The sequence below is a fragment of the Dromiciops gliroides genome, chromosome 4, assembly GCF_019393635.1.
Source record: "Dromiciops gliroides isolate mDroGli1 chromosome 4, mDroGli1.pri, whole genome shotgun sequence".
In the NCBI taxonomy this organism is placed as follows: domain Eukaryota; kingdom Metazoa; phylum Chordata; class Mammalia; order Microbiotheria; family Microbiotheriidae; genus Dromiciops; species Dromiciops gliroides.
The window spans coordinates 181,921,796-181,992,955 of NC_057864.1; the positions used below are offsets into that span (position 1 = coordinate 181,921,796).

The 71,160-nt window shown below is 40.4% G+C and overlaps 4 protein-coding genes and 2 pseudogenes across 6 annotated transcripts; 3 read left to right on the plus strand and 3 right to left on the minus strand.

The window, feature by feature from the left end:
• Positions 1-638: 638 nt before the first annotated feature.
• LOC122754801 (keratin-associated protein 9-1-like) lies at positions 639-10,223 on the minus strand. Its single transcript, XM_044003257.1, has 2 exons — positions 9,569-10,223; positions 639-1,312 (listed from the first exon to the last, which is right to left on the minus strand). Exons 1-2 carry the CDS (start codon positions 10,221-10,223, stop codon positions 639-641), a joined length of 1,329 nt encoding a protein of 442 aa, XP_043859192.1.
• A 10,945-nt stretch (positions 10,224-21,168) lies between these two features.
• Positions 21,169-22,069, minus strand: LOC122754803 (annotated as a pseudogene).
• A 1,092-nt stretch (positions 22,070-23,161) lies between these two features.
• On the plus strand, positions 23,162-24,144 carry LOC122756040 (keratin-associated protein 4-6-like). Of its 2 annotated transcripts, XM_044005095.1 has the most exons (2): positions 23,165-23,565; positions 23,650-24,144. In XM_044005095.1, exons 1-2 carry the CDS (start codon positions 23,165-23,167, stop codon positions 23,693-23,695), a joined length of 447 nt encoding a protein of 148 aa, XP_043861030.1. In that variant the 3' UTR covers positions 23,696-24,144. The 2 variants fall into 2 exon arrangements, with proteins under 2 accessions (XP_043861032.1, XP_043861030.1); XM_044005097.1 differs by having other exon boundaries at positions 23,162-24,144.
• Positions 24,145-34,044: 9,900 nt separating this feature from the next.
• Positions 34,045-35,027, minus strand: LOC122756104 (keratin-associated protein 4-6-like). Of its 2 annotated transcripts, XM_044005218.1 has the most exons (2): positions 34,624-35,024; positions 34,045-34,539 (listed from the first exon to the last, which is right to left on the minus strand). In XM_044005218.1, the coding sequence occupies exons 1-2, from the start codon at positions 35,022-35,024 to the stop codon at positions 34,494-34,496; spliced, it is 447 nt and encodes a 148-aa protein (XP_043861153.1). In that variant the 3' UTR covers positions 34,045-34,493. The 2 variants fall into 2 exon arrangements, with proteins under 2 accessions (XP_043861153.1, XP_043861154.1); XM_044005219.1 differs by having other exon boundaries at positions 34,045-35,027.
• Positions 35,028-36,119: 1,092 nt separating this feature from the next.
• LOC122754804 lies at positions 36,120-37,020 on the plus strand (annotated as a pseudogene).
• A 10,946-nt stretch (positions 37,021-47,966) lies between these two features.
• Positions 47,967-57,988, plus strand: LOC122754805 (keratin-associated protein 9-1-like). The gene is made up of 2 exons (XM_044003258.1): positions 47,967-48,621; positions 56,883-57,988. Exons 1-2 carry the CDS (start codon positions 47,967-47,969, stop codon positions 57,554-57,556), a joined length of 1,329 nt encoding a protein of 442 aa, XP_043859193.1. The 3' UTR covers positions 57,557-57,988.
• Positions 57,989-71,160: the final 13,172 nt, after the last annotated feature.

Below are 71,160 nucleotides of genomic sequence, written 5' to 3' on the forward strand. Positions count from 1 at the left end.
ACATTAAAACATGCGGAGGCTAGAAGATCACTTTGGAAGTATATGATTGTCAGTATTCCTTTAGAACATGGGTTAAACTAAATTGCTGCTGAAAACCCTTTGAAATGTGCAATTCTGTGATTTTTAGAATTACTCAAGCAATGATAATGAAGAAATAAAGAGAATGCATTACCCAAGCCGGTGGATTCATGAAATTTCCAGGAAGTTTTATTTGAAAATCGAGAAACACCAAGACAAAGGCAAATCACTAGGACAGAGAATTTGAGGAGGAAAGAGCTTTGGAATCTCAGTATTCAAATCTTGGTGTGAGCTAAAAACATGGCCCATGATGTTCTTCTTCTCAAAGAGCAGAACTTGGGGCATAAAGGTCAGGAAGGAAGATTCTGGGGGTTTTGGAGAACAGGTTTTAGTTGATGGACTTAAGTATAAATTTCTTGTGCACATAAGAGGATGAAGGCAATAGAGAGAAGAACATTGGATGAGTTGCTGATTGTCAATTTCCAATGGGACTCACATGGATTAGTTTTTGTTTGCCATGAGTGAGACCTTTTTGTACTGAATGACAGGAAGAAAAGCTCTGGTACCAGGTTGAGATGGGGTGGGGATGTTGGGCCTTTGCAGAGGCGTGTGAGAGCTGATCAGCAGGAGGAGCCACAGCAGGTTGGGCGGCAACAGGTGGTTCTGCAGCAGGTGGTCTGGCAGCAGGTGGGGCGGCAGCAAGGCTGGGAACAGCTGGACCCACAGCAGCTGGGGCGACAGCATGGCTGGCAGCAACTAGAAATACAGCAGCTGGGGCGGCAGCAAGGCTGGCAGCAGGTGGGGCGGCAGCAAGGCTGGCAACAGCTGGACCCACAGCAGCTGGGGCGACAGCATGGCTGGCAGCAACTAGAAATACAGCAGCTGGGGCGACAGCATGGCTGGCAGCAACTAGAAATACAGCAGCTGGGGCGACAGCATGGCTGGCAGCAACTAGAAATACAGCAGCTGGGGCGGCAGCAAGGCTGGCAACAGCTGGACCCACAGCAGCTGGGACGACAGCAGGGCTGGCAGCAGCTAGAAATGCAGCAGCTGGGGCGACAGCATGGCTGGCAGCAGCTAGAAATGCAGCAGCTGGGGCGGCAGCAGGGCTGGCAGCAGCTGGACACACAACAGCTTGGGCGGCAGCAGGTGGTTCTGCAGCAGGTAGTCTGGCAGCAGGTGGGGCGGCAGCAGGGTTGGCAGCAGCTGGGGGCACAACAACCAGAGCCACAACTTAGGCCACCACAGGTGGAGCCACAACAGGAGCTGACCATGGTGTTGGTGGGTTCAGAGTCTGGGTTGGTTTCCAGGTGAGAAAGTTTCTTGAGTATGGATGTCTCTTGGCCTCACAGACCTCTTTTATACCCCAACTCCAAGTGGTTTCTATTGCTATGTCCTGTTTATTTCCTTATTTTTTTCATGATAAAAAGTGATAATCAAATTAGTCCTTGTCATTTTTATGTTGGCTGTTGTCACTTGGCCAAAAACAATTACCTTTCCAGCTAAGGCTTTATTTCTGGATCATTCCATATCATTTCCCCCCCTTGTTTATGTCCACCTTAAAGCATTTCATCATTATTTGGACAGCTATAATTATGGAAATTTTCTTTCTTTCAGGCTTAAATATGCCTCTCTTCAACAACTCATTGCTCCCACTTCTGGCCCTTGGATCCTAGTAGAACAATCCTAATTCCTGACTTCAACAGTTCTTCCAGATTGGAAGTCAGTATTCATGGATTCCCAATGCCTCCTCTAAGTTAAATAAAATAATGAAAACGTTTCTCACGGGATTTCATTTTAGGTTCTATGCAAGAAAGAGGCAGACCAGTTGAGGAAGATTTCTGTCATTCAGTAGAAAATAGGCAGACTTCCTACTAAGGGGACAAGTGGTTGTTGCCTAAGTGGGTTTGGCCTACAGCCAAGGAAATGGGCATTAGACTCAGAAAAATTAATAGCGTTTCCTTGTTTACAAATAGAGTTGAACATAATCGTTCTGGCATTTGTTTTGGAGACAAAATAAGGGGAAGTGATAGAGCTAATTGCCAAGAGTCTGATTATTATGTTAAGCTATGCCAAATTAAAGAGAGCAATAGGCCTGTATCCATAACTACCTTCCTCTACATTGTTTTTACCTAGTGATCACAGATACCACAGTAGTTTCTGCTCAAAATGACAGACTGTGCTCTACTGGGTGGAGACCTTAGTTGCATGGTTATTGCTGAATTAGTGAAGGAGAAAGATGATAAGTTTTTGGAGGAGATTGTTTTCAATTCCATTTGACGGTGGCAGAAGAAATTTGCCTAAGAAATCGATACATTCTGCTTGGGGCTACATGGGCTTATTTAGACATGGATGTGAATAAGAGCGATGAACATTTCTATGTATAATCGAATGAATTTCACTTGGTCTCTAATGATATGGATGTCCATTGGATTTTAGAGATGGAAGAGAGCTCATAGGTCATATAGCCCCTCCCATGCATTTTAAAACTAATTGAAGTGGGCTCCTGAACTCATGACACGATCACTCCAAAAAACATCCAAATAATGCCATAGGAAAATGCCCAGAGCAGCAAAACTCATAGAAGAATGTGCTGAAATCATCTTCTAACCAAGAACGGCTTGGAAGGTCAGAAGGAGGGAGCTGCTGTGTTGATACAGGAGTCAAGCCTAACCCCCAGAGTCACCCTGACAGACATCCAGTCCCAGGAAGGCCTCACCAGAGAAGCAGACCCCCAGAGCCTCTGAATCAGCTGAAGCACCAGTGTTGTCTGGAACTAAGCTCACAGTCTGGTGAGTGGGCTGAGCCCTGGGCAGGGGGGAGACTACAGGGGTCTATGCTGGTGCTAAGGCAGAACTTGGATGTGACACTCCTGCTAAGAACCAGGAGGTAGGCTCAAGTAGCAGGGGCCCAAGTCGGGGAGGGGCAAAGGCTCATCGGAGCTAACAACCACAACACACAAAGCTGGTCGATTAGCAAATTGGTCTGGGGTCATGTAAGGACCAGGGAACAGGCCAGGCAAGTGAGGAACCTGATTCTCCTTAAATCATACCACCTGGGACTTCTTAAGCTTGGGATACTGCAGCCTGGAAACAGTGCCCCACTTTAAGGAGCTAAAAGTCAAGTAAAAGAAAGGCAAGATGAGCAGGCAGAGAAAGGTGAGGACCATAGAAAGTTTCTTCAGTAACCCGGAAGACCAAGGGGCACCCACAGAGGAAGATGTCAACATCAAGGCCCCAATATCTAAAGCTTCCAAGAAAAATATGAATTGGTCTCAGTCCATAGAGGTACTCAAAAAGGACTTTGAAGATAAAGTTACAGAGGTAGAGGAAAAAATGGAAAGAGAAAACTAGTTGAACTGAGCCTTAGACAAAGGAACTATTTTCTCCTAGGGTCCACCTATGAAAAAGGCATAATTGTGTCAGCTAACCTTTCATAGTTATAATAACTAAGTTTGTTACTGGAAGAGAGAAGACAAGAGAGAATGAGAAGCAAAAGGAAGAAAAGTGCGGCAGTATAATTGTGGGAAGAGCAAGGAAGAGATTTGAAAGGGAAAAAGAGCAGAACGGAAGATGAGGGAAGGGAAGGAGAAGAGAGGGAATTGAAGGGGAAGGGAGGGGAGGAAATGGGAAGGAGTGTGAGGGAAGAAATATGGAGGAAGGGGAGGGGAAGAAAGAAGTGGCAAAGGAAAGAAAGGTAAGAAAAAGAGAGGGAATGGAAAACAAAATTCATCTCCCTCAAATTTTTGTAGATGTGGAAGAATTTGAAGTTCAGGGTGCCTCCCCCCCCCCCCGCCCTTGACCTAATCAGCGTGTCTGTTAATTCTAATGTTCTGTCTGTTTTTTCTCTTAATTTTTATACTTTGTTTATGAGAGATGGCCGATAGAGTAGGGAAAGAGGGAAGGATGCATTCATAAATGATTTTCACAACAATATTAATGCAAATTTATTAAAGGTGAAGTTCTGGCAAGATGGTAGAGAAAAAAAGCAGGGTCTCTCCTGAGCTTTTTGCAAAACCCCTCCAAACAACGTTAGATAATGGCCAAAGACACATTCTGATATGGCAGGACCCACAAAAGGATGGAGACAAACAATTTTCCCACCGAAGACAATTTAGAAGGTTGACAGGAAAGTTGTGCTGCACCAGGATGAGAGAAGAGCACAGCCCAAAGCAGGCTGCAGGCCAACAAACCAGCACTAGACCTTGGGGGCAACTGAATCAGTGGCAGCAGTGGCAATTTTTAGATTTCTCAGGCACAGGAGGTAAGAGGGGTCAGATTACTGGTCAGAAAGTGATTACAAGGGTCCATCTGCTGGCACTGGGGCTAGAGCTCTATTGGGTCACCCCATACTTGGATCTGCATCACTGTATTGGCCCTCATTCTCAGGGTGAAGAGGAGTGCTAGCATACCATAACTTCTGGCTGAAAGGGAGCTTGAATGAAGATTGGAATGATATCAGGTCACCCCCCCAGTAGTCCAGGACGCCCCAGCTTTTGTCAAAAAATATTTTGCCAGCAACATACTAACCTCATCTCTGTACCTGGATTGAGGACTTGCAAATAGTGTTGAGAGTGACAGCTGTAGTAACATACACTTGAGAAAGAGAATTGCTCTTGTTAATGGCCTTTTGAAGTTCAGGACGCCCCCCTTCCCCCCCTTTTTTTTGGAGCTCCAGTATGAACTTAAATCCTACTAGGAAACTCTGGGTTTCCCTGATCAACGAGTGTAGAGTGACACAGAACTGCTCTACAAGGACTCCAGAGATCTTAGGATCTGATTTAAAAATAATTCTGCATGTGGCAATCCTCCAGATAGCCACAATGCAGATTGAAACATACTTTTTCTTTACTTTATTTTGCATTTTTGTCAGTGTTTTCTTTCACAACATGACTTAGAGGAAAATATGCTTCATATGACTGAATATATATGTATGTATATATATATATATGTATATATATGTGTATATATATGTGTGTGTATATATATGTGTGTGTATATATATGTGTATATATATGTGTGTGTGTATATATATATATATATATATAAAACAATATCAAGTTGCTTTAAATTTCAATGAAGGGGGTAGTCATAGAGAGGGAGCAAGGAAATCTGGAGATCAAAATTTGAAAAAAAAAGGAATGATAAAATCATTTTACATGAAATTGGGCAAAATAAAATATTGAATCAAAAATGTTAAGTACGAAAGAGGGTTCTGTTCTGGTAGAGATAACTTTGTGACTAAAATCATTCAGAAGTTTCAAATAACAAAAGTCTGGGGAAAATTACTTGGGTGATGTATTTAATTACAAATCATGAACATCCCATTGAAGATATAGTCATTATGAGAAAGAGTTTCCTATAAAATATATAAAAACTTGTGAAGATTTCTTTTAATTGGGGAAAAAAGAAAAGGTCTCATTGCAAAGTAACTTTATGGTACTGTGATGGAGCATTTTGATTTGCAGAAAACAATGGATAGAAAAGCAGCTTCTTCTCCATCCTAGGAATTGGGGAGAGACTAAGGAAGTAAAGTGTTTAACACTGGTACCTCAGGAAGAAACAACATATCAATGAGAACACTTCATTGGCACAACTTTACCACTTTGATACATAGATTTCTTTTTCACTGATGATATCGTATATTGACAAAGAGGGAAAAAAATAATCTAACTTGCACATTCCTGCCTTTCCAATAAATGGAACAAATTTAGCTTGTTGTGGCTTCTTGGATATTCTTTTCCATAAGCTGCACTTGCCCAGTTCCTCCAACTGATCCTACTATTTCAGAGACTAAAGACTCTTCACTAAGCTTGTTCCCCTCCTTCTTGCTCTGTGGCACTCACAGTTCACAGACCTGCTCTATAAGAGGTCTATTTAGGGTAGGTTTTCTTGCCTCCTTAGTCTGGAAACCTATGCCACTCGATACAGACACAGATCTTAGTAGTTTTGATTAGTTTCTTTCACTAATCGGTCACACTGGGGACTCATATTGAACGAAAATGCTCAGATCTCTTTCAGACAACCTTCTGTCTAATCCTCTTAATAGACAGGTGCTTCTCTCATTTTGTGCTAGAAAAGTGATATTTATGCCACATAAAAGTTTCCATTTTCTCTGTCGCATTTCATTTTAATGGCTTCAGTAGAGGCTCCCAACTCTCAAGATGCATTTGGATCCAAAATCTGTCACCAAGTGCCTTCATTCACTTTCCCAATTGTGCTCCATGTGTCTTTTCAACCAGCACATCTTCTGTGCCTAAGTTAGGGTAGGGTGGAGCCATCCTATGAAGGAAGTTCTGTAAATGCTGAACAGAGAACTTTGTATTTCATGCTAAGGAAAACTGGGAGCCAGTCAGTCAGTCCATAAACTCTGAAGAAGCGTCTACTCTATTCCAGGCAAATACAAAAAGAGGCAAAAGACAGTCTGCCCTAAAGGAGCTCACAATTTATTGGAAAAACAACAAGCAAACAAATATATACAAACAAGCTATATACAGGATAGCTTCATTTTCATCCAAATTCACCACTAGATGGTTATTCTGAAGTCATTGCAAACCCAGGACACATTCGTTATGAAAGTTATAAAAAACAAGGGTGTGGGGTTGGGGAGAAATGGGGCAGGAGCATACTGCTTCTCTTATTTTTTCTTCCTTTCCTAATAAGAACAGTGCCATATTCTTGTGAATTTGATCATTTGCAAATGAGTACCTACATCTCTTGGCTCCTAAAGAATTTTTGGACAGTAACGTTATCCGTCTTTTGGCAGTAGAAAGACGTATGCTAATTCCTTGCCACTTTTGTTTTTCTGCTGTCAAGTGTGGTGAATAACTAGGGGTGTTATCAATGGTAGATAGCTTATTTAAACAGTGCTTATCCTTCTGATTTTGTGATATCCAGTCTAGATCAGGATGTAAATATGCAAGGGCAGAGACTTTTTTTTTTTCAGTTCTGAATTGCCAGGGTCACATACAGTATGGCATTTAATACAGAGGTCTTAAAGTGCGACACAGAAGATATGTTATAGCTGCATATTGAATTAGTTTGATCTGCAAGGTTATACTGCTTGTGCAGAAGAACAATATGAAAACTTGTTTCTTTAATGAAGGCAATGTGCCATATTCACTGATGTACTACCTACTTTGTGATCTGTACTTACTATCTTACACCAGATGTTGCATCTTTACCCTTCTCCCCTCCATCACTCATACATTAACAAAATACATTGTAAACAAAGAAATATGTTGATTTTCTTATATCAGTCCACCTAGGGAAAGAATACAAAATAGGCCATTAACTTCCTTTGCACTAGAAAACTCATAAAGGAACAAAACCCCATGAGTGCTGTGGATATGGGAAAGCCTTTCTCAGAAGTCTGATCTTACCCATCACATTAGGACACACACTGGAGAGAAACCCTATGAATGCAATGAAGGTGGAAAATCCTTCACCTGGGGTTCTGGTCTTTCAGCACTTAAGAGAATACTTTCCAGACAGAAATCTTATGAATGTATTGACTACGGAAAGGCACCTACCTCTCTGGATCACAGCACTTAACTCAACATTATAGAACTCATGATGGAGAAAAACATTCTCATTAATATAGTCTTTGTAGCAATCCACCCCCCCCCAAAGTGCCATTAAGACATGAGGTCAAGAAGATGTGAAGATTGTTGTATTAATGTAGTAACCTTTAGACTCCATGGGGGTAGAGACCCCAAGACACCATAAGGCTATTTTAAGTAGATTAAGGCGTAGTGATAGAGAGAATAAAAGGTAGGTACAGTTATGGATGGGAGGAACTCATCTGGGATGCAGCCAGTAGGAGTGGGTGGATTGAATCCACCTTCTCTTGGATTCCCATGTTATTTATATCTTCATTGAAGGGTGATGATAGGGCAGCATTTTCATTACAACCACCGGCAATGCAAGACTACCTGAAGATTCAGAAAATGCATAGACCAATAGAGAAACTTAAGGCTCTCAAGTTGCTCATCAGGTTTCTTCAGACTACAACTGAATGTGGGTTTACAGTCATGGCAACCTTGAATGAATCACTCTGTGTAAGTGAAATTATTTCTACTGCTGGCAATGCCATTATTCTGTCAGAGTCCTGGGGTGAAGCTGTACTTAGCCATCTCTAATTATGTGTCTGACTGCAAGAAACAATGAGGCACAGAAACATTCCCATCTGTTCAGTTTTTGGTCAGGATTCTATAGATGCAGGATTTCTGATAAACCATCTTTACTTTCACTTCTGAGTTCATGCAAAGGGTACTAGATGTCTATCTAGTACCTTTAAATTCAATGGTAGCCTAAGAAATTTGACTCATTACCAAACAAATACCTAAATGGCATGAAAGGTGACCTTTACTACTATTAAAATAATGTGCATCGATCCTCTCACTCCCTACCTCTTTGTTGTTCCTTGGGCATCACGTGTCTTCTCTACCCTAGGTCTAAGCTCTGCTCTGAAGAAATATTGATCCTTTGCCGACATTTTTAGAGCACCAATTGGATGGAATAAGAAATGGTGACCAGATTGGAATATCCTAAGAATTCCCTTTCCCTATTCCCCATGCAATGATGATCACATATGGAGCTAGAGTCTTTCCCAATATTCATATGTGAACCATTCCAACATATCTTTTACTCTTCTTCCCACATTAGAATTCTTTCTGAAATGATCCTTTTTCCTCACTGAACATAGCAAAGATCTTTATGCCATGATGACCATTCACCAACTCTATCCATGATATGACAAAATGATCCAAGGAAGACTGCAAGTCACACAACCATGTGTCTAGCTCACTGCATAAGAGGAATCAAAATGGCTGCATCGATACATTACATTTCTGTATGAATGGCTCCAGGGGAAAAGAAAAATGATGAACTTGATTGCCTTTCTATAAATGACCACATGCAAAGTATACGAAAGTCAATATTCCTTTGGAGTATGATTGAAACAAAATTGCTGCTGAAGAACCTTTGAAATGTGCAATTCTGTGGTTGTTAGAATTGCTCAGGCTTTTTTGATGAGCACAGGAAGAGAAAAGAATTAGCCAAGACACTGGATTCATGGAATTGCCAGAAGATTTATTTGGAATTGGACAGACACTAAGACAGAGGCAAATTAGTAGGACAGGGAATCTGAGAAAGATCTTTGGAATCTTGGTATTCAATGGAGAAACAGCAAGCAAACAATTACGAGGTAAGAACAATTCCCAAAGAGCAGAACTTGGTGCCTGAAGGTCAGAAAGGAAATTCTGGGGGGTTGGGAGAACAGGCAAGACTTTGAGTTGATGGACTTAAATAAAACCTTGTTGTCCACATAAGAGGCATAATAAGGCAACCGAGAGCTGAACGTTGGATGTTGAGTTTCTGGTTGTCACTTCTGAAGGGGTCTCATGTGGATTAGTTAGCTATTACTTGCCATGAATGAGCCCTTTTTGTACTGAATGACAGGAAGAAAAGATCTGGTGCCTGGTTGATATGGGGTGGGGATGTTGGGCATTTGCAGAGGCGTGTGAGAGCTGATCAGCAGGAGGAGCCACAGCAGGTTGGGCGGCAACAGGTGGTTCTGCAGCAGGTGGTCTGGCAGCAGGTGGGGCGGCAGCAAGGCTGGCAGCAGCTGGGGCGGCAGCAGGGCTGGCAGCAGCTGGACACACAGCAGCTGGGGCGGCAGCAGGGCTGGCAGCAACTAGAAATACAGCAGCTGGGGCGGCAGCAAGTGGTTCTGCAGCAGGTGGTCTGACAGCAGGTGGGGCGGCAGCAGGGCTGGCAGCAGCTGGACACACAGCAGCTGGGGCGGCAGCAGGGCTGGCAGCAGCTGGACCCACAGCAGCTGGGGCGGCAGCAGGGCTGGCAGCAGCTGGACACACAGCAGCTTGGGCGGCAGCAGGGCTGGCAGCAACTAGAAATACAGCAGCTGGGGCGGCAGCAAGTGGTTCTGCAGCAGGTGGTCTGACAGCAGGTGGGGCGGCAGCAGGGCTGGCAGCAGCTGGACACACAGCAGCTGGGGCGGCAGCAGGGCTGGCAGCAGCTGGACACACAGCAGCTGGGGCGGCAGCAGGGCTGGCAGCAGCTGGAAATGCAGCAGCTGGGGCGGCAGCAGGGCTGACAACAGCTGGACACACAGCAGCTGGGTCGGCAGCAGCCAGAGCCACAGCTTAGGCCACCACAGGTGGAGCCACAACAGGAGCTGACCATGGTGTTCGTGGGTTCAGAGTCTAGGTTGGTTTCCAGGTAAGAGAGTTTCTTGAGTATGGATGTCTCTTGATCTCAGAGACCTCTTTTATACCCCAACTCTAAATGGTTGCTATTGCTAGGTCCTGTTTATTTCCTTATTTTTTTTTTAATGGCAAAGAAGTGATAATCAAACCAGTCAGTGGCATTTTTAGGTTAAATGTTTTCACTCGGACAGAAAAAAAAATAATTACCTTTCCAGGTAACACTTTTCCAATACATTCTTTATTTCTGAATCACACCTTGCCTTTTCTCCCTTGTTCATGACCACCTTAACGTACTTAATCATTATTTGAATAGCTGTAATTAGGAAGTTTTTTCCTTCTCTCTAGCCTAAATATGCCTCTCCTCAACATCTTCACGTTGCTCCTAATTCAGCCCTTTTAGCCAAGTAGAACAAACCTAATTCCTGGCTTCAACATGACAGTCCTTCCAGACTGGAAAACAGTTTTCATGAATCCCCAATGCCTTCCCTGGGTGAAGTCAAATAAGGACTACATTTCTCATGGACGTTTGCCTCAAATCGTATTCCAGAGAAGGGGCAGACCAGTTGAGGAAGATTTCTGTCATTGAATAGGACATAGGAAAGCTTCCTACAAAGGAGGACAAGTGGGTTGTTGCCTAACTGGTTTTGTGCTACAGACAAGGAAATGAACTTGAGGCTCAGAAGGAATAAACAGTCTTTCCTTGTTCACAAATAGAGTTGAACTTAATTGTTCTGGCATTTGTTTTGGAGTCAAAATAAGGGAAGTGATAGAGATAATTGCCCAAAGTCTGATTATTGTGTTAAGATATGCCAAAGTAAACTGAACAATAGGACTGTAGCCATGCCCATCTTCCTCTATGGTGTTTGTTCCTAGCGATCTCCACAGATGCACAGTATTTTCTGCTCAAAATGTGAGGGTACATTCATAACAACTTTTAATGAATCACTCTGAGTGAGATTATTTCTAGTACTGCAATTCCATTACCATTTCAGAATTTGGGGGTGAAGCTGCACTTGGTCCTCCCTATTTATGTGTCTGATTGCAAGAAAGCACAAGCACAGAAACCTTTGAATCCGTTCAGTTTGGGGTCAAGATTCGAACGATGTAGGTTTTCTGATAAACCACCTTTTCCTTTGCTTCTCATTTTGTGCAAAGGCATTGCTGTTCATTTAAGAGCTTTAACCTCAATGACAGGTATACAGAAACACGCAAAATACTGAAGAAAATAGCACCTTAAAAATGGAATAGGCCAAATAGTAGAAGAGGCACCAAAAGACAATGCAAAGAAGAATGTCCTGAGAAGCAGAGTTGTTCAAATGAAAAGGGTATAAAAAATTCGCTGATGAAAATAAGTCCTTTAGAAAAAGAATTGGCCAAATGGGAAACGAAACTGAAACATTTACTGAAGGGATCTCTGTAAGAAGGAGAGTTGGCCAAATGGCAAAAGTGGTACAAAAGCTCACTGAAATAATTCATTCCTTAAAATTGAGAATTGGGCAAGTGGAAGCTAATGACTTTATGAGACATCAGGAAAGAATAAAATCAAATCAAAAGAATTTTTTAAATGAGAAATATTCCATTGGAAAGATAACAGTGCCATTGGAAAAGAGATATAGGAGAGATCACTGAAAATTAATTGGATTACCTGTAAGCAAGTATAGGAAAAAAAAAGAGCCTTGACATCACCTTTCAAGAACTTACCAAAGAAAAGGGCTCTGATATTCTAGAACAGGAAGCTTAACTAGAAAGGGGAAGTGTCCACCACTGACTTCCTGAAAGAGATCACAAAGTAAAAACGCCCAATAATATGAGAGTCAAATTCCAAAGCTCCAGGGTCAAGGAGAAATTATTTAAAATATCCAAAAAGAAAAAGAAAACAAATATTGTGGAGTCACAATCAGCATAACAGAAGCTTTAGAAGATTCTCTATTAAAGGATCAGTGCCTTGAATGTGATATTCTGGAAGGCAAAGGAGCTATGATTGTAACCAAGAATCACCTATCCATCAAAACTGATTTTAACCTTTCCGGGGAAAAAGTGAGTATTTAATGAAATAGAGGACTTTCTAGCATTCCTTATGAAAAGAGTAGAGCTGAATAGAAAATTTGACTTTGGAGTATAAAACTCAGGAGAAGCATAAAACATAAACAGGAAAGAGAAATCAGAAGATATTCCTTAATTTTAAACTATTTACATTCGTATAAGAGAAAGTGATACTTGTACCTCCTAAAAACTTTCTTATTATCATAACAGTTAAAAAGAAGTATACATAGACAGAGGAAGCAGGCATGAGTTGAATATGCTGGGATTGTTGTCCAAATAAACATAATTAAGGGGTGAGAGAAAAAGAATGCACTGGGAGAAGAGGAAAATGAGAGATGGAATGGGGTAAGTTCCCTGGCATAAAAGAGTTCACAAAAGAGCTTTTACAATAGAGGGGAAGATAGAGGAAATGGGCCAGGGGAGAGAGTGAACCTTACTCTCGTCAGAATTGGCTCAAAAATCTAATGCCATATACACTTGTTTGGTTTTAGAAATCTATCTTTCAATACAGGCATGGAGGAGGGAAAGGGAACAAGAAAAGGGAGAGAGCTGATAGAAGGGAAGGTTGATTAAGGGAAGGTAAAAGTCAGAAGCAAAACACTTTTGAGAATGGTGAAAGGAGACAGAGTAGGAAAAACAAGGGGAAATACGATGGAGTGAAATACCTACTAATCATAATCATAATTGTGAAAAAAATTTAAAGCATTTTTCTCTGATAAAGACCTCATTTTTCAAATATATGGGGTCCTTAGTAAAATTTATTGAAATAATAGCCATTTCTCAATTGATAAATGGTCAAAGGATATGAATAGACAGATTTTAGAGGAAGTAATCAAAACTATTGTCATAAGTTTTTTTTTTTTTTGGCGGGGCAATGGGGGTTAAGTGACTTGCCCAGGGTCACACAGCTAGCAAGTGTCAAGTGTCTGAGGCCGGATTTGAACTCAGGTACTTCTGAATCCAGGGCCAGTGCTCTGTCCACTGCGCCACCTAGCTGCCCCAATTGTCATAATTTTTAAAAAGCTCTATATCACTACTGATTAGAGGAATGCCAATGAAAATATCAGGTTGGCTAGCCTAATATGACAAGAAGGGAAAATGACAAATGTTGGAGGAGACATGGGAGAATTAAGACACTAAAGCACTCGTGGTGAAGATGTATAGGGATTCAACCATTCTGTAGAAAAAATGTGGAAGTACACCCAACAGGACATAAAACCTGGCATACCTTTTTTTTTTTTTAAAGTATTTTTTATTATTTTCTAGTTACATGTAGAGTTTTCAACATTTTTTTTTTTAGTGAGGCAATTGGGGTTAAGTGACTTGCCCAGGGTCACACAGCTAGTAAGTGTTAAGTGTCTGAGGCCGGATTTGAACTCAGGTACTCCTGACTCCAGGGCCGGTGCTTTATCCACTGTGTCTGGCATACCTTTTGACCAAGCAACACCACTACTAGGTCTGTGTCAAAAAAGATTTTAAAAAACAAGGAAAAGGAGCTATTTACACAACGATTTTTACATCATCTGTTTTACTGGTGGTAAAAGACAAGGAATCAGGGGACTTCCATCAATTGGGGAATGGCTGAACAAGTTGTTGTATATGATTATGATGGAATACTGTTGTGCTGTAAGAAATGATAATCAGGATGCTCTCAGAAAAACCTGGAAAGACTTACAGGAACTAATGGAAAATGAAATAAGCTAAACCAGGAGAATATTGTATACAATAACAGCAATATTGTATGATGATCACCTGTGAATAACTTAGCTACTCTGAGCAAAACATTGACCCAAGACACTTCTGAGGGACTTTTTAGAAAAGTAAGATCCAACTCCAGAGAGAGAACTGATGGATACTGAATGCAGATTAAAGCTTACTTTTTCTTTACTTTCTTTATTTTTCTTTATTTTTTGTCAGTGTTTTCTTTCACAACATGACTTAGAGGGAAATAGATCTTGAATGATTGCACATAGATATAGCCTATATCAAATTGCTTTCCTTATAAATGGGGGAGAAGAGAGGCACATAGAGAGGGAGAAAGAAAATTGGGAACTCAAAATTTGAAAAGGAAAGAATGTTAAGATCATGTTTACATGAAATTGGGGGAAATAAAATATTCAATTAAAACATTAATTATGAAAGAAGGTTATGTTCTTGTATAGATAACTTTTTGTAATGAAATTCTTTCAGAAGTAACAAATGACAAGAGGCTGGGAAACAAAATTGCTTGAGTGATGTAGTTCTGCAACAAAGAAGCATTTGATTACTAATCATGGACTTCCTGGGCCAAAATGGCAGAGTGAGGAAGAAACCCTCTGAAGCTTTCCCAAATTTCCCCTCCAAACCAAAAGAAAACCCACTTTAGAACTGTTCCAGGAGCAGGGAAGCAATTTACTAACCTGGCAGGAAATGCAGCAGCAGCAGCAGCGCCAGCCAGCCAGCATCATCTCAGAGGGCCAGCAGCAAGCAGAGACCCTCACCCAACCCCTAGCACAAACCACCATGGAGGCCTTGACCCCACTGCAAGACTGGACAACAGCAAGTTCCTACCCCTGGGGACTACTGGCAGAGAGACATTTTTTCCATAGCAAACCAGCAGCAGGGGGCACAGCCCTAGGGCAGATGTTAAAATGATTTTTACATGTACTTGGAGGTAAAGAAAATATTAATTGAAAATGTTAATTATGAACAAAGGTTATGTTCTGGTATAGATAACTTTTTGTACTTAGACTCTTTCAGAAGTAACAAGTAACAGAAGTGAAGCAAACAGAATTGCTTGGGTGATGCAGTTCTGCAACAAAGAGGCATTTAATCGCTAATCATGAGCATCCCATTAAAGATATATTCATTATGAGGAAGGGTCTCCTATTTAAAAAAATATGAAGAGTTGTGAAGACTTCTTTTGATTGGGGAAAAATTACAAAGTCTCATTTCAAAGCAACTTGATTGTAATGGGATGCTGCATTTTGATTTGCAGCAAGTACAGGCATAGAAAAGCAGCTTCTTCTCCATCCTAGGGGTCCTCATCAGTAAGTACTTATCATTAGCCTAACTTTGCCTCTTTGCTGCTTAGATTTCTTCTTTTTTCTGTTGATACTGTGTGGGGCTAAACAGTAAAAATAAAATTAATCTAGCTTCCACGTGCCGGCCCTTCAAATAATGAAACACATTTATCTTATGCTTCTTGAATATTCTGTTTCTTAGACTGAATTTGCCCAGTTCTTCCAACCGATCCTAATATTCCAGAGACTAAAGGCTCTTCACTCTCCTTCTTCCCCTCCTTCTTGCTCTGTGGCACTCACAGTTGATAATCCTCCTCTATATGAGGGCTATCTAGGGTAGGGTAGATAGGCACTCTTGCCTCCTTAGCCCTGAAACCTATGCCACCCAATGCAGACACGGATCTTATTAGTTTTGATTTGTTTCTTTGGCTAACAGGTCAAACTGGTGATTCATGTTGATCTTCTGGCCCACTAAAACACTCAGGTCTTTTTCAGACAAACTGCTATTTAATCCTCTTGGTAGGCAGAGTGCTTCCCCCATTTTGTACTTAAAAAGTTATGATTTTTCACCCACATAAAAGTTTCTATTTTCTCCGTTGTATTTCATTTTATTGGATTCAGAAAATGCTCCCAACCCTCAAGATCCATTTGAATTCAAACACTGTCACCTAGTGCCTTAGTTCCCTTTCCCAATTGTGCTGCATCTGCCAATCTAACCAACATGTCTTCTGTGCCCAGTTGGGTTAGGTTAGGTTGGAGTCATTATGTTGTGAAGCCTCCTCTGGAAATGCCAAATAGAAGAGTTTGTGTTTTATGCTAAGGAAAACTGGGAGCCAGACAGTGAATCTATAAACTTTGAAGAAGTGCCTACTCTGTTCTAGGTACCATGTTAAGTACTGGGAATACAGAAAGAAGCAAAAGACAGTCTTCCCCAAAGGAGCTCACAGTTTAATGGAGAAACCGGGAACAAACAAATGTGTACAAACAAGCAATATGTAAGATAAGTCAGAAATAATTGAGAGAGGGAAGGCCCTAGAATTAAGACAGCTTGGGAAATTTGCTAGAGCTCCTTGAGCAGAAGAGTGATGTGGTTAGACTTAGAATATGAAAATATCCCTTTGGCAGCTATGTGGAGGAAGAATTGGAGAACAGAGAGAACTGAGGCAGTGAGACCAATATAAAAGGAAAAGGTAGAAACCAAGATGATTACTCAAAAACAAAAAAAGAGGTCATACCTATAGCTTATACAGGAAAAACATTTGTATAAATTTTTTTTAGAAAACATGTTTTTCTGTGTTTTTTTTTAATATTTGCTACTACTATATTTTATAAATCAATTGCTTTTATATCTCAATCGCTATTGTTCCCATTTTGGCAGTAAGTATTTATTATTAATGAATATTAACTATCAGTAAAGAATTAGCCACATATCTTCATACCTACATAGCCCTAAGAAGCAACGTGTGTTCCAAGAGATTGAGGCCAGAGAGAAGGGCAAGAGGGCAAAGAGAGACTGCCCCTGGCATGGCCAAGGGTTTTATCCTCTTTATTGAGAGGAAAGTCATCATACGTTGATCTAAGCTAATTGGTTATAGCATTATTCAGTTCCATTGATTGACGTTACTTGAGAGTGGTCTAAATTAAAAATGAACTCAAAGAGTATGCAAAAGAAGGGTAAATTCCAGTGTGGTTCTTCACTTAACTAAACAAAAAAATCAATCTCTGTTTCCCTTGGGCTTGTCCCAGACAAGATTTGCTGAAGTTCCTTAAGAACTGGACTTTGTGAGTAAATAATAATTAATAATGCTTTTTTTGGAGAGACCCAGTGACCCCACCCCTATTCAGGATCTCTGGCTGGTATATCAGAGCCAGCCCAAAGATACATTAGAGAACAGACTAACTCAGTGGGGATTAAAACCACACCTTTTCCAGAAAGCTTTTCCCTTTAGAGGGTTGGTCTTTGACCAGACCCTAAGCTCAACATGGTACAGCTCATGTTGGTATGGACCACCCTCAGGTCTTGTCAACAAATAGAATTGAATGATGCTAGTAAGAGCCACATCAATAAGAAGAGGAAAAGAGACAGAGGGAATGAGGGGAAATCCATTCTGGATAGACTGCAAGAGGCTTAAGGGGGAGGGGGGGTTCTCTCTCTCTCTGTCTCTTTCTCTCTCTCTCTCTCTCTCTTTCTGTCTCTGTCTCTGTCTCTGTCTCTGTCTCTGTCTCTGTCTCTGTCTCTGTCTCTGTCTCTGTCTCTGTCTCTCTGTCTCTGTCTCTGTCTCTGTCTCTGTCTCTGTCTCTCCCTCTCTCTCTCTCTCTCTCTCTCTCTCTCTCTCTCTCTCTCTCTCTCTCTTTCTGTCTCTGTTTCTCTCTGGCACCAAGGATGATTGGAACTCACCACATGCCCTCTCTTTCTGACCCCCTTCCTGGGACGCTCTCTCTCTCTAGGTAATGTAGGATTTCCGAACTGCGCTCACCCCTGATACTCGCTTACTGCTTCTCTTAGCCAACCCCTCCCTTTCTTGGGACTCCACGTTGGTTGTATATGCTGTCAAACTAATAATAAATGGTTGCTGCCCAAACTGGTATAATAGCCTGTAATTTATAAGTAGCATTATATTAGAAACCTCAGCTACGTTCCCCAATAACTTACAACAGAGACAGGTTCTCCCCTCCCCCCAATATTTCAAATGACATGATTTTCTGGAGTGGGGGAGTGGAGAAAAGATTGAAACTGATCTCTGGATCCCCCCAAGAAATTCTTTATTAATAATTATTTTCTCACAGTGGTATCCCAGATATAAACACACCAAAGAAATATATATGAGATTAAGAACCATTCCTCAGTAGATAAGTGGTCAATGCATGAAGGGATAAATTGAAATACTTTGCTTGAGTTTACCACACAAGTTTGTTATGCAACAGTTTAAAACTATGTGATAGAGGAAGCAAATGATCTTAGTCATATGACTGAGCACAGAATAAAAAAATAAAGCTAGTGGAGACAATACAGTCACCTGGTGCTGGATCTTTTTTAAAGAACTATTATATAAGAGGGCAGCTAGGTGTTGCAGTACATAGAGCACTGGTTCTGGATCCAGAAGGACCTAAGTTCAAATCTGGACTCAGACACTTTACACTTACTAGCTGTGTGACCTTGGGCAAGTCACTTAACCCTCATTGCCTTTAAAAAAAATAACTATCATATAAGGGTGTACAAGAGTATGTGGGCACTACACATTAATCCACATGAAGTACACCATGTGCCTTAAAAGCATGTATTAAATACCCCACCTAAGGAGCATATGAAAGGTCTGTTTGAATTTTATGTCCATTTATTTAGTTAAAAAGTAATGTAGAAGGGGCAGCTAGGTGGCGCAGTGGATAGAGCACGGGCCCTGGAGTCAGGAGTACCTGAGTTCAAATCCGGCCTCAGACACTTAACACTCACTAGCTGTGTGACCTTGGGCAAGTCGCTTAACCCCAATTGCCTCAATTTAAAAAGCGGGATGTAGATACTCAAATTATACACTGTTGACCTGTAACTTTTCATTTGGATGACATAATAATACATCTGAATGGAAAATAAATGGTTAGCTAGTTACTTTGCATACACATTGAAATCAGAGGTCAGTATCTTTTTCAAGGATTCCCAATTGATTTTCAGATAAAAACAATAGTTATTCCTGCAAACTAAGAAGCAAGTGACTGAATTCAATGATTTGTGGACTAGATGGTTTAGAAATGAAAGACTTATGAAGATTGCAGTCCATCTGCATCTGTGTCTTGGTTAGTAGTATCTGATAGTAGTTGATAGTATCTGAAAACCCCCGGCAACTCTTGGATCAGAGTGAGATTCGTTTCCAGCCAAAGATGGCTTAAGTAGGTGACTGGGATCACCTGCTGTTTGGGCTGAGAGAGGAGCCCAGTGCCAGGACCAGCCTTGAGAAGGCAGCACCTCCAGAGCCTCAGAATCTTCAGCTGCTTTTTCTGAAGCTCGGCTTGTAGACTGGTGAGGGGGTCCAGTGGTTGGGGGAAACAGCTGCAGTCTCTACTGGAACTGGGCAGGACACCCACATTCTGAACCAGGAGACAAACTCTAGGGACAGCCACCCAGTGGGGGAGGGGCACAGGTACACCAAGCTTCTGACCATAGAGAATCAGATTTTAATCAGACTTCTGTTTCCAAGTCAGAGAGAAAGCAGCCATGGTTACTCACAGGCCAGGCAGGCTGAGAACAAGCCCAATCAGCCCCTGAGTCATGCTGTAGCTCGAGCCAGTGTGTCCTGGAAGCAATGCTACACCTTAAGAAGGAGTTAAAAGCCAAGAGATAGGGGATCAAGATGAGGAGGCAAAGAAGAGAATGTAGAAGAGTTGGAAGGAAGATTTAGAGAGGCAGAGGAAAGAATGGAAAGGGAAATGAGAGCAATGCAGGAGAGTCATAAGAAAAAAGTGAACACCTTGAAAAGCCAAATGGAAAAGGAGATACAAAAGCTCTCTGAAGAACACAATTGCCTAAAAATTAGGATTGAACAAATGGAAGCTAGTGACTTTATGAGAAACCAAAACACAGTAAAGCAAATCCAAATGAATAAAAAAAAAATTAGAGTGCAATATGAAATATCTCCTTGGAAAAACAGCTGACCTGGAAAATAGATCCAGGAGAGATAATGTGAAAATCATTGGACTACCTGAAAACCATGACCAAAATAAGAGCCTAGACATCATCTTCCAAGAAATTATCAGGGAAAATTGCCCTGATATTCTAGAAGCAGAACGTAAAATAGAAATAGAAAGAATCCACCGATCACCTCCTGAAAGAGATCCCAAAAGGAAAACTTCCAGGGATATTATAGCCAAATCCCAGAGATCCCAGGTCAAGAAGAAAATATTGCAAGCAGCTAGAAAAAAAGGAATCCAAATCCTGTGGAACTACAATAAGGATAAAACAAGATCTAGCAGCATCTACATTAAAGGACCAGAGGGCATAGAATGTGATATTCCAGAGGGCAAAGGAACTGGAACTACAACCTAAAATCACCTACCCAGCAAAACTAAAAAGAAAAGAAATGTACCCCCAAAAGTGATTTTAGCCATATCGACTTAACTATAACTGAACATTGTCACAAAATCAAAATTATTTAGACACCATCTAGGTTGCTCTTACTTGCCCCCTCTAGAATCACTGCTCTCTGATGAAGAGCATGAATAAGAAACAAGGGAACCTGGATGACTAGTCCCTCAAATATGTAAAAAAGATCCTGATTCTTCGAATAAATTTTATCTGAAGTCATTTGGTGAATTAGTTGCTGAAATCTGGGGAAAAAAAAAAACCCATGTGATTCAACCATGACTATGGGAATATCATTAATTCTACTGCAGTCCACCAATAGCAAATCCTCTCGTTAAGGGTGAATGGTGAGCCACCTCTGATAAACATTGTACAAGTTTGCCAATCCTATTAGACATGATATACCTGGAAATGAGCATATATATCCAAAGGAATGCACTGAATCATAAGTGTATTAGGGAAGTAGATCTTAGCATGAATTCTTATTCCTGTTTCAAGTTGAGAAATGAGCATTTCCTATCCACTCCAGTGTGATTCACAATGATAAGTAAATTTCAAACTTCAGCTTTACCATGGACACAATTCATCCACAAGTCAAAGACTTCAAAACTCTGTACAACAACCTGTGTTCAAAAGGAGTGCTGTAGGAATGAATCTTGGTCTTCAGTGATGGGTTGGACCTTGAACATCTCTGTGGTATAACCACTTTTCACTTATTGGCATGAGTAGGCCCATTTTTCTGCATACTTCAGGATGAATGTGCTACACAGAGCTACCACAACTTGAATAGTAGTAAGTGGTTCAGTTCACAGAAGTTCTAGGATATTCATGCTATAGGCATTCCTTGTGCAAAGTGGGAAGAGGCAATAAAGTGGCTTCTTGGTCAACAACTTCAGCTTCTTTCTTTCAGAGTCAGTGGGTTTCTAGTACAGCTCAAATGTAACTGGCACAGGTCTGTTTTATCCCTTTCTATGAAAGCAAAACACTTGGCTGGTGTTAGAACTTTTGAAATTAAAAAAAAAATTGCTACACCCTTGGTTAATTTTTCAATGTGTTTCTTCTCAAGTTCAATGTCCATGTTAAGCTGAATCTTTAGATAGATAGATAGATAGATAGATAGATAGATAGATAGATAGATAGATAGATGGATGGATGGATGATAGGTAGGCAGGTAGCTAGCTAGCTAGCTAGCTAGATATAGACCTTCCTTTGTTAAAGCCACAGGAGTATCTTGCAAATGTGGTTAAATCTATCCCCTTCATATCTGGTAGTCTAGCAGAGGAGTCTGGAGACTGTTCTAACACCCTGCTACTCTTCCTCCTCCTTCTCCAATTTCTAATCCTCTTCTTCACCAGGCATTAAAATGACTCTTAATGGGACATGCTGACCATCAAGGGAGAATGTTTTTATCAAAAGCAAGAACAATCTTTAGGATTGGTTCTAGCTTTTTCAGGCCCTCTAGTTTAACTTCATCTTGAGACAGACTGGACTGCAAAACTGCACTTCACAATTCCTAGCATCTTGCATTTGCTCTTCTGTGAATTCATATTCATTGTGTTGATCCTGAGATTTTTTTTTCTGAAGATGTCTTGCTGATGTTTGATCCCAGTCTATCCCCTCCACCTGCAGCTTCCATGAATCAAAGTTGGCAGCCCTTCTGGAGCTGATGTTCCTGTGCTGAAAAAGGTTCCAGATCACTTCTGACATGGCTGGTTCAGTCCTTTTCCAGTGCTGCTTTGCTCATACCTGAAGACTCTAGGAAGCCAGCATCCCTGGCTTACTCTGTGGCTTGCAAGGGGCTTGGAGGAAACTGATTCATTCGCTATTGACACCACCACCATCTCCACCCTCTCAAGAGTCACCCTAAAATTTATTTTTAACATGAAAAGAAGAAAGGAGGTCACATATTCCGTTGTTTCTATGACCAATAGAAATCTCAATCAAGCTGAACCCTATTGTCCATCAATGCTCATCAATGATTCAGAAAGTACTATTAGGAACACCCTCCCCACCCCATGGCCAATCATTGCTTCAACTATACACACAATATGTATTTATTAAGTGACTACTATATTCCAGACACAGTTCTATGCCCTAGGGATACAGATAATGGGGAGACAACGTAAAAGCAATTATGCAAAAAGAAGCTATATATAGAATAAATTGTAATTAATGGACAGAGGTCAGGCACTAGAATCTAGGGGGATCCAGACTTTTCTCAAGTCTATTTAGCCGTAGAAACAAGGGGCAACTTACCGGGAACATGTTCATGTTTTTCGTAAACACCTCCTAAAGTGTCTTTACCACATATGAACTACATCTCTCTGTGAGTCACAAGATGATACATAGACAGGAGAGAGTGACATCAAAGGCTGGCCCCTGGCTGTCTGTCACATGAAGATGAGAAGTTGGAGGCAGAAAAAAATAAACAGAGGGGACTGATTCAAAAGAAGAGGTCACATTATATTCATCTTGTACAAACATAGATGGGGAGAATGCCCTTTGAGGTTGCTTCCAATACTGATATTCTCTGTGAGCCAGTGGTATGGATTTAACCAGATAGTTAGAAAAGTAAATGAATCCTAACAGGTTGGAGGAAATAAATTTTTCCCATCATTACAGAAATTATCTAATTTGAGGGTCATTTTCCCCTCTTGGTAAACAACAATGAGGAAATAAGCTATTGCTGGTGATGGTTGTCATTCTGGATGGTATAAAAGAGCCCTGTGGGGCCAGGAGACTTTCAAACTCAAACCACTCCCTCACCTTGAAAGAAACCCTTAAGCTCAACCCACCAACACCATGGTCAGCTCCTGTTGTGGCTCCACCTGCTCTGGCCAGAGCTGTGGCTCTGGCTGCTGTTCCCCCTGCTGCTGCAGGCCTGCCTGCTGCTTACGACCTGCCTGCTACCAGAGCACCTGCTGCAGCACCAACTGCTACAGGCCCACCTGCATTGTGTCCACCTGCTGCCGCCCCACCTGCTGTGGGTCCAGCTGTTGCCAGCCAAGTTGCTGCAGACCAAGGTGCTGCCAGTCTGTGTGCTGCCAACCAACCTGCTGCCGCCCCAGCTGCTGCGTGTCTACCTGCTGCCAGCCCTGCTGCCGCCCCAGCTGCTGTGTGTCCAGCTGCTGCCAGCCCTGCTGCCGCCCCAGCTGCTGTGTGTCCAGCTGCTGCCAGCCCTGCTGCCGCCCCAGCTGCTGTGTGTCCAGCTGCTGCCAGCCCTGCTGCCGCCCCACCTGCTGCCAGCCCTGCTGCCGCCCTACTTGCTGTCAGACTACCTGCTGCAGAACCACCTGCTGCCGCCCAACCTGCTGTGGCTCCTCTTGCTGCTAAATGTACAGACCAGTGCATAACTGCTCGCCATTTTCACCCCATCCCAGGGAGGCATCAGTTCCCTCACTCACGTGAATCAGTATCAGTAGAGTTTGTACTGTCAACCAATTATAAGCTGATCCCAAGAGACCCACTTGGAACCCTCCACCAGTGGCTGACTATTTAGTTTTCTTCTTCAATGCACACTAGCACCTCTCTGGTGGTCTCTTCCTCTTGTGTGGTCAACAACTTTGAATTTAATTATTGGCTTCTCGCGTCAAACCCTAACCTAATCCTGCAACTTTCTTGGCCTCCAATCACCAGACTATGCTGTTTGAGAAGAAAATTAACTGCTATATTTTTTCTCACCCTAAGAGTTTAGTGCTGAGATTCCAAAAATTTTTCCTCCCTAGCTTCCCCCTTATGCTGATTTTCCATCGTTTTCATGTCTGGCAATTTCCAGATAAAACTCAGGCTTCCTGACAATAAACAAACAAACAACAAAGCAAAGTGGCCTTGCTAATTCTTTCTTACATTGTGTTCTTTCTTATTACTTGGGCAATTCATACACTCACATAATCACAGAACTTCAGATTTCAAAGTTGAAAATGAAACTTGCTATTTACCTCTTTTCAGCAAGGTGATGGCCTTAGGGTGCAGAGTGAGACAGGCTATTTAGAAATGGTCAATTCAGGGATTTATTTTGCTTCACTGCATATTTGTTACAATGGGTTTTGTTTTGTTTTGTTTTTCCAGTAGGGTTTGGAAGAAGAAGGAGAAAGAAAATTTTGTTATTGTTCAGCTATTCAATCATATCCAACTCCTGAACTCATTGGGGGTTTTCTTACCAAACATACCAGAGCGGTTCCCCATTTCCTTCTCCAGCTCACTTTACAGAGGAGTAAATTGAGGTAAACAGGTTTAAGTGACTTTTCCAGAATCACACAGCTAGTAAGTGTCTGAGGCTGGATTAGAACTCAGGTCTTCCGGACACTAGAATTGCTGCTCTATTCAATACAACACCTAGCTGCACCTGAGAGAAAAAAAAAGATTTTTGTTAATTAAAAGGAAATTAAATTTTAACAAATAAAAGCCAAGGTCTGACATACATCTGATGTTTGGCAATGTAGCATCTGTTGGTTGTATTAGCCTATCAAAATGAGAAGAAAGAACAGTTTTTCTGGCCTCATGTTTCTGCTGGATATTTGGCTGTTTTCCTGGCTCTTTCCTATCCAAATCCTCTCATACTTATGAGGTGGAAATGAGCCTATTGAGTTTTACAACCTTCAAAAACAAAATGATCCACTTAAATCTGAAAGGTTCTTGCCCTATAAGGTGCAAATTAAATTTGAAAGTACCACAGTTTTAAATTTGCAATAATACACCAAGACAATGATTAATATTCTTTTTTTTAGATTAATTGCATAGAATTTTATTTTCCAAAATATATGTAAAAACAAATTTTAACATCAATTTTTTTAAAAAAATTGTGTTCCAACTTCTCTTCCTCCTCCATTCCCACCCCCCACCCACTAGCACTCAAACATTTCAAAATAAGTTATACATGAGTAGTCATGGAAAACATTCCCACATTAGCTAGGTTGTGAGAGAAACCAGTCAAAAAAAACCCCAAAACTTCAGATTGAGGAATTATCAAAGAGGAAAAAAAATATATATTTTTTTAAAAATGTGTTTCCAGGTGCAGCTTGGTGGCACAGTGGACAGAGCACCAGCCCTGGAACCAGGAGCACCCAAGTTCAAATCCGGCCCCAGATACCCACCAGCTGTGTGACCCTGGGCAAGCCACTCAACCCCAACTGCCTCACCAAAAAAAAAAAATGTGTTTCCATCTATTTTCAGATACTATCACTTCTTTCTCTGTAGATGGGTTGCCATTTTCTTAAGTCCTTCAGGGTTATATTGGATCATTGCCTTGCGGAAAATAACCACAAGCTTCCCAGCAGATCATCTCACACTATTGCTGTTATTTTGTATACAGTACATTTCACTCTGCTTCAGTTCATGTAGGTCTTTCCAGGTTTTTCTGATAGTATCCTGTTCATCATAACCTAAATAAAGTACCTTAAACATGACAAAGAATAGATCACTCCTCCCAACTGGGCCATGAGCCAACTCTAATTAGTTTAACGTCTTTGAGCTAATTCTGTGTTCTATTTTAAAGATGTCATTATGGGTTAGTTAGGTGGCACAGTGGACGACCATGCACCAGCCCTGGACCCAGGATGCCCCAAGCCCAAATCTGGCCCCAGACATAAGACACCCCACAAAGAACAAAACATAAATGCTTTACAGATATCATCCATTCATATTCAGTTCAGACCTGTGTCCTCTGTTAATTCTTTACTGCGATAGTTCTTATGAGTTTGAAGTATTATCTTCCCATGTAGGAATATAAACAGTTTGATCTTTTAATATCCCTCATGAAGTCTTTTTCCTGTTTATCTTTTTATGCTTTTCCAGGGTCTTGTATTTGAAAGCCAAATTTTCTATTCAGTTCATGTCTTTTCATAACAAATGCCTGAATGTCTTCTTTCTCATTGAAATTCCATGTTTGCCTCTGAAAGATGATGCTTAGTTTTGCTGGGTACATGATTTTTGGCTGTAGTCCCAGTTCCTTTGCCCTCTGGAATATCATATTCCATGCCCTCTGGTCCTTTAATGTAGAAGCTGCTAGATCTTGCTTAATCCTTATTGGAGCTCCACAGTATTTAAATTCCTTTTTTCTAGCTGCTTGCAATATTTTCTCCTTGATCTGAGAGTTCTGGAATTTGGCTATAATATTCCTGGAAGTTTTCCTTTTGGGATCTCTTTCAGGAGGTGATCGGTGGATTCTTTCAATTTCTATTTTAGCTTCTGCTTCTAGAATATCAAGGGAATTTTCCCTCACAATCTCTTGAAGGATGGTGTCTAAGCTCTTGTTTTGGTGATGGTTTTCAGGTAGTCCAGTGCTTTTCAAATTATCTCTCCCAGATTTTTTTTTCTAGGTCAGCTGTTTTTCCAAGGAGATATTTCACATTGCCCTCTATTGTTTCATTCAATTGGATTTGCTTTACTGTGTCTTGGTTTCTCATAAGGTCACTAGCTTCCATTTGTTCAATCCTAATTCTTAGGCAATTATTTTCAGCAGACAGTTTTTTAATCTCCTTTTCCATTTGGCTTTTCAAACTGTTGACTTTTTTCTCATGACTTTCCTGCATTGCTCTGATTTCTCTTTCCATTCCTTTCTCTCTTTCTCTACATCTTCATCCTATCTCTCCTACTTTCTCTTCAAAGTCCCTTTTGAGAGCTTCCATGGCCTGAGACCAGTTCATATTTTTCGTGGAAGATTTGGATGTTGGAGCTTCGACCCTGTTATTATCTTCTTTTTCTGAGGATATATTGTAGTCTACCTTTCCCCCAAAGAAGTTTTTGATGGTCTTCTGCTTTCTCTGCCTACTCGTCCTGGCTTACTATTTTCTTGGCTTTTCACTCCTTCTTAAAATGTAGCACTGCTTCCAAGACACACGGTTCATGCTACAGCATGGCCCAGGGGGTGATTGGGCTTCTTCTCAGCCTGCCTGGCTTGTGAGTAATCACAGTTGCTTTCCGTTTGACCCAGAAACCGAAGTCTGATTGAACTCTGATTCTCTATGGTAGGAAGCTTGGCATGCTTTTGCCCCTCCCCCACTGGGCCACCACCACTCAATTCAACCCATTGGTTCAGACCCAGGGCACTTTGCCCCAACTCCAGTAGATGCTACCTCCACTTCACTCCGGCCTACTGCCAAACCCCCTCACCAGTCCGTGATTGGAGCCTCAGAAGCCGCTGGTGCTGAAGACTCTGACATGTGCTGGAAGCAGTGTCCCTGGCTGGGTCCGGACTGTGCGCTGAGCTGTTCAGCCTGATCAGCAGTTGATCAGAATTGGGCTCTTTTGCGGAGAAATAGTCTCACTCTGTTCTTATGTGCATTAGGCTGTTCTGAGTTTTTATTTTTTTACCACATTATTTTGGTGTGATTGGACGGGTTTATCTGGAACTTGTGGGAGTCACAGCCTCTCCTCTGCCATCTTGGCTCTGCCCCTAATGATTAATATTCTTATGAGATTTTTTTAAAAAGGAAATTATGTGAATGAAGGAGATTGCTATTTGACAAAATTGCTGAACCTAAAATTAGGAAAGGAAAAAATGGAAGTTTACAAGCACTAGTCTTTTAGGGGTGGTAGGCAGGTTATCTTTGACCCCTCATGTAATTTGTAAACTTTGTATAGTTCATAATAATCTTTTTCAAGATTACTATAAAAACCTAGAGGATTGGGCATATCTTTGCAAGACTTCAATGTGTAATTGGGTTTTGACCATCCTCATGAGGATGTAATAAGTCTGTCTCTGCTTGACTTGGTGGTCTCCTCAAGTTATTTGGATAAACTGAGGCAGTTTGTCCCAAACAGTAGGTACCATACGTTTTACCATTATATTCAATCATCATAACTATTTCCTTCCATCCTATTTCCTTCCCATGATATTTACTCTATTTTCTATCTTCTTTTAAACTATTCCTCCTCAAAAGTCTTTTACTTCTTCTTCTTCTTCTTCTTTTTTTTTTTGGCAGGGCAATGAGGGTTAAGTGACTTGCCCAGGGTCACACAGTTAGTAAGTGTCAAGCATTTGAGGCTGGATTTGAACTCAGGTCCTCCTGAATCCAGGGCCGGTGACTTAGCCACTGCGCCATCTAGCTGCCCCAGTGTTCTTGGTCTTCTTCTTGGCCTCCAATCACTGGACTATGCTGTTTGAGAAGAAAATTAACTGCTATATTTTTTCTCACCCTAAGAGTTTAGTGCTGAGATTCTAAAAATTTTTCCTCCCTAGCTTCCCCCTTATGCTGATTTTCCATTGTATTCATGTCTGGCAATTTCTAGATAAAACTCAGGTTTCCTGACAATAAACAAACAAATAACAAAGCAAAGTGGCCTTGCTAATTCTTTCTTACATTGTGTTCTTTCTTATTACTTGGGCAATGATACACTCACATAATCACAGAACTTCAGATTTTAAAGGATGCTCAGCACCCATCCAGTCCCTCTGCTTAAAGACCTTCAAAGAAGAGTAACCTACTACTGCCCTTCTAATTTGGGGGGATCTCTAATTGTTTGAAATCTTTTCTCAATATGATACTTAAATTTTTATCTTTGCCACTTCCTCCCCAGGGCTCTTGGTCCTGCCCTTTGGTTCAAACAGAGTTGAGTCTTTCTTCCAGAAGACATCACTTTAAATACTTATAGACAACTTTTGTGTTCCTCCCAAGTCTTCTTTCCCCTGAGACAAACATCCCAGTTTCTTCAACCTGTCCTCTCATGACATGGACTTAAGATTCTTCACCATGCTTGTCTCCTGCCTGTTTGCTCTCTGGTTTAAAGATGAGAACATGGGACAAGTTGTTTTCCATCACATAGTTATAAAATATATTTTGAAAACAACATGTGCTGCAGCCTGGTATTGCCTGCCCCTGAAATTTTACATTAATTGATCCTCTAAAAAATTCTGTAAATTGCTATTGATTAAAGAAATGCAAAATATTAGATTGGGTGATATGACAGAAAAGGAAAATGACAAAAGTCTGAGAGGATGTGAAAAAATAGTCATGCTATTACAGTGTTGGTGGAACAGCAAACTAGTCCAACCATTTTAGATAACCATTTGAAACTATACTCAAAAGTCTATAAAACTGTATACTATTTGACCCAAAAATATTGCAACCATGTCTATACCTAAAGAGATCAAATAAAAAGAAAAGGACCTATATGTATAAAAATATTTATAGCACTCCTTTTTGTAGTGGCAGACAATTGGAAATGGTGTGAACCCCATCAACTGGGTAATGAACAAACAAGTTGTAGTGTAAGATTTCAGTGGAATGTTAAAGCGCTTTAAAAATTAACAAAAAGGGTGATTTCAGGAAAAAAAAAAACCTGGGAAGACATACATGCTGATACAAAGTAAAGTGAGCAGAACGCAGAGAACAATATACTCAGTAACAACAATATTGTAATGATAATCAGTTGTGAAAGACTTAGCTAACCTGATTAGTAAAAAGGCCCATATAAATTCCAAAGGACTCATGATGAAAAATGTTAACCACCACCTCCAGAGCGAGCAAAGAACCAGCATAAATTTAAACATATATTTTCACTTAATTTTTCTCTGGTGTTGTTTTTTTTTTTTGTAATATGGCTAATATACATCAAAAACTTCAAGAAAAGTGTCCTGGGGGCAGCTAGATGGCACAGTGGATAGAGTACCAGCCCTGGATTCAGGGGGACCTGAGTTCAAATCCAGCCTCAGCCACTTAACACTTACTAGCTGTGTGACCTTGAGAAAGTCACTTAACCCTCATCACACCCTCAATAAAAAAAGAGTGTCCTGTCCAGTCCCCCATATCATCCCATGGTTTTTTAAAAGCCTTTATTTTAATGGATTGTTTATTTTAAGAAAATTGATTAGTGCTACAGCAATTTAAAAAATTCTATATAACTGCACTCATATTTTTCCATACAAGGGTTTCTTATTATGAACTATACAAAGTTTACAAATTACATGAGGGGTCAAAGATAACCTGCCTACCACCCCTAAAAGACTAGTGCTTGTAAACTTCCATTTTTTCCTTTCCTAATTTTAGGTTCAGCAATTTTGTCAAATAGCAATCTCCTTCATTCACATAATTTCCTTTTTAAAAAAATCTCATAAGAATATTAATCATTAGGGGCAGAGCCAAGATGGCAGAGGAGAGGCTGTGACTCCCACAAGTTCCAGATAAACCCGTCCAATCACACCAAAATAATGTGGTAAAAAAATAAAAACTCAGAACAGCCTAATGCACATAAGAACAGAGTGAGACTATTTCTCCGCAAAAGAGCCCAATTCTGATCAACTGCTGATCAGGCTGAACAGCTCAGCGCACAGTCCGGACCCAGCCAGGGACACTGCTTCCAGCACATGTCAGAGTCTTCAGCACCAGCGGCTTCTGAGGCTCCAATCACGGACTGGTGAGGGGGTTTGGCAGTAGGCCGGAGTGAAGTGGAGGTAGCATCTACTGGAGTTGGGGCAAAGTGCCCTGGGTCTGAACCAATGGGTTGAATTGAGTGGTGGTGGCCCAGTGGGGGAGGGGCAAAAGCATGCCAAGCTTCCTACCATAGAGAATCAGAGTTCAATCAGACTTCGGTTTCTGGGTCAAACGGAAAGCAACTGTGATTACTCACAAGCCAGGCAGGCTGAGAAGAAGCCCAATCACCCCCTGGGCCATGCTGTAGCATGAACCGTGTGTCTTGGAAGCAGTGCTACATTTTAAGAAGGAGTGAAAAGCCAAGAAAATAGTAAGCCAGGACGAGTAGGCAGAGAAAGCAGAAGACCATCAAAAACTTCTTTGGGGGAAAGGTAGACTACAATATATCCTCAGAAAAAGAAGATAATAACAGGGTCGAAGCTCCAACATCCAAATCTTCCACGAAAAATATGAACTGGTCTCAGGCCATGGAAGCTCTCAAAAGGGACTTTGAAGAGAAAGTAGGAGAGATAGGATGAAGATGTAGAGAAAGAGAGAAAGGAATGGAAAGAGAAATCAGAGCAATGCAGGAAAGTCATGAGAAAAAAGTCAACAGTTTGAAAAGCCAAATGGAAAAGGAGATTAAAAAACTGTCTGCTGAAAATAATTGCCTAAGAATTAGGATTGAACAAATGGAAGCTAGTGACCTTATGAGAAACCAAGACACAGTAAAGCAAATCCAATTGAATGAAACAATAGAGGGCAATGTGAAATATCTCCTTGGAAAAACAGCTGACCTAGAAAAAAAAATCTGGGAGAGATAATTTGAAAAGCACTGGACTACCTGAAAACCATCACCAAAACAAGAGCTTAGACACCATCCTTCAAGAGATTGTGAGGGAAAATTCCCTTGATATTCTAGAAGCAGAAGCTAAAATAGAAATTGAAAGAATCCACCGATCACCTCCTGAAAGAGATCCCAAAAGGAAAACTTCCAGGAATATTATAGCCAAATTCCAGAACTCTCAGATCAAGGAGAAAATATTGCAAGCAGCTAGAAAAAAGGAATTTAAATACTGTGGAGCTCCAATAAGGATTAAGCAAGATCTAGCAGCTTCTACATTAAAGGACCAGAGGGCATGGAATATGATATTCCAGAGGGCAAAGGAACTGGGACTACAGCCAAAAATCATGTACCCAGCAAAACTAAGCATCATCTTTCAGAGGCAAACATGGAATTTCAATGAGAAAGAAGACATTCAGGCATTTGTTATGAAAAGACATGAACTGAATAGAAAATTTGGCTTTCAAATACAAGACCCTGGAAAAGCATAAAAAGATAAACAGGAAAAAGACTTCATGAGGGATATTAAAAGATCAAACTGTTTATATTCCTACATGGGAAGATAATACTTCAAACTCATAAGAACTATCGCAGTAAAGAATTAACAGAGGACACAGGTCTGAACTGAATATGAATGGATGATATCTGTAAAGCATTTATGTTTTGTTCTTTGTGGGGTGTCTTATGTCTGGGGCCAGATTTGGGCTTGGGGCATCCTGGGTCCAGGGCTGGTGCATGGTCGTCCACTGTGCCACCTAACTAACCCATAATGACATCTTTAAAATAGAACACAGAATTAGCTCAAAGACGTTAAACTAATTAGAGTTGGCTCATGGCCCAGTTGGGAGGAGTGATCTATTCTTTGTCATGTTTAAGGTACTTTATTTAGGTTATGATGAACAGGATACTATCAGAAAAACCTGGAAAGACCTACATGAACTGAAGCAGAGTGAAATGTACTGTATACAAAATAACAGCAATAGTGTGAGATGATCTGCTGGGAAGCTTGTGGTTATTTTCCGCAAGGCAATGATCCAATATAACCCTGAAGGACTTAAGAAAATGGCAACCCATCTACAGAGAAAGAAGTGATAGTATCTGAAAATAGATGGAAACACATTTTTTTTTTTTGGTGAGGCAGTTGGGGTTGAGTGGCTTGCCCAGGGTCACACAGCTGGTGGGTATCTGGGGCCGGATTTGAACTTGGGTGCTCCTGGTTCCAGGGCTGGTGCTCTGTCCACTGTGCCACCAAGCTGCACCTGGAAACACATTTTAAAAAAAATATATATATTTTTTCCTCTTTGATAATTCCTCAATCTGAAGTTTTGGGGTTTTTTTTTGACTGGTTTCTCTCACAACCTAGCTAATGTGGGAATATTTTCCATGACTACTCATGTATAACTTATTTTGAAATGTTTGAGTGCTAGTGGGTGGGGGGTGGGAATGGAGGAGGAAGAGAAGTTGGAACACAATTTTTTTAAAAAAATTGATGTTAAAATTTGTTTTTACATATATTTTGGAAAATAAAATTCTATGCAATTAATCTAAAAAAAAGAATATTAATCATTGTCTTGGTGTATTATTGCAAATTTAAAACTGTGGTACTTTCAAATTTAATTTGCACCTTATAGGGCAAGAACCTTTCAGATTTAAGTGGATCATTTTGTTTTTGAAGGTTGTAAAACTCAATAGGCTCATTTCCACCTCATAAGTATGAGAGGATTTGGATAGGAAAGAGCCAGGAAAACAGCCAAATATCCAGCAGAAACATGAGGCCAGAAAAACTGTTCTTTCTTCTCATTTTGATAGGCTAATACAACCAACAGATGCTACATTGCCAAACATCAGATGTATGTCAGACCTTGGCTTTTATTTGTTAAAATTTAATTTCCTTTTAATTAACAAAAATCTTTTTTTTTCTCTCAGGTGCAGCTAGGTGTTGTATTGAATAGAGCAGCAATTCTAGTGTCCGGAAGACCTGAGTTCTAATCCAGCCTCAGACACTTACTAGCTGTGTGATTCTGGAAAAGTCACTTAAACCTGTTTACCTCAATTTACTCCTCTGTAAAGTGAGCTGGAGAAGGAAATGGGGAACCGCTCTGGTATGTTTGGTAAGAAAACCCCCAATGAGTTCAGGAGTTGGATATGATTGAATAGCTGAACAATAACAAAATTTTCTTTCTCCTTCTTCTTCCAAACCCTACTGGAAAAACAAAACAAAACAAAACCCATTGTAACAAATATGCAGTGAAGCAAAATAAATCCCTGAATTGACCATTTCTAAATAGCCTGTCTCACTCTGCACCCTAAGGCCATCACCTTGCTGAAAAGAGGTAAATAGCAAGTTTCATTTTCAACTTTGAAATCTGAAGTTCTGTGATTATGTGAGTGTATGAATTGCCCAAGTAATAAGAAAGAACACAATGTAAGAAAGAATTAGCAAGGCCACTTTGCTTTGTTGTTTGTTTGTTTATTGTCAGGAAGCCTGAGTTTTATCTGGAAATTGCCAGACATGAAAACGATGGAAAATCAGCATAAGGGGGAAGCTAGGGAGGAAAAATTTTTGGAATCTCAGCACTAAACTCTTAGGGTGAGAAAAAATATAGCAGTTAATTTTCTTCTCAAACAGCATAGTCTGGTGATTGGAGGCCAAGAAAGTTGCAGGATTAGGTTAGGGTTTGACGCGAGAAGCCAATAATTAAATTCAAAGTTGTTGACCACACAAGAGGAAGAGACCACCAGAGAGGTGCTAGTGTGCATTGAAGAAGAAAACTAAATAGTCAGCCACTGGTGGAGGGTTCCAAGTGGGTCTCTTGGGATCAGCTTATAATTGGTTGACAGTACAAACTCTACTGATACTGATTCACGTGAGTGAGGGAACTGATGCCTCCCTGGGATGGGGTGAAAATGGCGAGCAGTTATGCACTGGTCTGTACATTTAGCAGCAAGAGGAGCCACAGCAGGTTGGGCGGCAGCAGGTGGTTCTGCAGCAGGTAGTCTGACAGCAAGTAGGGCGGCAGCAGGGCTGGCAGCAGGTGGGGCGGCAGCAGGGCTGGCAGCAGCTGGACACACAGCAGCTGGGGCGGCAGCAGGGCTGGCAGCAGCTGGACACACAGCAGCTGGGGCGGCAGCAGGGCTGGCAGCAGCTGGACACACAGCAGCTGGGGCGGCAGCAGGGCTGGCAGCAGGTAGACACGCAGCAGCTGGGGCGGCAGCAGGTTGGTTGGCAGCACACAGACTGGCAGCACCTTGGTCTGCAGCAACTTGGCTGGCAACAGCTGGACCCACAGCAGGTGGGGCGGCAGCAGGTGGACACAATGCAGGTGGGCCTGTAGCAGTTGGTGCTGCAGCAGGTGCTCTGGTAGCAGGCAGGTCGTAAGCAGCAGGCAGGCCTGCAGCAGCAGGGGGAACAGCAGCCAGAGCCACAGCTCTGGCCAGAGCAGGTGGAGCCACAACAGGAGCTGACCATGGTGTTGGTGGGTTGAGCTTAAGGGTTTCTTTCAAGGTGAGGGAGTGGTTTGAGTTTGAAAGTCTCCTGGCCCCACAGGGCTCTTTTATACCATCCAGAATGACAACCATCACCAGCAATAGCTTATTTCCTCATTGTTGTTTACCAAGAGGGGAAAATGACCCTCAAATTAGATAATTTCTGTAATGATGGGAAAAATTTATTTCCTCCAACCTGTTAGGATTCATTTACTTTTCTAACTATCTGGTTAAATCCATACCACTGGCTCACAGAGAATATCAGTATTGGAAGCAACCTCAAAGGGCATTCTCCCCATCTATGTTTGTACAAGATGAATATAATGTGACCTCTTCTTTTGAATCAGTCCCCTCTGTTTATTTTTTTCTGCCTCCAACTTCTCATCTTCATGTGACAGACAGCCAGGGGCCAGCCTTTGATGTCACTCTCTCCTGTCTATGTATCATCTTGTGACTCACAGAGAGATGTAGTTCATATGTGGTAAAGACACTTTAGGAGGTGTTTACGAAAAACATGAACATGTTCCCGGTAAGTTGCCCCTTGTTTCTACGGCTAAATAGACTTGAGAAAAGTCTGGATCCCCCTAGATTCTAGTGCCTGACCTCTGTCCATTAATTACAATTTATTCTATATATAGCTTCTTTTTGCATAATTGCTTTTACGTTGTCTCCCCATTATCTGTATCCCTAGGGCATAGAACTGTGTCTGGAATATAGTAGTCACTTAATAAATACATATTGTGTGTATAGTTGAAGCAATGATTGGCCATGGGGTGGGGAGGGTGTTCCTAATAGTACTTTCTGAATCATTGATGAGCATTGATGGACAATAGGGTTCAGCTTGATTGAGATTTCTATTGGTCATAGAAACAACGGAATATGTGACCTCCTTTCTTCTTTTCATGTTAAAAATAAATTTTAGGGTGACTCTTGAGAGGGTGGAGATGGTGGTGGTGTCAATAGCGAATGAATCAGTTTCCTCCAAGCCCCTTGCAAGCCACAGAGTAAGCCAGGGATGCTGGCTTCCTAGAGTCTTCAGGTATGAGCAAAGCAGCACTGGAAAAGGACTGAACCAGCCATGTCAGAAGTGATCTGGAACCTTTTTCAGCACAGGAACATCAGCTCCAGAAGGGCTGCCAACTTTGATTCATGGAAGCTGCAGGTGGAGGGGATAGACTGGGATCAAACATCAGCAAGACATCTTCAGAAAAAAAAATCTCAGGATCAACACAATGAATATGAATTCACAGAAGAGCAAATGCAAGATGCTAGGAATTGTGAAGTGCAGTTTTGCAGTCCAGTCTGTCTCAAGATGAAGTTAAACTAGAGGGCCTGAAAAAGCTAGAACCAATCCTAAAGATTGTTCTTGCTTTTGATAAAAACATTCTCCCTTGATGGTCAGCATGTCCCATTAAGAGTCATTTTAATGCCTGGTGAAGAAGAGGATTAGAAATTGGAGAAGGAGGAGGAAGAGTAGCAGGGTGTTAGAACAGTCTCCAGACTCCTCTGCTAGACTACCAGATATGAAGGGGATAGATTTAACCACATTTGCAAGATACTCCTGTGGCTTTAACAAAGGAAGGTCTATATCTAGCTAGCTAGCTAGCTAGCTACCTGCCTACCTATCATCCATCCATCCATCTATCTATCTATCTATCTATCTATCTATCTATCTATCTATCTATCTATCTAAAGATTCAGCTTAACATGGACATTGAACTTGAGAAGAAACACATTGAAAAATTAACCAAGGGTGTAGCAATTTTTTTTTTAATTTCAAAAGTTCTAACACCAGCCAAGTGTTTTGCTTTCATAGAAAGGGATAAAACAGACCTGTGCCAGTTACATTTGAGCTGTACTAGAAACCCACTGACTCTGAAAGAAAGAAGCTGAAGTTGTTGACCAAGAAGCCACTTTATTGCCTCTTCCCACTTTGCACAAGGAATGCCTATAGCATGAATATCCTAGAACTTCTGTGAACTGAACCACTTACTACTATTCAAGTTGTGGTAGCTCTGTGTAGCACATTCATCCTGAAGTATGCAGAAAAATGGGCCTACTCATGCCAATAAGTGAAAAGTGGTTATACCACAGAGATGTTCAAGGTCCAACCCATCACTGAAGACCAAGATTCATTCCTACAGCACTCCTTTTGAACACAGGTTGTTGTACAGAGTTTTGAAGTCTTTGACTTGTGGATGAATTGTGTCCATGGTAAAGCTGAAGTTTGAAATTTACTTATCATTGTGAATCACACTGGAGTGGATAGGAAATGCTCATTTCTCAACTTGAAACAGGAATAAGAATTCATGCTAAGATCTACTTCCCTAATACACTTATGATTCAGTGCATTCCTTTGGATATATATGCTCATTTCCAGGTATATCATGTCTAATAGGATTGGCAAACTTGTACAATGTTTATCAGAGGTGGCTCACCATTCACCCTTAACGAGAGGATTTGCTATTGGTGGACTGCAGTAGAATTAATGATATTCCCATAGTCATGGTTGAATCACATGGGTTTTTTTTTTTCCCCAGATTTCAGCAACTAATTCACCAAATGACTTCAGATAAAATTTATTCGAAGAATCAGGATCTTTTTTACATATTTGAGGGACTAGTCATCCAGGTTCCCTTGTTTCTTATTCATGCTCTTCATCAGAGAGCAGTGATTCTAGAGGGGGCAAGTAAGAGCAACCTAGATGGTGTCTAAATAATTTTGATTTTGTGACAATGTTCAGTTATAGTTAAGTCGATATGGCTAAAATCACTTTTGGGGGTACATTTCTTTTCTTTTTAGTTTTGCTGGGTAGGTGATTTTAGGTTGTAGTTCCAGTTCCTTTGCCCTCTGGAATATCACATTCTATGCCCTCTGGTCCTTTAATGTAGATGCTGCTAGATCTTGTTTTATCCTTATTGTAGTTCCACAGGATTTGGATTCCTTTTTTTCTAGCTGCTTGCAATATTTTCTTCTTGACCTGGGATCTCTGGGATTTGGCTATAATATCCCTGGAAGTTTTCCTTTTGGGATCTCTTTCAGGAGGTGATCGGTGGATTCTTTCTATTTCTATTTTACGTTCTGCTTCTAGAATATCAGGGCAATTTTCCCTGATAATTTCTTGGAAGATGATGTCTAGGCTCTTATTTTGGTCATGGTTTTCAGGTAGTCCAATGATTTTCACATTATCTCTCCTGGATCTATTTTCCAGGTCAGCTGTTTTTCCAAGGAGATATTTCATATTGCACTCTAATTTTTTTTTTATTCATTTGGATTTGCTTTACTGTGTTTTGGTTTCTCATAAAGTCACTAGCTTCCATTTGTTCAATCCTAATTTTTAGGCAATTGTGTTCTTCAGAGAGCTTTTGTATCTCCTTTTCCATTTGGCTTTTCAAGGTGTTCACTTTTTTCTTATGACTCTCCTGCATTGCTCTCATTTCCCTTTCCATTCTTTCCTCTGCCTCTCTAAATCTTCCTTCCAACTCTTCTACATTCTCTTCTTTGCCTCCTCATCTTGATCCCCTATCTCTTGGCTTTTAACTCCTTCTTAAGGTGTAGCATTGCTTCCAGGACACACTGGCTCGAGCTACAGCATGACTCAGGGGCTGATTGGGCTTGTTCTCAGCCTGCCTGGCCTGTGAGTAACCATGGCTGCTTTCTCTCTGACTTGGAAACAGAAGTCTGATTAAAATCTGATTCTCTATGGTCAGAAGCTTGGTGTACCTGTGCCCCTCCCCCACTGGGTGGCTGTCCCTAGAGTTTGTCTCCTGGTTCAGAATGTGGGTGTCCTGCCCAGTTCCAGTAGAGACTGCAGCTGTTTCCCCCAACCACTGGACCCCCTCACCAGTCTACAAGCCGAGCTTCAGAAAAAGCAGCTGAAGATTCTGAGGCTCTGGAGGTGCTGCCTTCTCAAGGCTGGTCCTGGCACTGGGCTCCTCTCTCAGCCCAAACAGCAGGTGATCCCAGTCACCTACTTAAGCCATCTTTGGCTGGAAACGAATCTCACTCTGATCCAAGAGTTGCCGGGGGTTTTCAGATACTATCAACTACTATCAGATACTACTAACCAAGACACAGATGCAGATGGACTGCAATCTTCATAAGTCTTTCATTTCTAAACCATCTAGTCCACAAATCATTGAATTCAGTCACTTGCTTCTTAGTTTGCAGGAATAACTATTGTTTTTATCTGAAAATCAATTGGGAATCCTTGAAAAAGATACTGACCTCTGATTTCAATGTGTATGCAAAGTAACTAGCTAACCATTTATTTTCCATTCAGATGTATTATTATGTCATCCAAATGAAAAGTTACAGGTCAACAGTGTATAATTTGAGTATCTACATCCCGCTTTTTAAATTGAGGCAATTGGGGTTAAGCGACTTGCCCAAGGTCACACAGCTAGTGAGTGTTAAGTGTCTGAGGCCGGATTTGAACTCAGGTACTCCTGACTCCAGGGCCCGTGCTCTATCCACTGCGCCACCTAGCTGCCCCTTCTACATTACTTTTTAACTAAATAAATGGACATAAAATTCAAACAGACCTTTCATATGCTCCTTAGGTGGGGTATTTAATACATGCTTTTAAGGCACATGGTGTACTTCATGTGGATTAATGTGTAGTGCCCACATACTCTTGTACACCCTTATATGATAGTTATTTTTTTTAAAGGCAATGAGGGTTAAGTGACTTGCCCAAGGTCACACAGCTAGTAAGTGTAAAGTGTCTGAGTCCAGATTTGAACTTAGGTCCTTCTGGATCCAGAACCAGTGCTCTATGTACTGCAACACCTAGCTGCCCTCTTATATAATAGTTCTTTAAAAAAGATCCAGCACCAGGTGACTGTATTGTCTCCACTAGCTTTATTTTTTTATTCTGTGCTCAGTCATATGACTAAGATCATTTGCTTCCTCTATCACATAGTTTTAAACTGTTGCATAACAAACTTGTGTGGTAAACTCAAGCAAAGTATTTCAATTTATCCCTTCATGCATTGACCACTTATCTACTGAGGAATGGTTCTTAATCTCATATATATTTCTTTGGTGTGTTTATATCTGGGATACCACTGTGAGAAAATAATTATTAATAAAGAATTTCTTGGGGGGATCCAGAGATCAGTTTCAATCTTTTCTCCACTCCCCCACTCCAGAAAATCATGTCATTTGAAATATTGGGGGGAGGGGAGAACCTGTCTCTGTTGTAAGTTATTGGGGAACGTAGCTGAGGTTTCTAATATAATGCTACTTATAAATTACAGGCTATTATACCAGTTTGGGCAGCAACCATTTATTATTAGTTTGACAGCATATACAACCAACGTGGAGTCCCAAGAAAGGGAGGGGTTGGCTAAGAGAAGCAGTAAGCGAGTATCAGGGGTGAGCGCAGTTCGGAAATCCTACATTACCTAGAGAGAGAGAGCGTCCCAGGAAGGGGGTCAGAAAGAGAGGGCATGTGGTGAGTTCCAATCATCCTTGGTGCCAGAGAGAAACAGAGACAGAAACAGAAAGAGAGAGAGAGAGAGAGAGAGAGAGAGAGAGAAAGAGAGAGAGAGGGAGAGACAGAGACAGAGACAGAGACAGAGACAGAGACAGAGAGACAGAGACAGAGACAGAGACAGAGACAGAGACAGAGACAGAGACAGAGACAGAGACAGAGACAGAAACAGAAAGAGAGAGAGAGAGAGAGAAAGAGAAAGAGAGAGAGAGAACCCCCCCTCCCCCTTAAGCCTCTTGCAGTCTATCCAGAATGGATTTCCCCTCATTCCCTCTGTCTCTTTTCCTCTTCTTATTGATGTGGCTCTTACTAGCATCATTCAATTCTATTTGTTGACAAGACCTGAGGGTGGTCCATACCAACATGAGCTGTACCATGTTGAGCTTAGGGTCTGGTCAAAGACCAACCCTCTAAAGGGAAAAGCTTTCTGGAAAAGGTGTGGTTTTAATCCCCACTGAGTTAGTCTGTTCTCTAATGTATCTTTGGGCTGGCTCTGATATACCAGCCAGAGATCCTGAATAGGGGTGGGGTCACTGGGTCTCTCCAAAAAAAGCATTATTAATTATTATTTACTCACAAAGTCCAGTTCTTAAGGAACTTCAGCAAATCTTGTCTGGGACAAGCCCAAGGGAAACAGAGATTGATTTTTTTGTTTAGTTAAGTGAAGAACCACACTGGAATTTACCCTTCTTTTGCATACTCTTTGAGTTCATTTTTAATTTAGACCACTCTCAAGTAACGTCAATCAATGGAACTGAATAATGCTATAACCAATTAGCTTAGATCAACGTATGATGACTTTCCTCTCAATAAAGAGGATAAAACCCTTGGCCATGCCAGGGGCAGTCTCTCTTTGCCCTCTTGCCCTTCTCTCTGGCCTCAATCTCTTGGAACACACGTTGCTTCTTAGGGCTATGTAGGTATGAAGATATGTGGCTAATTCTTTACTGATAGTTAATATTCATTAATAATAAATACTTACTGCCAAAATGGGAACAATAGCGATTGAGATATAAAAGCAATTGATTTATAAAATATAGTAGTAGCAAATATTAAAAAAAAACACAGAAAAACATGTTTTCTAAAAAAAATTTATACAAATGTTTTTCCTGTATAAGCTATAGGTATGACCTCTTTTTTTGTTTTTGAGTAATCATCTTGGTTTCTACCTTTTCCTTTTATATTGGTCTCACTGCCTCAGTTCTCTCTGTTCTCCAATTCTTCCTCCACATAGCTGCCAAAGGGATATTTTCATATTCTAAGTCTAACCACATCACTCTTCTGCTCAAGGAGCTCTAGCAAATTTCCCAAGCTGTCTTAATTCTAGGGCCTTCCCTCTCTCAATTATTTCTGACTTATCTTACATATTGCTTGTTTGTACACATTTGTTTGTTCCCGGTTTCTCCATTAAACTGTGAGCTCCTTTGGGGAAGACTGTCTTTTGCTTCTTTCTGTATTCCCAGTACTTAACATGGTACCTAGAACAGAGTAGGCACTTCTTCAAAGTTTATAGATTCACTGTCTGGCTCCCAGTTTTCCTTAGCATAAAACACAAACTCTTCTATTTGGCATTTCCAGAGGAGGCTTCACAACATAATGACTCCAACCTAACCTAACCCAACTGGGCACAGAAGACATGTTGGTTAGATTGGCAGATGCAGCACAATTGGGAAAGGGAACTAAGGCACTAGGTGACAGTGTTTGAATTCAAATGGATCTTGAGGGTTGGGAGCATTTTCTGAATCCAATAAAATGAAATACAACGGAGAAAATAGAAACTTTTATGTGGGTGAAAAATCATAACTTTTTAAGTACAAAATGGGGGAAGCACTCTGCCTACCAAGAGGATTAAATAGCAGTTTGTCTGAAAAAGACCTGAGTGTTTTAGTGGGCCAGAAGATCAACATGAATCACCAGTTTGACCTGTTAGCCAAAGAAACAAATCAAAACTAATAAGATCCGTGTCTGCATTGGGTGGCATAGGTTTCAGGGCTAAGGAGGCAAGAGTGCCTATCTACCCTACCCTAGATAGCCCTCATATAGAGGAGGATTATCAACTGTGAGTGCCACAGAGCAAGAAGGAGGGGAAGAAGGAGAGTGAAGAGCCTTTAGTCTCTGGAATATTAGGATCGGTTGGAAGAACTGGGCAAATTCAGTCTAAGAAACAGAATATTCAAGAAGCATAAGATAAATGTGTTTCATTATTTGAAGGGCCGGCACGTGGAAGCTAGATTAATTTTATTTTTACTGTTTAGCCCCACACAGTATCAACAGAAAAAAGAAGAAATCTAAGCAGCAAAGAGGCAAAGTTAGGCTAATGATAAGTACTTACTGATGAGGACCCCTAGGATGGAGAAGAAGCTGCTTTTCTATGCCTGTACTTGCTGCAAATCAAAATGCAGCATCCCATTACAATCAAGTTGCTTTGAAATGAGACTTTGTAATTTTTCCCCAATCAAAAGAAGTCTTCACAACTCTTCATATTTTTTTAAATAGGAGACCCTTCCTCATAATGAATATATCTTTAATGGGATGCTCATGATTAGCGATTAAATGCCTCTTTGTTGCAGAACTGCATCACCCAAGCAATTCTGTTTGCTTCACTTCTGTTACTTGTTACTTCTGAAAGAGTCTAAGTACAAAAAGTTATCTATACCAGAACATAACCTTTGTTCATAATTAACATTTTCAATTAATATTTTCTTTACCTCCAAGTACATGTAAAAATCATTTTAACATCTGCCCTAGGGCTGTGCCCCCTGCTGCTGGTTTGCTATGGAAAAAATGTCTCTCTGCCAGTAGTCCCCAGGGGTAGGAACTTGCTGTTGTCCAGTCTTGCAGTGGGGTCAAGGCCTCCATGGTGGTTTGTGCTAGGGGTTGGGTGAGGGTCTCTGCTTGCTGCTGGCCCTCTGAGATGATGCTGGCTGGCTGGCGCTGCTGCTGCTGCTGCATTTCCTGCCAGGTTAGTAAATTGCTTCCCTGCTCCTGGAACAGTTCTAAAGTGGGTTTTCTTTTGGTTTGGAGGGGAAATTTGGGAAAGCTTCAGAGGGTTTCTTCCTCACTCTGCCATTTTGGCCCAGGAAGTCCATGATTAGTAATCAAATGCTTCTTTGTTGCAGAACTACATCACTCAAGCAATTTTGTTTCCCAGCCTCTTGTCATTTGTTACTTCTGAAAGAATTTCATTACAAAAAGTTATCTATACAAGAACATAACCTTCTTTCATAATTAATGTTTTAATTGAATATTTTATTTCCCCCAATTTCATGTAAACATGATCTTAACATTCTTTCCTTTTCAAATTTTGAGTTCCCAATTTTCTTTCTCCCTCTCTATGTGCCTCTCTTCTCCCCCATTTATAAGGAAAGCAATTTGATATAGGCTATATCTATGTGCAATCATTCAAGATCTATTTCCCTCTAAGTCATGTTGTGAAAGAAAACACTGACAAAAAATAAAGAAAAATAAAGAAAGTAAAGAAAAAGTAAGCTTTAATCTGCATTCAGTATCCATCAGTTCTCTCTCTGGAGTTGGATCTTACTTTTCTAAAAAGTCCCTCAGAAGTGTCTTGGGTCAATGTTTTGCTCAGAGTAGCTAAGTTATTCACAGGTGATCATCATACAATATTGCTGTTATTGTATACAATATTCTCCTGGTTTAGCTTATTTCATTTTCCATTAGTTCCTGTAAGTCTTTCCAGGTTTTTCTGAGAGCATCCTGATTATCATTTCTTACAGCACAACAGTATTCCATCATAATCATATACAACAACTTGTTCAGCCATTCCCCAATTGATGGAAGTCCCCTGATTCCTTGTCTTTTACCACCAGTAAAACAGATGATGTAAAAATCGTTGTGTAAATAGCTCCTTTTCCTTGTTTTTTAAAATCTTTTTTGACACAGACCTAGTAGTGGTGTTGCTTGGTCAAAAGGTATGCCAGACACAGTGGATAAAGCACCGGCCCTGGAGTCAGGAGTACCTGAGTTCAAATCCGGCCTCAGACACTTAACACTTACTAGCTGTGTGACCCTGGGCAAGTCACTTAACCCCAATTGCCTCACTAAAAAAAAAAAATGTTGAAAACTCTACATGTAACTAGAAAATAATAAAAAATACTTTAAAAAAAAAAAAAGGTATGCCAGGTTTTATGTCCTGTTGGGTGTACTTCCACATTTTTTCTACAGAATGGTTGAATCCCTATACATCTTCACCACGAGTGCTTTAGTGTCTTAATTCTCCCATGTCTCCTCCAACATTTGTCATTTTCCCTTCTTGTCATATTAGGCTAGCCAACCTGATATTTTCATTGGCATTCCTCTAATCAGTAGTGATATAGAGCTTTTTAAAAATTATGACAATTGGGGCAGCTAGGTGGCGCAGTGGACAGAGCACTGGCCCTGGATTCAGAAGTACCTGAGTTCAAATCCGGCCTCAGACACTTGACACTTGCTAGCTGTGTGACCCTGGGCAAGTCACTTAACCCCCATTGCCCCGCCAAAAAAAAAAAAAACTTATGACAATAGTTTTGATTACTTCCTCTAAAATCTGTCTATTCATATCCTTTGACCATTTATCAATTGAGAAATGGCTATTATTTCAATAAATTTTACTAAGGACCCCATATATTTGAAAAATGAGGTCTTTATCAGAGAAAAATGCTTTAAATTTTTTTCACAATTATGATTATGATTAGTAGGTATTTCACTCCATCGTATTTCCCCTTGTTTTTCCTACTCTGTCTCCTTTCACCATTCTCAAAAGTGTTTTGCTTCTGACTTTTACCTTCCCTTAATCAACCTTCCCTTCTATCAGCTCTCTCCCTTTTCTTGTTCCCTTTCCCTCCTCCATGCCTGTATTGAAAGATAGATTTCTAAAACCAAACAAGTGTATATGGCATTAGATTTTTGAGCCAATTCTGACGAGAGTAAGGTTCACTCTCTCCCCTGGCCCATTTCCTCTATCTTCCCCTCTATTGTAAAAGCTCTTTTGTGAACTCTTTTATGCCAGGGAACTTACCCCATTCCATCTCTCATTTTCCTCTTCTCCCAGTGCATTCTTTTTCTCTCACCCCTTAATTATGTTTATTTGGACAACAATCCCAGCATATTCAACTCATGCCTGCTTCCTCTGTCTATGTATACTTCTTTTTAACTGTTATGATAATAAGAAAGTTTTTAGGAGGTACAAGTATCACTTTCTCTTATACGAATGTAAATAGTTTAAAATTAAGGAATATCTTCTGATTTCTCTTTCCTGTTTATGTTTTATGCTTCTCCTGAGTTTTATACTCCAAAGTCAAATTTTCTATTCAGCTCTACTCTTTTCATAAGGAATGCTAGAAAGTCCTCTATTTCATTAAATACTCACTTTTTCCCCGGAAAGGTTAAAATCAGTTTTGATGGATAGGTGATTCTTGGTTACAATCATAGCTCCTTTGCCTTCCAGAATATCACATTCAAGGCACTGATCCTTTAATAGAGAATCTTCTAAAGCTTCTGTTATGCTGATTGTGACTCCACAATATTTGTTTTCTTTTTCTTTTTGGATATTTTAAATAATTTCTCCTTGACCCTGGAGCTTTGGAATTTGACTCTCATATTATTGGGCGTTTTTACTTTGTGATCTCTTTCAGGAAGTCAGTGGTGGACACTTCCCCTTTCTAGTTAAGCTTCCTGTTCTAGAATATCAGAGCCCTTTTCTTTGGTAAGTTCTTGAAAGGTGATGTCAAGGCTCTTTTTTTTTCCTATACTTGCTTACAGGTAATCCAATTAATTTTCAGTGATCTCTCCTATATCTCTTTTCCAATGGCACTGTTATCTTTCCAATGGAATATTTCTCATTTAAAAAATTCTTTTGATTTGATTTTATTCTTTCCTGATGTCTCATAAAGTCATTAGCTTCCACTTGCCCAATTCTCAATTTTAAGGAATGAATTATTTCAGTGAGCTTTTGTACCACTTTTGCCATTTGGCCAACTCTCCTTCTTACAGAGATCCCTTCAGTAAATGTTTCAGTTTCGTTTCCCATTTGGCCAATTCTTTTTCTAAAGGACTTATTTTCATCAGCGAATTTTTTATACCCTTTTCATTTGAACAACTCTGCTTCTCAGGACATTCTTCTTTGCATTGTCTTTTGGTGCCTCTTCTACTATTTGGCCTATTCCATTTTTAAGGTGCTATTTTCTTCAGTATTTTGCGTGTTTCTGTATACCTGTCATTGAGGTTAAAGCTCTTAAATGAACAGCAATGCCTTTGCACAAAATGAGAAGCAAAGGAAAAGGTGGTTTATCAGAAAACCTACATCGTTCGAATCTTGACCCCAAACTGAACGGATTCAAAGGTTTCTGTGCTTGTGCTTTCTTGCAATCAGACACATAAATAGGGAGGACCAAGTGCAGCTTCACCCCCAAATTCTGAAATGGTAATGGAATTGCAGTACTAGAAATAATCTCACTCAGAGTGATTCATTAAAAGTTGTTATGAATGTACCCTCACATTTTGAGCAGAAAATACTGTGCATCTGTGGAGATCGCTAGGAACAAACACCATAGAGGAAGATGGGCATGGCTACAGTCCTATTGTTCAGTTTACTTTGGCATATCTTAACACAATAATCAGACTTTGGGCAATTATCTCTATCACTTCCCTTATTTTGACTCCAAAACAAATGCCAGAACAATTAAGTTCAACTCTATTTGTGAACAAGGAAAGACTGTTTATTCCTTCTGAGCCTCAAGTTCATTTCCTTGTCTGTAGCACAAAACCAGTTAGGCAACAACCCACTTGTCCTCCTTTGTAGGAAGCTTTCCTATGTCCTATTCAATGACAGAAATCTTCCTCAACTGGTCTGCCCCTTCTCTGGAATACGATTTGAGGCAAACGTCCATGAGAAATGTAGTCCTTATTTGACTTCACCCAGGGAAGGCATTGGGGATTCATGAAAACTGTTTTCCAGTCTGGAAGGACTGTCATGTTGAAGCCAGGAATTAGGTTTGTTCTACTTGGCTAAAAGGGCTGAATTAGGAGCAACGTGAAGATGTTGAGGAGAGGCATATTTAGGCTAGAGAGAAGGAAAAAACTTCCTAATTACAGCTATTCAAATAATGATTAAGTACGTTAAGGTGGTCATGAACAAGGGAGAAAAGGCAAGGTGTGATTCAGAAATAAAGAATGTATTGGAAAAGTGTTACCTGGAAAGGTAATTATTTTTTTTTCTGTCCGAGTGAAAACATTTAACCTAAAAATGCCACTGACTGGTTTGATTATCACTTCTTTGCCATTAAAAAAAAAATAAGGAAATAAACAGGACCTAGCAATAGCAACCATTTAGAGTTGGGGTATAAAAGAGGTCTCTGAGATCAAGAGACATCCATACTCAAGAAACTCTCTTACCTGGAAACCAACCTAGACTCTGAACCCACGAACACCATGGTCAGCTCCTGTTGTGGCTCCACCTGTGGTGGCCTAAGCTGTGGCTCTGGCTGCTGCCGACCCAGCTGCTGTGTGTCCAGCTGTTGTCAGCCCTGCTGCCGCCCCAGCTGCTGCATTTCCAGCTGCTGCCAGCCCTGCTGCCGCCCCAGCTGCTGTGTGTCCAGCTGCTGCCAGCCCTGCTGCCGCCCCAGCTGCTGTGTGTCCAGCTGCTGCCAGCCCTGCTGCCGCCCCACCTGCTGTCAGACCACCTGCTGCAGAACCACTTGCTGCCGCCCCAGCTGCTGTATTTCTAGTTGCTGCCAGCCCTGCTGCCGCCCAAGCTGCTGTGTGTCCAGCTGCTGCCAGCCCTGCTGCCGCCCCAGCTGCTGTGGGTCCAGCTGCTGCCAGCCCTGCTGCCGCCCCAGCTGCTGTGTGTCCAGCTGCTGCCAGCCCTGCTGCCGCCCCACCTGCTGTCAGACCACCTGCTGCAGAACCACTTGCTGCCGCCCCAGCTGCTGTATTTCTAGTTGCTGCCAGCCCTGCTGCCGCCCCAGCTGCTGTGTGTCCAGCTGCTGCCAGCCCTGCTGCCGCCCCAGCTGCTGCCAGCCTTGCTGCCGCCCCACCTGCTGCCAGACCACCTGCTGCAGAACCACCTGTTGCCGCCCAACCTGCTGTGGCTCCTCCTGCTGATCAGCTCTCACACGCCTCTGCAAATGCCCAACATCCCCACCCCATATCAACCAGGCACCAGATCTTTTCTTCCTGTCATTCAGTACAAAAAGGGCTCATTCATGGCAAGTAATAGCTAACTAATCCACATGAGACCCCTTCAGAAGTGACAACCAGAAACTCAACATCCAACGTTCAGCTCTCGGTTGCCTTATTATGCCTCTTATGTGGACAACAAGGTTTTATTTAAGTCCATCAACTCAAAGTCTTGCCTGTTCTCCCAACCCCCCAGAATTTCCTTTCTGACCTTCAGGCACCAAGTTCTGCTCTTTGGGAATTGTTCTTACCTCGTAATTGTTTGCTTGCTGTTTCTCCATTGAATACCAAGATTCCAAAGATCTTTCTCAGATTCCCTGTCCTACTAATTTGCCTCTGTCTTAGTGTCTGTCCAATTCCAAATAAATCTTCTGGCAATTCCATGAATCCAGTGTCTTGGCTAATTCTTTTCTCTTCCTGTGCTCATCAAAAAAGCCTGAGCAATTCTAACAACCACAGAATTGCACATTTCAAAGGTTCTTCAGCAGCAATTTTGTTTCAATCATACTCCAAAGGAATATTGACTTTCGTATACTTTGCATGTGGTCATTTATAGAAAGGCAATCAAGTTCATCATTTTTCTTTTCCCCTGGAGCCATTCATACAGAAATGTAATGTATCGATGCAGCCATTTTGATTCCTCTTATGCAGTGAGCTAGACACATGGTTGTGTGACTTGCAGTCTTCCTTGGATCATTTTGTCATATCATGGATAGAGTTGGTGAATGGTCATCATGGCATAAAGATCTTTGCTATGTTCAGTGAGGAAAAAGGATCATTTCAGAAAGAATTCTAATGTGGGAAGAAGAGTAAAAGATATGTTGGAATGGTTCACATATGAATATTGGGAAAGACTCTAGCTCCATATGTGATCATCATTGCATGGGGAATAGGGAAAGGGAATTCTTAGGATATTCCAATCTGGTCACCATTTCTTATTCCATCCAATTGGTGCTCTAAAAATGTCGGCAAAGGATCAATATTTCTTCAGAGCAGAGCTTAGACCTAGGGTAGAGAAGACACGTGATGCCCAAGGAACAACAAAGAGGTAGGGAGTGAGAGGATCGATGCACATTATTTTAATAGTAGTAAAGGTCACCTTTCATGCCATTTAGGTATTTGTTTGGTAATGAGTCAAATTTCTTAGGCTACCATTGAATTTAAAGGTACTAGATAGACATCTAGTACCCTTTGCATGAACTCAGAAGTGAAAGTAAAGATGGTTTATCAGAAATCCTGCATCTATAGAATCCTGACCAAAAACTGAACAGATGGGAATGTTTCTGTGCCTCATTGTTTCTTGCAGTCAGACACATAATTAGAGATGGCTAAGTACAGCTTCACCCCAGGACTCTGACAGAATAATGGCATTGCCAGCAGTAGAAATAATTTCACTTACACAGAGTGATTCATTCAAGGTTGCCATGACTGTAAACCCACATTCAGTTGTAGTCTGAAGAAACCTGATGAGCAACTTGAGAGCCTTAAGTTTCTCTATTGGTCTATGCATTTTCTGAATCTTCAGGTAGTCTTGCATTGCCGGTGGTTGTAATGAAAATGCTGCCCTATCATCACCCTTCAATGAAGATATAAATAACATGGGAATCCAAGAGAAGGTGGATTCAATCCACCCACTCCTACTGGCTGCATCCCAGATGAGTTCCTCCCATCCATAACTGTACCTACCTTTTATTCTCTCTATCACTACGCCTTAATCTACTTAAAATAGCCTTATGGTGTCTTGGGGTCTCTACCCCCATGGAGTCTAAAGGTTACTACATTAATACAACAATCTTCACATCTTCTTGACCTCATGTCTTAATGGCACTTTGGGGGGGGGTGGATTGCTACAAAGACTATATTAATGAGAATGTTTTTCTCCATCATGAGTTCTATAATGTTGAGTTAAGTGCTGTGATCCAGAGAGGTAGGTGCCTTTCCGTAGTCAATACATTCATAAGATTTCTGTCTGGAAAGTATTCTCTTAAGTGCTGAAAGACCAGAACCCCAGGTGAAGGATTTTCCACCTTCATTGCATTCATAGGGTTTCTCTCCAGTGTGTGTCCTAATGTGATGGGTAAGATCAGACTTCTGAGAAAGGCTTTCCCATATCCACAGCACTCATGGGGTTTTGTTCCTTTATGAGTTTTCTAGTGCAAAGGAAGTTAATGGCCTATTTTGTATTCTTTCCCTAGGTGGACTGATATAAGAAAATCAACATATTTCTTTGTTTACAATGTATTTTGTTAATGTATGAGTGATGGAGGGGAGAAGGGTAAAGATGCAACATCTGGTGTAAGATAGTAAGTACAGATCACAAAGTAGGTAGTACATCAGTGAATATGGCACATTGCCTTCATTAAAGAAACAAGTTTTCATATTGTTCTTCTGCACAAGCAGTATAACCTTGCAGATCAAACTAATTCAATATGCAGCTATAACATATCTTCTGTGTCGCACTTTAAGACCTCTGTATTAAATGCCATACTGTATGTGACCCTGGCAATTCAGAACTGAAAAAAAAAAAGTCTCTGCCCTTGCATATTTACATCCTGATCTAGACTGGATATCACAAAATCAGAAGGATAAGCACTGTTTAAATAAGCTATCTACCATTGATAACACCCCTAGTTATTCACCACACTTGACAGCAGAAAAACAAAAGTGGCAAGGAATTAGCATACGTCTTTCTACTGCCAAAAGACGGATAACGTTACTGTCCAAAAATTCTTTAGGAGCCAAGAGATGTAGGTACTCATTTGCAAATGATCAAATTCACAAGAATATGGCACTGTTCTTATTAGGAAAGGAAGAAAAAATAAGAGAAGCAGTATGCTCCTGCCCCATTTCTCCCCAACCCCACACCCTTGTTTTTTATAACTTTCATAACGAATGTGTCCTGGGTTTGCAATGACTTCAGAATAACCATCTAGTGGTGAATTTGGATGAAAATGAAGCTATCCTGTATATAGCTTGTTTGTATATATTTGTTTGCTTGTTGTTTTTCCAATAAATTGTGAGCTCCTTTAGGGCAGACTGTCTTTTGCCTCTTTTTGTATTTGCCTGGAATAGAGTAGACGCTTCTTCAGAGTTTATGGACTGACTGACTGGCTCCCAGTTTTCCTTAGCATGAAATACAAAGTTCTCTGTTCAGCATTTACAGAACTTCCTTCATAGGATGGCTCCACCCTACCCTAACTTAGGCACAGAAGATGTGCTGGTTGAAAAGACACATGGAGCACAATTGGGAAAGTGAATGAAGGCACTTGGTGACAGATTTTGGATCCAAATGCATCTTGAGAGTTGGGAGCCTCTACTGAAGCCATTAAAATGAAATGCGACAGAGAAAATGGAAACTTTTATGTGGCATAAATATCACTTTTCTAGCACAAAATGAGAGAAGCACCTGTCTATTAAGAGGATTAGACAGAAGGTTGTCTGAAAGAGATCTGAGCATTTTCGTTCAATATGAGTCCCCAGTGTGACCGATTAGTGAAAGAAACTAATCAAAACTACTAAGATCTGTGTCTGTATCGAGTGGCATAGGTTTCCAGACTAAGGAGGCAAGAAAACCTACCCTAAATAGACCTCTTATAGAGCAGGTCTGTGAACTGTGAGTGCCACAGAGCAAGAAGGAGGGGAACAAGCTTAGTGAAGAGTCTTTAGTCTCTGAAATAGTAGGATCAGTTGGAGGAACTGGGCAAGTGCAGCTTATGGAAAAGAATATCCAAGAAGCCACAACAAGCTAAATTTGTTCCATTTATTGGAAAGGCAGGAATGTGCAAGTTAGATTATTTTTTTCCCTCTTTGTCAATATACGATATCATCAGTGAAAAAGAAATCTATGTATCAAAGTGGTAAAGTTGTGCCAATGAAGTGTTCTCATTGATATGTTGTTTCTTCCTGAGGTACCAGTGTTAAACACTTTACTTCCTTAGTCTCTCCCCAATTCCTAGGATGGAGAAGAAGCTGCTTTTCTATCCATTGTTTTCTGCAAATCAAAATGCTCCATCACAGTACCATAAAGTTACTTTGCAATGAGACCTTTTCTTTTTTCCCCAATTAAAAGAAATCTTCACAAGTTTTTATATATTTTATAGGAAACTCTTTCTCATAATGACTATATCTTCAATGGGATGTTCATGATTTGTAATTAAATACATCACCCAAGTAATTTTCCCCAGACTTTTGTTATTTGAAACTTCTGAATGATTTTAGTCACAAAGTTATCTCTACCAGAACAGAACCCTCTTTCGTACTTAACATTTTTGATTCAATATTTTATTTTGCCCAATTTCATGTAAAATGATTTTATCATTCCTTTTTTTTTCAAATTTTGATCTCCAGATTTCCTTGCTCCCTCTCTATGACTACCCCCTTCATTGAAATTTAAAGCAACTTGATATTGTTTTATATATATATATATATATATATACACACACACATATATATACACATATATATACACACACATATATATACACACACATATATATATACACATATATATACATATATATATATACATACATATATATTCAGTCATATGAAGCATATTTTCCTCTAAGTCATGTTGTGAAAGAAAACACTGACAAAAATGCAAAATAAAGTAAAGAAAAAGTATGTTTCAATCTGCATTGTGGCTATCTGGAGGGATTGCCACATGCAGAATTATTTTTAAATCAGATCCTAAGATCTCTGGAGTCCTTGTAGAGCAGTTCTGTGTCACTCTACACTCGTTGATCAGGGAAACCCAGAGTTTCCTAGTAGGATTTAAGTTCATACTGGAGCTCCAAAAAAAAGGGGGGGAAGGGGGGCGTCCTGAACTTCAAAAGGCCATTAACAAGAGCAATTCTCTTTCTCAAGTGTATGTTACTACAGCTGTCACTCTCAACACTATTTGCAAGTCCTCAATCCAGGTACAGAGATGAGGTTAGTATGTTGCTGGCAAAATATTTTTTGACAAAAGCTGGGGCGTCCTGGACTACTGGGGGGGTGACCTGATATCATTCCAATCTTCATTCAAGCTCCCTTTCAGCCAGAAGTTATGGTATGCTAGCACTCCTCTTCACCCTGAGAATGAGGGCCAATACAGTGATGCAGATCCAAGTATGGGGTGACCCAATAGAGCTCTAGCCCCAGTGCCAGCAGATGGACCCTTGTAATCACTTTCTGACCAGTAATCTGACCCCTCTTACCTCCTGTGCCTGAGAAATCTAAAAATTGCCACTGCTGCCACTGATTCAGTTGCCCCCAAGGTCTAGTGCTGGTTTGTTGGCCTGCAGCCTGCTTTGGGCTGTGCTCTTCTCTCATCCTGGTGCAGCACAACTTTCCTGTCAACCTTCTAAATTGTCTTCGGTGGGAAAATTGTTTGTCTCCATCCTTTTGTGGGTCCTGCCATATCAGAATGTGTCTTTGGCCATTATCTAACGTTGTTTGGAGGGGTTTTGCAAAAAGCTCAGGAGAGACCCTGCTTTTTTTCTCTACCATCTTGCCAGAACTTCACCTTTAATAAATTTGCATTAATATTGTTGTGAAAATCATTTATGAATGCATCCTTCCCTCTTTCCCTACTCTATCGGCCATCTCTCATAAACAAAGTATAAAAATTAAGAGAAAAAACAGACAGAACATTAGAATTAACAGACACGCTGATTAGGTCAAGGGCGGGGGGGGGGGGGGAGGCACCCTGAACTTCAAATTCTTCCACATCTACAAAAATTTGAGGGAGATGAATTTTGTTTTCCATTCCCTCTCTTTTTCTTACCTTTCTTTCCTTTGCCACTTCTTTCTTCCCCTCCCCTTCCTCCATATTTCTTCCCTCACACTCCTTCCCATTTCCTCCCCTCCCTTCCCCTTCAATTCCCTCTCTTCTCCTTCCCTTCCCTCATCTTCCGTTCTGCTCTTTTTCCCTTTCAAATCTCTTCCTTGCTCTTCCCACAATTATACTGCCGCACTTTTCTTCCTTTTGCTTCTCATTCTCTCTTGTCTTCTCTCTTCCAGTAACAAACTTAGTTATTATAACTATGAAAGGTTAGCTGACACAATTATGCCTTTTTCATAGGTGGACCCTAGGAGAAAATAGTTCCTTTGTCTAAGGCTCAGTTCAACTAGTTTTCTCTTTCCATTTTTTCCTCTACCTCTGTAACTTTATCTTCAAAGTCCTTTTTGAGTACCTCTATGGACTGAGACCAATTCATATTTTTCTTGGAAGCTTTAGATATTGGGGCCTTGATGTTGACATCTTCCTCTGTGGGTGCCCCTTGGTCTTCCGGGTTACTGAAGAAACTTTCTATGGTCCTCACCTTTCTCTGCCTGCTCATCTTGCCTTTCTTTTACTTGACTTTTAGCTCCTTAAAGTGGGGCACTGTTTCCAGGCTGCAGTATCCCAAGCTTAAGAAGTCCCAGGTGGTATGATTTAAGGAGAATCAGGTTCCTCACTTGCCTGGCCTGTTCCCTGGTCCTTACATGACCCCAGACCAATTTGCTAATCGACCAGCTTTGTGTGTTGTGGTTGTTAGCTCCGATGAGCCTTTGCCCCTCCCCGACTTGGGCCCCTGCTACTTGAGCCTACCTCCTGGTTCTTAGCAGGAGTGTCACATCCAAGTTCTGCCTTAGCACCAGCATAGACCCCTGTAGTCTCCCCCCTGCCCAGGGCTCAGCCCACTCACCAGACTGTGAGCTTAGTTCCAGACAACACTGGTGCTTCAGCTGATTCAGAGGCTCTGGGGGTCTGCTTCTCTGGTGAGGCCTTCCTGGGACTGGATGTCTGTCAGGGTGACTCTGGGGGTTAGGCTTGACTCCTGTATCAACACAGCAGCTCCCTCCTTCTGACCTTCCAAGCCGTTCTTGGTTAGAAGATGATTTCAGCACATTCTTCTATGAGTTTTGCTGCTCTGGGCATTTTCCTATGGCATTATTTGGATGTTTTTTGGAGTGATCGTGTCATGAGTTCAGGAGCCCACTTCAATTAGTTTTAAAATGCATGGGAGGGGCTATATGACCTATGAGCTCTCTTCCATCTCTAAAATCCAATGGACATCCATATCATTAGAGACCAAGTGAAATTCATTCGATTATACATAGAAATGTTCATCGCTCTTATTCACATCCATGTCTAAATAAGCCCATGTAGCCCCAAGCAGAATGTATCGATTTCTTAGGCAAATTTCTTCTGCCACCGTCAAATGGAATTGAAAACAATCTCCTCCAAAAACTTATCATCTTTCTCCTTCACTAATTCAGCAATAACCATGCAACTAAGGTCTCCACCCAGTAGAGCACAGTCTGTCATTTTGAGCAGAAACTACTGTGGTATCTGTGATCACTAGGTAAAAACAATGTAGAGGAAGGTAGTTATGGATACAGGCCTATTGCTCTCTTTAATTTGGCATAGCTTAACATAATAATCAGACTCTTGGCAATTAGCTCTATCACTTCCCCTTATTTTGTCTCCAAAACAAATGCCAGAACGATTATGTTCAACTCTATTTGTAAACAAGGAAACGCTATTAATTTTTCTGAGTCTAATGCCCATTTCCTTGGCTGTAGGCCAAACCCACTTAGGCAACAACCACTTGTCCCCTTAGTAGGAAGTCTGCCTATTTTCTACTGAATGACAGAAATCTTCCTCAACTGGTCTGCCTCTTTCTTGCATAGAACCTAAAATGAAATCCCGTGAGAAACGTTTTCATTATTTTATTTAACTTAGAGGAGGCATTGGGAATCCATGAATACTGACTTCCAATCTGGAAGAACTGTTGAAGTCAGGAATTAGGATTGTTCTACTAGGATCCAAGGGCCAGAAGTGGGAGCAATGAGTTGTTGAAGAGAGGCATATTTAAGCCTGAAAGAAAGAAAATTTCCATAATTATAGCTGTCCAAATAATGATGAAATGCTTTAAGGTGGACATAAACAAGGGGGGGAAATGATATGGAATGATCCAGAAATAAAGCCTTAGCTGGAAAGGTAATTGTTTTTGGCCAAGTGACAACAGCCAACATAAAAATGACAAGGACTAATTTGATTATCACTTTTTATCATGAAAAAAATAAGGAAATAAACAGGACATAGCAATAGAAACCACTTGGAGTTGGGGTATAAAAGAGGTCTGTGAGGCCAAGAGACATCCATACTCAAGAAACTTTCTCACCTGGAAACCAACCCAGACTCTGAACCCACCAACACCATGGTCAGCTCCTGTTGTGGCTCCACCTGTGGTGGCCTAAGTTGTGGCTCTGGTTGTTGTGCCCCCAGCTGCTGCCAACCCTGCTGCCGCCCCACCTGCTGCCAGACTACCTGCTGCAGAACCACCTGCTGCCGCCCAAGCTGTTGTGTGTCCAGCTGCTGCCAGCCCTGCTGCCGCCCCAGCTGCTGCATTTCTAGCTGCTGCCAGCCATGCTGTCGCCCCAGCTGCTGCATTTCTAGCTGCTGCCAGCCCTGCTGTCGTCCCAGCTGCTGTGGGTCCAGCTGTTGCCAGCCTTGCTGCCGCCCCAGCTGCTGTATTTCTAGTTGCTGCCAGCCATGCTGTCGCCCCAGCTGCTGTATTTCTAGTTGCTGCCAGCCATGCTGTCGCCCCAGCTGCTGTATTTCTAGTTGCTGCCAGCCATGCTGTCGCCCCAGCTGCTGTGGGTCCAGCTGTTGCCAGCCTTGCTGCCGCCCCACCTGCTGCCAGCCTTGCTGCCGCCCCAGCTGCTGTATTTCTAGTTGCTGCCAGCCATGCTGTCGCCCCAGCTGCTGTGGGTCCAGCTGTTGCCAGCCTTGCTGCCGCCCCACCTGCTGCCAGACCACCTGCTGCAGAACCACCTGTTGCCGCCCAACCTGCTGTGGCTCCTCCTGCTGATCAGCTCTCACACGCCTCTGCAAAGGCCCAACATCCCCACCCCATCTCAACCTGGTACCAGAGCTTTTCTTCCTGTCATTCAGTACAAAAAGGTCTCACTCATGGCAAACAAAAACTAATCCATGTGAGTCCCATTGGAAATTGACAATCAGCAACTCATCCAATGTTCTTCTCTCTATTGCCTTCATCCTCTTATGTGCACAAGAAATTTATACTTAAGTCCATCAACTAAAACCTGTTCTCCAAAACCCCCAGAATCTTCCTTCCTGACCTTTATGCCCCAAGTTCTGCTCTTTGAGAAGAAGAACATCATGGGCCATGTTTTTAGCTCACACCAAGATTTGAATACTGAGATTCCAAAGCTCTTTCCTCCTCAAATTCTCTGTCCTAGTGATTTGCCTTTGTCTTGGTGTTTCTCGATTTTCAAATAAAACTTCCTGGAAATTTCATGAATCCACCGGCTTGGGTAATGCATTCTCTTTATTTCTTCATTATCATTGCTTGAGTAATTCTAAAAATCACAGAATTGCACATTTCAAAGGGTTTTCAGCAGCAATTTAGTTTAACCCATGTTCTAAAGGAATACTGACAATCATATACTTCCAAAGTGATTTTCTAGCCTCCGCATGTTTTAATGTGTACAAAGTCAATATAATTCATCATTTTCTTCCCCATCCAAGTCATTCACATACAAATGTAACCTATATATGCAGTAATTATGCTCCTTCTTATGCAGTGAGCTAGCCTTGTGATTGTGTGACTTTCAGTCTTTCTTGGATCAGTTTTGTTTGGTTTTTTGTTTGCTTGTTTTTTTAATAGTTCAGTATATTTTATTTTCCACTTACATATAAGGATAGTTTCCAACACTTGTTTTCATAGGATTTTTAGTTCCCAATTTTTCTCCCACCCTCCCTTCCCTCCCTCCTCCCCAAAACAGGAAGCAATCTAATATATGTTATATATGTGCAATCACATCAAACATATTTCTGTGTAAGTCATATTGTGAATGAAGAGTCAGAGCACAAGGGGAAAACCTCAAAAAGAAGGAAAAAACAGCCCCAAAGTAGAAACAATATGGTTCAATCTCCATTCATAAACCACAGTTCTTTTTTTCTGGATGGTGAGAACATTTTCTATCAGGAAGTTCTTTGAAATGGTTTGGATCATTGCATTGCTAAAAAGAGCCAAATCTATCACCATTGTTCATCACACAGGGTTGCTGTTACTGTGTACAGTGTTCTCCTGATTCTACTCCCCTCAGTCAACATCAGTTCCTGTAAGTCCTTCCAGGTTTCTCTGAACTCCTCCTGCTCATCATTACTTTTCACATTGATTTTTTAAAACTTTGTGTTCTAAATTTTCTTCCCCCCTTCCCTCCTCGTCCCTCCCTATGAAATCCAGTAATTCAATATGTCATACATGTATAGTTATGCAACACATCTTCTCATGAGTCAGGGTGTGAAAGAAAATAGAACAAATACCTTTAGAAAGAGGAGGTAACAAATAAAATTATACTTCAATCCATATTCAGATACTATCAGTTCCTTCTCTGTTAATGGTTTGCATTTTTCATAAGTCCTTCTGATATCTTCTTGCTTATCATTTTTTCACAGTTACTATTGCTAACTGTATTATCCTCCATATTATTCCCTCCCCTTGATATTTACTCTATTTTCTATCTTCCTTCACCCTATCCCTCCTTGAAAGTGTTTTGCTTTCTGCTGCCCCCTCCCCCAATCTGCCCTTCCTTCCTTCACCTCTCCCCCCCATCTCCTTCCCCTCCCACTTTCCCTCAGTGCAAAATACATTACTATACCCACTTGAGTATGTGTGTTATTCCCTCTTTGAATCAATTCTAATGAGAGTAAGGTTCACTCACTCCCCCACTCCTTTCCCATCTTCCTCTCCATTCCATAAGCTTTTTCTTGTTTCTCTTATGTGAGCTACTTTTCCCCAGTCCACCTCTCCCTTTCCCTTTCTTCCAGTGCATTCCTCTTACCCTTAACTTTTTTATGAAGATGTCATCATGGGTCAGCTAGGTGACACATTGGACAAAGCACCAGCCCTGGACCAAGGAGGCCCTGAGTCCATATCTGGCCCCAGACATAAGCCACCCCACCCTGCCTGGCCCATAACAAGCAAAGATAAACAAAAAATGATTTGCAGATATCATCCCTTAATATTCAATTCATACTTGTGCCCTCTGTCTAAGTTTATTCTTTTCAGCTGCCCTAATACTGAAAAAGATCTTATGAGTTAGAAGTATTATCTTCCCATGTAGGAATGTAAACAGTTTAATCTTTTAATATACCTCATGATTTCTTTTTCCTCTTTACCATTTTATGCTTCTCAAGGGTCTTGTATTTGAAAGTCAAATTTTCTATTCAGTATAGGTCTTTTCATCACAAATGTCTTAAAGTCCTCTTTTTCATTGGAGTCCCATTTTTCCACCTGAAAGATTATAACCAGTTTTGCTGGGTAGGCTGTAGTCCCAGTTTCTTTGCCCTGTGGCATATCATGTTCCATGCCCTCTGGCCCTTTAATGTAGATGCTGCCAGATCTTATTTTATCCTTATTGTAGGTCCACAGTATTTGAATTCCTTTTTTCTGTCTGCTGGAAGCTTTTTCTCCTTGGCCTGGGATCTCTGGAAGTTAGCTATGATATTCCTGGAAGTTTTCCTTTTGGGATCTCTTTCAGGAAGTGATCAGTGGATTCTTTCAATTTCTATTTTACTTTCTGCCGCTAGAATATCAGGGCAATTTTCCCTGTCAATTTCTTGGAAGATGATGTCTAGCCTCTTATTTTGGTCATGGCTTTCAGGTAGTCCAATGATTTTCACATGATCTCTACTGGATCTGTTTTCCAGGTCAGCTGTTTTTCCAAGGAGATATTTCATATTGCCATCCATGTTTTTATTCAGTTGGATTTGCTTTACTGTGCCTTGGCTTCTCATAAAGACATTAGTTTCTATTTGTTCAATCCTGCTTCTTAGACAGTTATGTTCTTCAGAGAGCTTTTGTACCTCCTTTCCCATTTGGGTTTTCAAGGTGTTGACTTTTTTCTTATGACTCTCCTGCATTGCTCTCATTTCTCTTTCCATTCTTTCCTCCATCTTTCTATATCTTTCTTTTTTCTCTCCTACTTTCTCTTTAAATTCCCTTTTCAAATGCTTCCATGACCTGAGACCAATTCATATTTTACTTGGAAGCTTTGGATGCTAGAGCTTTGACTTTGTTATTTTCTTCTTTTGATGGTGTATTCTGGTGTACTCCTTCCCCAAAGACATTGTCTATTGTCGGGTTTTTTTTTTTGTTTTCGTTTATTTTTTTGCCTTCTTATATCACAAGGAAGAAGATGTCTGATTGAAATCTGATTCTCTATGGTCAGAAGATTGGTTTACCTGTGCCCCTCCCCCACTGGGCCTCTGCCACTGGATTTGGCCCACTGCTTCAGAACCAGGGCACTTCTCCCCAACTCCAGCAGAGATTGCAGCCACTTCTCCCTGGACACCTGCAGAACCCCCTCACCTGTCCCAGAGCTGAGCCTCAGAAGAAGCTGCTGGAGCCTAGGCTCTGGAGGCACAGTCTGTTCCTGGCTGTGTCTGGACCATGGGCTGAGCTCCTCTCTCAGACTGATCAGCAGGTGATCTCATTTGTAGTCTTTGGCTTGAAAATAGTCTCCCTCTGTTCTTATGTGAGTTAAGTTGCTCTGGGGTTTTTTTATGGCATTATTTGGGAGTGAGTGGAATGGTTTATTGGGAGCTTATGGGAGTCACAGCCTCTCCACTGGCATCTTGGTTCCACTACCCCCTTTCCTTGCTTGGATCATTTTGCCATATATTTCTATCACATCATGGATAGTGTGGGTGTATGGTCATTATTGCATAAAGATCCTTGCTATGATTAATGAGGGGAAATGATCATTTCAGAAAAATAGAATTCTGATTTGGGAAGAAGATAAAAGGATATGTTATAATGGTTCACATATGAACAATGGGAAAGACTCCAGCTCTGGATGTGATTATTTTATGGAAAATTAGGAAATGAAAATACTTAGGGCATTCCAAACTGGGTATCATTTCTAATTTCCTCCAATTTTTGCCTTAAAACATTACCAAGTAATTAGTTTTTCTCCCAAGCAAAGCTTATCAGAGTAGAAAAGAGAAGTGATCTCAAAGGGCACAACACATAGGCAGGGAGTGAGATAATTAATGCACATTATTTTAATAGTAAAAAAGTGCACTTTCCATGCCATCTACATATTTGTTTGGTAATAAGTCAAATTTTATATGCTACCATTGAAGCTAACAGTCTGAGATGGACAGCCACCCCTTTGCATGAACAGAAAAGTGAAGAGGGGCAGCTTGTTGGCACAATGGATAGAGCACCAGCCCTGGATTCGGGAGGACCTGAGTTCAAATCCAGACTCAGACACTTGACACTGACTAGCTGTGTGACCGTGGGCAAATCACTGAACCCCAATTGCCTCATCAAAAAAAAAAAGTGAAGAAAAAGTAATCTTGCATATATTGAATCTTGACCAAAAATTGAACTGATACAAATTTCTCTGTGCCTTGCTCTTTCTTGCACTCAGACACATAACTAGGGAGGACCAATACAGCTTCACTCCAGAACTATGAAATTGTAATGGTATTACCAGCACTAGACATAATCTCTTTTTTACAGAGTGAACCATTCAAGGCTGCCATGACTTTGAACTCACACTTAGCTGTACTCTGAAGAGACCTAATGAACTCTTTAAGGGCCTTATGTTTCTCTATTGGTCTATTGACTTTTCTGAGTCCTTAAGGACTTATATATTGTCAGTGCTGGTAGTGAAAAATCTGCCCCATAAACATCCCTCAAAGTATAATTTAATAATGGGAATCCACCAGAAGGTAGCTCTACTACCCTCACTCCTAGTGGCTACATCCCAGATGAGTTTCTTCCAAATCTACCTCTTCATGGTTCTTATTACCTCTGCCACTACACCTTAATCTCTTTAGAAATAGTCTCATGCTGTATTGGGAGCTCTACCTACAAAGGTTCTAAAGGTTTCTACATTTCTGCAACAGTGTCCACATGGTCTTGTCCCAATGTTTTGGTAGCTTATTTTGCATTTCTTACCCTAGATGGACTGATGCACAAACATGTCAGTATGTCTGTTTACTCATTATTTTGTCAATGTATGAGTGATGAAGTGGGGAAAGGTAAAGAAGCAATGTTCGGTTTAAGAGAGTGATTACAGATCACAGAGTATTTAGTAAATCAGTATATATGGCAAAGTGCCTTCATTAAAGAAACAAGTTTTCATATCGTTCATCTGCAGAAGCAGTATGTCTTTCCACATCAAATTAATTCAATAAGTAACTATAATATACCTTCTGTCTTACACTTTAATACCACTACATTAAATACCACACTCTGTGTGACACTGACAATTCAGGGCAGATAAAAAGTCTTTGCCCTTGCATTTTTACATTCTGATATAGATTGGATATCAGATAATCAGAAGGATAAGCATCATTTAAAAAGTCTATCAACCATTGATGACAACCCAGATAATTCATCAGCATTGATGGTATAAAAATACAAGTGGCTATGAATCAGCATACTTATTTATACTTTCAAAAGATGAACAATCTTACTGTCCAAAAATTCTTCAGGCTTCAAGAGTCATAGGAGATCATGTGGAAACAATCATATTCATAAGACTATAACCCACTTTCTGTTATGAAAAAAGTAAGAGAAGCAATATGCCCCCCTTTTTTTCTTTTTCATAACAGAATGTGTCCTGACTTTATAATGACTTTAAAATAACCTTCCAATGATGAATTTGGACTAAAACGAAGGAAAACTAGGGAAGCATTCAGCTTGTCTCAATAATGGCAGAATTGCATTGCAGATATAGAAATTAAAGCCAAAAAAGAAAGTGAGGTACCCATATTCCAACAGCCAATAAGTGCCATGGTCTTCCTAACCTCTAACACACATCTTTGTCATTAAAGAAGCATCCCCTCAATCTATACAACAAAGAAACAACAAAATATTTGAGTCTCAGATTTAAGACTATTGTATGTTACGAATTGCGGTGTTTTTACTGTACACACAAAATTTTCTGCTCTTACAGAAACATAATAGCTTAATTATGGAAAATAAAGGCTTTTAATGTTTTCCTACCATCATTACTCAGTATGTAAGTATCAAATTAGTATATCTTTGGATTGTATTGTATTAGAATGTTTGATTTTAAAAATTGCTATTAACTCCTTTTATAGAAATATGAGTGTTTAATTGCAGCAAGTAAAGACTAATGACCTTTGATAATATTTCTTTACCATGACCTCTGTATGTGTATAAAAGTGTGAACATCAATTTTTTTTTTGGTTTTTTTTTTTAGTGAGGCAATTGGGGTTAAGTGACTTGCCCAGGGTCACACAGCTAGTAAGTGTTAAGCGTCTGAGGCCGGATTTGAACTCAGGTACTCCTGACTCCAGGGCCGGTGCTCTATCCACTGCGCCACCCAGCTGCCCCTGTGAACATCAATTTTAAAAATTATACACATGTGAGAAAATAATTATCAATAATCAGTTTCTTGGGGGGACCTAGAGATCAGTTTCAGTCCTTTCTCCCCACTCTCCCCTCCCATTCCAGAAAGTCCAATTCTTGAGGAAATTCAGTAAATCTTGTCTGGGACAAACCCAAGGGAACAAAAGAAGTGGAGATTGATTCTTTTGTTTAGCTCAGTGAACTGATGGGATCAAACCACAGGTGGATACTGGACTTTGCCTTTGCCCTTCAGAGAGGATCTTTTTGCATACTTGTCCCTTATGTCATCTGTAGAGTTCATTTTAATTTAGACCACCCTGAATTCATGTCAACCAATGGAATTGAATGATGCTAACCAATTACCTTTGATCATTGTATAATGATCCACCTATTTCTCTTCATTGATTTATTTATTTAGTAAGTAGATCTTACAGATAATGTATACAACATGGAAAAGGAAACAGTGAAGAAATGTCTCATCTCATAGATGTTTCATTCTTCAGACCTCATCTTGATGAAGCTCTCTATTCCAGGTGTGATCTCAGGTGGGATTGCAGAGCAGTCCTTCCCAGCTTCTTTGTATCTCTTCCTCAGCTGAAAATCGACAAAACTGATCTTAACACATCTTTAAATTACTTTGTCAATAACCAGATCAGAGAATGAAAGTTAGCTCAAAACCTTATGTCTAATGAAATTTGGAAGATTTTAACTTAGTGATTTTTATAATTATAGGTTATCCAAGAGTTACATATGAAACTCAGATGCAAAGAAAAAAAATAAACCCAATTGTTTTTACAGTTGGCATTATTCAATTCCCCATCTGGAGGATGAGAGTCTACTAAGGAATTTCAGAGTTCTATTTATAGGATGTAGTTCAATACAGAAATAAAATAATACAAAAGTTGTCAGATTAAATCAACTGCAGTTGTAATAAATGGTTCAGGGATGATATAAAAACATATTAAGTAATTAGTTTTACAACAGTACATAGCAAGTAAGTGATAGAAACATTTTCAACTTCTAGCCAAGTCAAAATGAATAACCCCTAACAAAAGTGGATTGCTCTTTAAGGATAGATAGATAGCAAGCTATGCTGATATTCCCTTCTTTAACCCAGAACTGAGATAATTGTGATATTAACTAAGAAGCGGATTCATATTCTGGTTTCACCAATCTTTGCATCATTTGCCTAATCATCCTCATGCCATTATAAGAAATTATAGGAGCTAACATAGTTAGTACCAGATGTAAAGGCTAAATCCAATATTGTGTCCATCATATGACACCTCACATGATTATAAAGAGTTATCACAAAATAATAGGGAAATAATTATGTAGCAAGGAAAGATTCCTAACTTCTATCTCCTGCTGCTAGGCTGTGTTGGTGAGAGGTAGAAATGCTGATGATTTATGTGGATTTATTTTATATCCTGAAACTTTGATAAAGTTGTCAATTGTTTCAAGTAATTTTTTAGTTGATTCTCTAAGATTCTGTAAGTATACCATCATATCATCTGCAAAAAGTGATAGTTTTGTTTCCTCAGTACCTATTCTAATTCCTTTAATTTCTTGTTCTTCTCATTGCTAAAGCTGACATTTCTAGTAAAATATTAACTAATGAAGGTGATAATGGACACCTCTATTTCACCCCTGATCTTACTGGGAATGCCTCTAACTTATCCCCATTACATATAATGTTTGCTGCTGCTTTTAGGTAGATACTGTTAATTAATTTAAGGAAAGCTCCATTTATTCCTGTGCTCTCTAGTGTTTTTATTAGGAATTGGTGCTGTATTTTGTCAAAAGCTTTCTCTGCATCTTTTGAGATAATCATGTGATTTTGGTTAGTTTTGTTATTGATGTGGTTGATTATGTTGATAGTTTTTCAAATGTTGAACCAGCCATGCATTCCTAGTATAAATCGCACATGGTCATAGTGCATGATCCTGGTGATGAATTGCTGTAATCTCCTTGCTAATATTTTATTTAAGATTTTTCCATCAATATTTATTAGGCAATTGGTCTATAATTTTCTTTATCCATTTTGGCTCTACCTGGTTTAGGTATCAACACCATATTTGTGTCATAAAAGGAATTTGGTAGAACTCATCGAACTTTTTTTCAAAATAATTTGTATAATATTGGAATTAATTTTTCTTTAAATGTTTGGTAGAATTCACTTGTAAACCATGGAGATTTTTTCTTAGGGAATTCATTGATGACTTGTTCAATTAAAAAAAATTTTTTTTCTAAAATGGGCTTATTTAAGAATTATATTTCCTCTTCTGCTAATGTGGGCGATTTATATGCTTGTAAATATTCATCCATTTCATTTAGATTGTTATAATTATTGGCATATAGTTGAGAAAAATAGGTCCTAGTTATTGCTTTAATTTCTACTTCATTGGTGATAAATTCACCCCATTCATGCTGGTAATTTGGTTCTTGTCTTCCTTTTTAAAATCAAATTAACTAAAGGTTTATCTATTTTACTAATTTTTTCATAAAACTGTCTCTTGATTTTATTTCTTAATTCTATAGTTTTCTTACTTTATTTTTTTACTTTTTTTGTGGGGGAATGGGGGTTAAGTGACTTGCCCAGGGTCAAACAGCTAGTAAGTGTCAAGTGTCTGAGGCCAGATTTGAACTCAGGTATTCCTGAATCCAGGGCACATGGTTTATCCACCGCGCCACCTAGCTGCCGCTATAGTTTTCTTACTTTCAATTTTATTAATCTCTCCTTTGATTTCCAGGATTTCTAATGTAGTATTTAATTGGGCATTTATAATTTGTTCTCTTTCTAGTTTTTTTAGTTGCATGCCCAATTCATTGATCTCCTCTTTCTCTATTTTATACATGTAAGCATTTAGAGATATAAAATTTCCCCTAAGAACTGCATTGGTTGCATCCCATGAGTTTTGATATGTTGTCTCATTGTTTTCATTCACTTGGATGAAGTTATTCATTGTTTCTATGATTTGTTGTTTGACCCACTCAGTCTTTATGATGAGATTATTTAGTTTCCAATTCATTTTTTATCTATCTTTCCATGCTTCTTTATTATGTGTAATTTATACTGCATGAAAATGCATCTGAAAAGGATGCATTTACTATTTCTCTCTTTCTACATTTGACTATGAGGTTTTTATGCCCTAATACATGGTCATTTTTTGTGTATGTGCCATGTACCACTGAGAAAAATTCATATTCCTTTCTATCCTCATTCAGTTTTCTCCAGAGGTCTATCATATCTAACTTTTCTAAAATTATAATCACCTCTTTAACTTCTTTCTTATTTATTTTGTGGTTATATTTATCTAGCTCTGAGAGGGGAAGGTTCAGATGTCCCACTAGAATGGTTTTTCTTTCTATTTCCTCTTGTACCTCACTTAACTTCTCTAAGAATTTGGATGCTATACCACTTGGTGCAAATATGTTTGGTACTGATATTACTTAATTATCTATGATACCTTTTAGCAAGATAGTTTCCTTCCTTATTTCTTTTAATTAGATCTATTTTTGCTTTTTCTTTGTCCTGGATAAGGATTAATACCTCTGCTTTTTTACTTCAGCTGAAACATAATATATTCTGCTCCAATCTTTTACCTTTACTCCGTGTGTATCTCTCTCCTTCAAATGTGTTTCTTGTAAACAACATACGGCAGGATTCTGGTTTTTAATCCACTCTGCTATTCACTTCTGTTTTATGGGAGAGTTCATCCAATTCAAATGCACAGTTATGATTACTATTTCTCTCCATCCTATTTCCCCCTTTGTTTGTACTTTCTTTTCTTTCACCCTATTCTTCCTCACCAGAATTTTATTTCTGAACACTGCCCCCCCTCAATCCATCCACCCTTTTGTTGGGCCCCCTGTCTTTTCTTCCCATTTTCTTCCCCTGCTTCTACCCTCCCTTCTATCAGTGCCCCGCCCCCTTTCCCCTTACCCTTTTACTTCTGTAACAAGTAAGCTAAATTTCTTTATCCAAATGAGTGCATAAATTATTTCCTCTCTGAACCAAATCTGGTGAGAATAAGGTTGAAACAACATTCATTCCTCCTTTCTTTCCCTATATTGCAATAGGTTTTTTTAAAAAATAAAAGTATTTTATTATTTTCCAGTTACATGTAGAAATAGTTTTCAACATTGCAATCGGTTTATTTTTTGTTCCTCTTTATATTATGTAGTTAACCCCATTCCACCTCCTCTTTCCTCTTCTCCCCATATCCTTCCTTTTCAAACTTTAATTTTCTTTCTATCATCACATAAAAGTCAATGTATACCTATACCCTCTATGTATACTCCTTCTATCTGCCCAAATATAGATACAGTTCTCAAGAGTTGTAAGTTTTATCTACCCCTGTAGGGATGTAAACAGTTTAACCTTATTAAATAACTTTTTTTTCCTGTTTGGCTTTTTATATTTCTCTTGAACTTTATATCTGAAGATAAGATTTTCTGTTCAGTTCTGCTCTTTTCATTAGGAAACCTTGAAAGTCCCCTATTTCATTGAATATCCATCTTTTCCCCTGAAAGATAATGCTCAATTTTGCTGGGTAGTTGATTCTTGGTAGCAATCTAAGTGCCATTGCCTTTCCAGAATATCATATTCCAAGCCTTCCAATCCTTTAATGTTGAAGCTGCCAGGTCCTGTGTAATCCTCAATGTGAATCCATGATATTTGAATTGTTTCTTTCTGGATGCTTGCATTATTTTCTCTTTCACCTGATATTTCTGGAATTTGGATACAATACACCTTGGAATTTTCCTTTTGGGTTCTTATAGAGGTGATTGGTGGATTCTTCTTCTTTTTTTTTTTTTTTGTGGTGCAATGTAGGTTAAGTGCCTTGCGCAGGGTCACACAGCTAGTAAGTGTCAGGTGTCTGAGACCTGTTTTGAACTCGGGTCCTCCTGAATCCAGGGCCAGTGCTTTATCCACTATACCACCTAGATGGATTCTTTCAATGACCATTTTATCATCTTATTCAACAACATTAGGGTAGTTCTCCTTGATAATTTCCCGGAATAATTTGTCTAGACTTTTTTTTTTTTGATCATGGCTTTCAGGTAGTCCAATAATTCTTAAATTATTTCTCTTGGATCTAATACCCAAGGTCAGTTGTCATTTTGATGAGATATTTCATATTTTCTTATATTTTTTTCATTCTTTTGATTCTGTTTTACTGATTCTTAATGTCTCACACAGTCATTAGTTTCCATCTGCCCAATTTTAATTTAAAATACATTATTTTCTTTGCTAAGCTTTTACACCTCCTTTCCATTTGGTCAAATTATTTTCCCCATTTGGCTAATTGCATTATTTATTTATTTATCTGTTCATTTATTTATTTATTCATTGTTTGTTTGTTTTTGCAGGCCAAGGGGCTAAGTGACTTGCCCAGGGTCACACGACTAGTAAGTGTCAAGTGTCTAAGACTCAATTTGAACTCAAGTCTTCCTGAATCTAGGGAGAGTGATTTATTCACTGTTCCACCTAGCTGCACCCCCCCCCCATTGTATTTAAGGAATTGTTTTGTTCAGTCCATTTCTGTGCTTCCTTTTCCAAGCTGTAGACTCTTTTTTCATAATTAATCTTGCATAACTCTCATTTCTTTTCCCATTTTTCTTCTACCTCTCTCATTTTAAAATCCTTTTTGAGCTCTTCCAAGGCTTTTTGGTCTCAAGACCAATTCATCTTCCCCCTTGAAGCTTCACATGTAGGCATTTTGACAACATTATCCTCATCCGAATTTGTGTTTTGGCATTACCTGTAGCCATAGAAGCTGTCAAAGTCATTCTTTTTTGGGGGCGGGGCAAGGAGGGTTAAGTGACTTGCCCAGGGTCAAACAGCTAGTATGTGTCAAGTGTCTGAGGCTGAATTTGAACTCAGGTCCTCCTGAATCCAGGGCCAGTGCTCTATCCACTGTGCCACCTAGCTGCCCCTGTGGGTGGTTCTTTTAAAGACATTTTAAAATTATTTATTTATTTAGCTATTTATTCAACTATTCATTCATTTATCTATTTATTAGTGGGGCAATGAAGGTTAAGTGACTTGCCCAGGGTCAAACAGCTAGTATGTGTCAAGTGTCTGAGGCTGGATTTGAACTCTGGTCCTCCTGAATCCAGGGCCAGTGCTTCATCCACTGTACCACCTAGCTTCCCCCACTGTGGGTGGTTCTTTAGTTGGCAGTTTGCCCTCTCAGCCAGGGTTGGCTGTTTGTACAATTGGACTACTGCACCATCAGTCTTCTGATCCAGGACCAAGTGGATTTAGCTTTTGATCTTAGCTGTGGCCAAGAGCCTACTGCTGACTTGCCCAGGCCTCTTCTGTGTTGTGCTGAGCTGTGTTGTGCTCAGGTTCATGCAAGTGAGATCAACCTTTCCTAAAGTCTTCTAAATGTTCTCAGGTTGAAAGATTGTGTCGCTGTCTCTTTGTAGTTTCAGTAGCTCCAGAATCCATTTAGAGGCTTGATTCAATGGTGTTTTTGAGGCAATGGGGAGAGCTCAGGCAACTTTCTGGCTTCTCTCCACCATCTTGGGTCCACCCGCTCCTGTTTCCCCTCCCCACCACCACACTATATCAAATTTTTTGTAAGGCAATTGAGGTTAAGTGACTTTCCCAGGGTCAAACAGCTAGTAAGTGTTAAGTGTCCGAGGCTGGATTTGAACTCAGGTCCTCCTGACTCCAGGGCTGGTGCTCTATCCACTGTGCTAACTGTCCCTATATCAATATTTTTTGAGGAGCAATGAGGGCTATGTGACATGCACAGGGTCACACAGCTAGTAAGTGTCAAGTGCCTGAGGCCAGATTTGAACTTAGGTCCTCCTAAATCCAGGGCCAGTGCTTTATCCACTGCACCACCTAGCTCCCCCAGTGTATCAATTTCTTAGGCAAATTTCTTCTGTCACCTTCAAATGGAATTGAGAACAATCCCCTCCAAAGGCTGATGATCTCTCAACTTTACCAATCCAGCCATAGCCATGCATCTAAGATACTCAATCAGTAGAGAACAGCCCATCATTTTGAACAGAACCTACTGTAATATCCATAGAGA

What these genes read in the sequence shown, in the direction of transcription:
- LOC122754801 (XM_044003257.1), bottom strand. Translation starts at nt 10,223, where the DNA reads ATGGTCAGCTCCTGTTGTGGCTCCACCTGTGGTGGCCTAAGCTGTGGC. An exon ending in CTGTTGCCGCCCAACCTGCT is followed by an intron (nt 1,313 to 9,568) that starts GTGGCTCCTCCT and finishes AAACCAACCCAG; the next exon opens with ACTCTGAACCCACCAACACC.
- LOC122756040 (XM_044005097.1), top strand. Translation starts at nt 23,165, where the DNA reads ATGGTCAGCTCCTGTTGTGGCTCCACCTGCTCTGGCCAGAGCTGTGGC.
- LOC122756104 (XM_044005219.1), bottom strand. Translation starts at nt 35,024, where the DNA reads ATGGTCAGCTCCTGTTGTGGCTCCACCTGCTCTGGCCAGAGCTGTGGC.
- LOC122754805 (XM_044003258.1), top strand. Translation starts at nt 47,967, where the DNA reads ATGGTCAGCTCCTGTTGTGGCTCCACCTGTGGTGGCCTAAGCTGTGGC. An exon ending in CTGTTGCCGCCCAACCTGCT is followed by an intron (nt 48,622 to 56,882) that starts GTGGCTCCTCCT and finishes AAACCAACCCAG; the next exon opens with ACTCTGAACCCACCAACACC.